We start from the raw sequence: 71,443 nt of genomic DNA, 5'->3' as shown, positions 1-71,443 counted from the left end.
TATCCACTGAGCTATGAGGGAAGCCCAAAGCTTGCTTAAGCACTTACTATTTGTCTAACACATAATGATCTTTTCACTATGTTCCTCAAGCTGAGCACCTGGAGTTCAAAGATGGAGCCAGTCATAGCCCCTTGGAAGGTCAGGCCCTTGGCTTTCAGGTAGGTGGATGTTTAGAGGATATCACCCAGAGACAAGCCCATGAGTTCTTCACACCTGGACAGAGAACCCCCCCAAACTAGGCCCGAGTTGCTGTGCCTGCTTGCGTGGCCTATTTTTGAAGCTACGAACAGCTAGCATTACCTGTTCTAAACATCTGGAGTTACCTGCCTCCTTAGTCACCTTGCCTCTGGCTTCTAACAGCAGTCAGGCCCCACCTCCTCCCCGCCTCATTCCGTCTGGGGTCCCTCCCTCCCCTTTTATTCTTTCTGAAAGGATCTGGAGGCACCAGATCCACAAGGTCTGATGTCTTTAAAAGGACCAGGCTGGGCCAGAAGGCTCACTTGGGAACTGCGACCTTCACGTGGACGCTAGTCAAAGTCCACCAGCCATCTCCTTCTGACCCCCGACCGGACGTCATGAGGGCCTGTGTCCCCCTGGCAGTGGCCATGCTCTGCGGGCTGGCCTGGGCCGGTAAGTCACTGCTGCTGGGGATGACAGGGGTCCTGCAGAGAGCTGGGGTACCTGGGAGGGAGAGCGTGAGGGTCGGGAGATAGGGAGGGCCAGCTCTGTCCAAAAGCCTTGGACCCCCTAGACCAGGCCTGGTCTGAGGCAGGAGTTGCCTCTGGAGAAGATGGGCTGTGTGAAGGGAGCTGCAGGACTGATGGGCCAGGGGCACCTTGGAAGATGAGCCCCAAACAACCCTTAGTCCAGCTTGACTTGATTTCACCAAGGTTTTGTTTTCCAAGGCCACCATATGGTGTGAAGCTGGACTGTGACTGGCTGGGTTTGCGTGGCCTGGCCGCCCTTCATCCCTTCCTCTGCCACCTGGGTGAGGGATGAGTTGTATGGGTGGGACTTTTCCCTACGAAGCCTTAGTCGGTGGGCAGGCTCCAGGGGTAGAGCCCCCGACCAGAAAGCAGGCCACGTGGTCAGAGGACTCCGTCTCATCCCTGGTAGAGGACCTAAAGTGGAGAAAGGTCCAGGCCCCCAGGTACTAGTGGTGCAGGGATGGGACCAGTGTTGAGGATGGGAACACGTTCCTGTTCAGCACGGGGCAGGCACTGGTGCTGCCGTGTTAACTGGTGGTTACTGGGTGAGCAGGGAGAGTGCCAAGGGAGGGGGCTGAGCTGAGGGGTGTTGGGGAAGCCTCCTCTGCCCAGAGGAGAAAGAATCCGAGCTTGATACCCATTGCACCCCACCAGGGTGTTCCTACACAGGACTGTCATAAGGATTAAATAAGACAATATATCAGAAGCACCCTACATGGAATGATGTCTCAAAGAATGGGTCTTTGATTATGATTGTGATTATAAATTGTCATTTAGCCACTCAGTCATGCCTGACTCTTTGTGACCTCATGGACTGTAGGCCACCAGGCTCCTCTCTCCATGGGATTTCTCAGGCAAGAATACCGGAGCTGGGTGCTACTTCCTTCTCCAGGGGATCTTCCTGACCCATGGATTGAACCTGAGTCTCCTGCACTGGCAGGCAGATTCTTTACCCCTGAACCACCAGGGAAGCCCGTAATGTAAATAAATATAAAATCATGTATATTTTACCTGTATTATAATATATTAATCATATTAATATGATATAATAAATATTTATTTATGTAAAATAATTTATATAAATACAGAATTTAGTCTTGCAATCATTTCCCATGAGGTTTTGGATAAGGAGACCACCAAAGAAACTAAATGAAAAGACTTTGGAGGGGGAAATCATTTCCAGGCCTCCCCACTTGCTGAGATGGTGTACCTCCACTCCTGCACACAGGGTGGAGCAGCCGGGCCCGGGTGGTACAGAGCCCGTGGTAGAGAGGGAGGGAGGGTGTAGAGCTTCAGGGTTAGTGTGAAGCAGTGGCTGTGGGGTTGGGGCATCCCAGTCTCAGGAGATGAGAGCAACTGCAGACATTCGGTCCCTGGGGGGTATTCCTGAGGGCAGACGCAACAGTGGCTTCAGAAAGGCAAGGTGGAGCCCTTGCCCCGGGGGCTGGTGGTCTGATCCTGCTGCGGGACTGATGGAGAAGTCAGGGTCCAGTGGGTGATGCCTCCTTCTTTCCTAAAGTGGGAGAAAGGGGCTCGGTTGTCTGTCTTCTGCCAACATCTCAGAACTTAGATGTGAGTATGAATAGCATGGGAGCCAGTCTTAGGTCCTCAGTTATTTCAGGTGAATTGAGGCTGGGAGTGAATCATCTTGGTGGGCTAGATCTCCATGGAAACAGCACCTGGGGCCCCCAGAGAAGCACGGATGTAGGATTCCCTAAACATCAGAGGGGCGGAGCACTGTCATACAGGGGACACCCAGGCTCGGGACCAAGTTTCTTGATGGGCAGTACGGATAGGGGGTGGGCATTCTGGCACATTTGAGTTTTGGAGTGTTTAGAGAAATTTAGCATTTCATGTAGGGATTGTTGGCCAGAGGTGGGGGGAGGTGGGTGATAAGCTCTGTGAAGCTTTGTTGATAAGCTCTGTGAAGGTAAAGAAAGGCCAAAGTAGAGTATGAAAAAAAAGAGAGAGAGATGGGCAAGAGGGTTACTGGAGCAGTGATTCAGGTGCCTGGCTGATGAGCGAGGTGTACACAGAGGGTTTGTGTGGATCGGAGCTGCGGGCTGGGAGCACTGGAGTAAGTAGTCACGGTGACTAGTCCCCAGAGGGTCCCGAGAACAGATATAGCAGAGAGGCCTATGAGGAAAAGTCTCTCCCACCCCCTCCCCACCCCCTCACACCCCAAGGTCCTCTTAAAGCAGATGGTCAGGTTTATAGGGAAGTGTAAAGGATCTCTGGCTCGGGGTTTCCAGTGATGGCAAAGCTCTTGAATAGAAATGAAAGGGTTCACTCAGCCAGGGCCAGTGCGGGTGTCCTCCTGAGCTCTACAGAGCTGATCATTCACGTGTAGCCCTTCTCAACTGGCGCCAGCTGCTGGACTGGAGTGAACTCCTTACTTGGACTCTGCTGATCTGGCCCATTTAAGAAGGTTGTCCTGATTTGTCTGAGTTCTCTCCCTTTGGATTCTGGGTGTACTGCCAGGCTAACTGAGCAGGCAGCTGACACAGACTTCCTCCTGGGCTGAAAACTTCTCCTTAAGTTCTTTGCATGTGGGCTCCAAGGGAGCATCACTTAAGATTCAGGGGGTGTTCCCCTGGGCTTGGAGGGACCAGTGGCCTTGACCCGGTCTTCTCTAGGGACGATTCACTGGCTCTGCCTTTCTGGCCACTTTGGAGGCCCTTTATGTGAAGTTGCCTCAGAACCTGGGTTAACCTTGACATGATGTAAAGAACCTCTTTGATGTAAAGAACACAGACCCATAGCGATGATGTCAGCTAGAAACTGTCAGCCCAAGGGATGGCCTGGCTGAATCCCAGGGAGGCAGTCAGCTAGATCAGGCGTGTAGACAGGGAAGACTGCTCCAGCCAGTCTGGACACTTACCACCTTGAAGATGGGCATGGAATGCTGACCGCTTATCTATCTAACACTTACATGGTGCTACTAATGTGTCCTGCAGTGTCTTAGGTGCTTTACAAAAAGTAACTCATTGAATTCTTATGAATATTCTATGAGATGGGCTCCATTATTGTCACACTTTTACAGAGAAGGAACCTGGGGCACAGCAGGTAAAATAACTTGCCCAAGAACACATAGCTAGAAAGCAGCAGAACTAGAATTCCAGCCTCAAGCAGTTTGGTGCCAGAGTCTGGGTTCTTGGCCTCTCTGCTGTGTCATCCTCATTAGAACAGTGTAAACCCTAATCCCAAACCAGTAACCCAGCCCATAGCCCTATCTCCACCTCCACCCTAAGGGATGCTATACCTGTGTGAAACAGCAGCCAGGACCAAACCCCAAATCTTATCTAAGGCAAAATTGGGATTATTTGTCCTCTCCTGGTCTTGACACATTCCTCAACCCTGAATGTGGTTTTAGACCTACTTCTCATTCCTTATCCAGACAGCAATGCAACATTGTTATTTTTACCAGTAATTAACTCAAGCCCAAATCCTATCTATAGCTCTTCATCTAAACCTAACAAGCCCCATGCTGGCTCAAGTTAGGTTTAAGTTTCTTCATTCATACAAATTCCAGTGTTAAATGTGACTCTGACTCTGATCTGACATTCTCTGTAACCCACAGCCTGGCCCTAAACCCAGAACCGGCTAAATCCAAACCTCAGGGACCTCAAGTGGAAACAAAGGCTGTGTTATCACCCTTAAAGCCTAGAGTGGAAGGAAAGAGAGCGTAGCCAGCTTGACCTGGCTCACCCCCCTTCCACTGTCTTTGCTGTGGTGGGCTTTTTTAGCAGTCGTGGTGGGTTTGTACCATTTCTTTCAAAATTTCTTGTTTTATGCCCCTTGTGACCAAAAGCTTGCTTCTGCAAGTCATTTGGCTGGAGCAAGGGATGTGGTCTGTGGTTGCATAACGAATCTTGTTCCAAAGCCCAATTCTCACCCACACCCACCTCAGTCCCCACCCTGAATGAAACTAATCCAAACACATTCCCAAGACTAGAAGAGACAGAAAGCTGTACCAAGTGGGGAAGGGGGTGCAGAGAGAGCAGGCTAAGGGGAGGGAAGAACAAAGAAGCAGAAGATGTAAAAGGGACAGGATGAGAGGCAGGGAATGAGTCATGGGGAGAGGACAGGTGGGGTCGTTAGAACAACCGTGATCCACCGTCCTCAGCGTGACAGGGGAATGACGGTCTCTGGGCCAAGCCCAGCCCACAGACCTCTTTCTTTGGTCTCTCCAAATTTTTTAAAATTGGAAAATTTACATAAAAATGAAGGCTTCTCTTGAAAAAAAAAAAAAACAAAAACAAAAAAACAAAAAACTGGAGGCTCTGGCAACACTCAGCCTGCATCCCAAATGGCGACAATTGGCTGGAGCTGCTAGTGGCTGCCAGTCTCAGGCGGGGCATTGTTTCCGAGTGTCTCACAGTCCCCACCTCTTTCTACTGCCTCCCTGCTCTTGACTCGTTTGTGTTACAGGTCTAGTTCCAATAGGCATCTGAATTTGTGGTCTTGGTCTATATTATGAACCCTGCAGTAGTCAGTGGGTGGTGGGTGATGGCTGGTGGGCAGTGCGGGAGAGGCATGGGAGGCTGTGTGTGTACTTCTCCCTGGCAGCTAGTAATGACCTTTCCTGCTAGGTAAGTCCCTGATCCCTGTCTGTGAACCCTCCTGCAGAGGGTACCGTGATGAGCAGAGTAGAATCCCCAAGGAGCTGAGTCTGTGACCTTTCCTGACCGTAGGCAACAGGGAGTCATGCAAATCTCGCTGTAATGAGAGATTTGACCGGGATGCTGTCTGCCAGTGTGACCGCCGGTGTCCCCGGCACGGGGACTGCTGTGAAGACTATGAGCAGCTGTGTACAGGTGAGCCTCCTTGTGGGGTGAAGGGTCTGGGAGGTACAGCAGGCCAGGCCATGACCACATCTAGCGTGCTTGAGGGACTGCCGGCCAGGATGTCCAACTATCCAGAGCAGGGTTCCAGACTGATCACGGTGCTCAAAGGACCTGAAGAGGATTAGGATGTCCCCAACGTAAGACCCCAACTTAAAATAGAAGTCATTTACCTGGAACATTTGTCTGAACTATTAGTATGAATATCTGGAAAGGAATTGAAAAAAAGTGAAAAGATGAAAATATCATTTTAGCATATATGACATTACCAATTATTATTTGCAAAAGTAAACAAATGGTAGTGAACGTTCCCAACTTGCACGCCACCAGGAAGACCACAGGGTGTCAATGACCATCACAGTTCACACCACTCTTGCTATCACAGGGTTTCCCTGGTGGCTCAGACGGTAAAGAATCTGCTTGCAATATGGAAGCCTCAGGTTTGATCCCTGGGTCGGGAAGATCCCCTGGAGAAGGGAATGGCTACCCATTCCAGTATTCTTGCCTGGAGAATCCCATGGACAGAGGAGCCTGGCAGAATACAATCCATGGGGTCGCAAAGAGTTGGACACAACTGAGCGACTAACACTTTCACTTTTCCTATCACGAGTGAACTGGGTGGCTGCACATCATTCCTAGGCCAAGGGTTAAGCAGGACAAATACCACCCTCAAAGCCAGTTGTTCTGCTGTTCCGACCACCCAGTTTTAAATTTGAAAAACTCATTTTGAATAATTCCCTTATTTTGATGCTTCCCATGTTTTAGACACCTAGGTAAATGGTCTTCTGCTAAGTTTACTGTCCAATCGTATGCCCTGACTCCCAGCTTGGAAAACCTGGTCACTGGAGCTCTGGCCCCTAACGGCCAGCTGCATACCGTTGTGCGTGTTGTGTACTGCACAAGAGCCCCTGATTGAGAAGGCAAGCTGAACCGAAGTTGAATCTGTATCCTTCTCGCTAAGCCACGCGTCTTGGTGAAGAGCTGTGTCTGCTGAGAGATAGGAGTACTTTTTCCTAATCTGCCCGAGTGTGGTCTCCGCTGACCCAGCCATGTGCTGTCAGAGGTGCTTCCAGCCTAAGGAACGCTAATTCGATTTGCACAAAAACGCCAGTGGACTAGCAGTTCAGGTCCAGGCAGCGAAACCCAGGCCCAGAGCTCAGTGCCAGAATCAGACCCAGCCCTTCTCTGCTGCCTTGGGCCTCATTCAGCAGACACAGGGTGGCTTGTTCACATCAGCTTGCCGTGTCAACATTCTCAGCTTAGCAACCATTTCATCCCTGTCACTGATGTGCAACTCAGAGCCCTTTTCCTATAGAAAACATATTATAAATGATGGTTGAGACCCTAGATTAGCTCACAGAAATCTATTCAGCATAAAGTGTGGCTGAGTTAAGAACCCTGTGGATTGTCAGCATTAACACAGGCTGGCAGAAAGCAAGTGATTGGAGAGGTTTGTTGACAGTGAATAACCTGCTCCATGGTTCTGATGGGCTTCCCAGGTGGTGCTAGTGCTAAAGAACCCGCCTGCCAATGTAGGAGACTTTGGAGACGCGGGTTCGATCCCTAAATGGGGAAGATCCCCTGGAGGAGGGTATGGCAACCCACTCCAGGATTCTTGCCTGGAGAATCCCACAGACAGAGGAGCCTGGCAGGCTACAGTCCATGGGGCCACAGAGTTGGACACGATTGAAGCGACTTAGCACACAGACATGGGTCTGACGGTAATAACCCATACCATGTGGTGAACACAATAACAGATTAAGAAGCACTTTGTCATAGTGTTGGCTTTGAGCGGTGGGCAGGGGGTGGAATTTATTCCACTCTGACGAGAGAGGAACTGAGTCCCCAGGTCATGCCTTCCTCTTCCTCCCCACCCCCACTCCATCCTTCTCTGCCTAGAGCCCAGGCTGCAGTCAATCTGCTTGCAGGCAGTGGGGTGGGGCACAGTAGGAATGTGCCTTTCTGAACGCCCTTCCCCCAAATGCAGCCTTTGTGGCCATTGCCAAGAGCAACTGTAAAGAAAGAAGGGAAGTTGGTAACTCAGGAAACAGTTCTTATTCCCTGAGGTCTGGGAGAACTTCACCCTTGACCCTGGGAGTTATTATAGGTAAGGGACGTTCCTAGGTGAGGGCCTTGTCATTTGGGGGATTCAAGCCTATCCATCTATCAATTTATATTAAAGAAAAGTCATACCAACCCCAGAGTTTTCATCCCAGAAGGGACCACTCTTTGTCCCCACTCCCGTTTTTACAGATGAGCACACAGAATACCAGGCTTCCCTGGTGGCTCAGTGGTAAAGAATCTGCCTGCCAATGCAGGAGGTGCGGGTTTGATCCCTGGGTTGGGAAGATTCCCTGGAGAAGAAATGGTAACCCACCTGGAGAACTCTATGGACAGAGGAGCCTGGTGGGCTACAGTCCACGGGGTTGCAAAAGACGACTTTGTGACCGAACAACAACACGGAGTACCAGAAGGGTAAATGGTGAAGAAGGTCATGCCTGGGGATGTTCTTTCATGTTTCAGAATGGTTTTCAATCCCCCTCTGTCTCACATTTTCTATTTTTCTCCTCCTTCACCTGGTACTTGTTTATTGTACCTGAGCCCCTGTTTTGTATTTTTTTCCACTGCACATGCTTGGTTGGGAGGACTGAGAACCAGGGATAAAGAGGAGGGGTCCCTTGGGGATGACTGGTGACTTTACTTCTCTGATCTACAGCTGAAGAGAATCCCATAGAACCAGAGCCATTCCTGGAGCTGGAAGAGGAGACGGAGGGCGCCCCGGCAAGCAGTGAGTCTGCCTCTGCAAAGGGGGCCCTTTGGGAAAGGACAAGGGACACGGGATGGGGCAAGGAGAGGTCAGCCATGTCAACAGCAATAGGCCCAGGCCTAAGCCAGCCAGGACCCCAAATCTAGCACCTGGAGGTGGTGAGGGGCTCACTGGACTCTTGAGGCCTGGGCAGGAGGAAGCCCTGGGGGCCTCAGTGAGCTGGGGGGATAGGCAGGAAAGAGTCTGAAGCTTGCAAGAGGGAGAGGGAGGGTTAAGAGATTTTATTTTTAGAGAGGGAAGATTATAAAAACAACAGGCCAGAAAGGAGAGTTCAGCATCAGAAAGGACTTCCTGACTGTGAAGGGTGTGCACCAATTAAGCTTGTTTGTTTTCCTTCCCTGGAGTTCTTTAATAGGAAGCAGGAGAGCGAGGCTGGTAGGGGGTGGGGATTGGAGGGCTGGCAGTGGGCTGGGGGAGGGGGCCTGGCCTGGCCGCTGACACGACAGAGCGACCCCTAGCGGTCTGGTCAGGACACACCTCCTCTGTCTTCTCAGGCTTGTACTTGGCACCCAACTCCTGCCAGGGCCGCTGCCTGGAGGCCTTCGACAAGCACCACCCATGCCACTGTAATGCCCGCTGCCCAGAGTTTGGAAACTGCTGCGAGGATTTTGAGAGCCTGTGTGGCCATGGTCAGTCTCCCGCTCCCTTCAGCATAGCCCTGGAGGCAGGGGGACTCTCTAGAGCAATGGTTCTCCAAGCGTGGCCCCTGGACCAGTAGCAGGAGCATAATCTGGGCATTTATTAGAAGTGGAAGCTCTACAGGGCTCAGCCCGGATCCACAGAATCAGAAACTCTGGGGTGGGGCCCACTGATATGTTTTCACAAACTCTCCAAATGATCCTGATGCTTGCCAAAGTGCAAAAACCTTCCTAGTGGCAGGGGACCATGTGGGTATTTTATGCCAAGTGTAAAGATCCTTTAGGCTCTCAGGGCTTCCCTGGGTGGCTCAGACGGTTAAGAATCTGCCTGCAATGCAGGAGCCCTGGGTTCGATCCCTGGGTTGGGAATGTCCTCTGGAGAAGAAATGGCTACCCACTCCAGTACTCTTGCCTGGAGAGTTCCACGGACAGAGGAGCCTGGTGAGCTACAGTCCATGGGGTCACAAAGAGTTGGACGCGACTGCGGGACTAACAGGCTCTAGGCCACTGCCCTGCAGTCACTAGGGTGCCTGACTGCAGCCCCCTCCCCTGATGCTGGCTTCTGGAAGGTACCTGAGAGGGGATGTTCGCAGATAGCTACCTGCCTCCTGGCCTCCATTGAGCTCTGAGATACCCCTCCCCCAATTCCTCTCAGAGGGCTTCTCCCACCGCAGCAATGCCATAACCAAGGAAGAACTGCAGAGTGTCTCTGAGAAGATCTACAGGGCAGACACCAACAAAGCCCGGAAGGAAGACATCGTTCTCAACAGCCAAAACTGCATCTTGCCCTCAGAGACCAGAGACCAAGTAGACCGCTGCCCAGAGCCGTGAGTTCCCTGAACGCCTCTTCCAGCAAAGTCTCTCCCCGAGTTTTGCCTCCTTTGGTGCTCTTTTCTCCTAAGGCAGGTAGGATCGAAGGCAGAGGGGAAACTGGTTCTCTGGAGACATATAAAGCCGCCCTGAGGGCCTGTGGGCATCCATGTGGGAGGGTTTCTGAGCTTTCCCAGGTGGCACTAGTGCTAAAGAGCCTGTCTGCCAGTGCGGGAGACTTAAGAGATGTGGGTTCGATCCCTGGGTTGGGAAGATCCCCTGGAGAAGGAAGTGGCAACCCACTCCAGTATTCTTGCTTGGAGAATCCCATGGACAGAGGAGCCTGGCAGGCTACAGTCCATGGGGTTGCAAAGAGTCAGACATGATAGAAGCAACTTAGCATGGACGGACTGGCTGAGAATAAAACTGACCTTCCAAGAGATGAAGTGGAGAAAAGAGTGACCTCATGCATTGTCCCCAAGAGTATCTGAGGGCCCCACTCTGCCTCTGCAGCCAGTCCTCACATGCTTGCCCTGCATCTGGACATTCTGGAGTGTTTCTGCTCCATGTCCAGGCCTCTCACTGGGCCTCACTCTACCTCCCCAAGGCTCTTCACATATGTCAATGAGAAGCTCTTCTCTAAGCCGACCTACGCCGCCTTCATCAACCTCCTCAACAACTACCAGCGGGCCACGGGCCGTGGGGAGCACTTCACAGCCCAGGAGCTGGCTGAGCAGGACACCTTCCTCAGAGAGATCATGAAGACGGCTGTCATGAAGGAACTCTACGGCTTCCTCCACCAGCAGAGTGAGTGAGGTGGTGAGGCCTCCCCCCAGGCCCGCGAGGGAGGTCATGCTGAGGACTCAGGGTGCGCCTGCCTGCTGGGGACGGGGCTCCCTGATGGGCAGGTTAGGAGAGCAGGTGAGGATTTAGGTGGAGGCCAGTGTACACCTGGGAGGAGGCAAGGAGGGGGCCAGAGAGAGGAGCCCACGGCCTCCAGCAGTAGCTGAAGAACCCTCTGCCTGGCTTGGGAGTCATCCTGTCTTTTAACTTAATCTCAGCACCAGGGGGCTTCCCTGGTGGCTCAGACGGTAAAGAATCTGCCTGCAATGCAGGAAACGATTCTATCCCTAGGTCGGGAAGAACCCCTGGAGAAGGGAATGGCAAGCCACTCCAGTATTCTTGCCTGGAGAATCCCATGGACAGAGGGACCTGGTGGGCTACAGTCCATAGGGCGGCAAAGAGTGGACGTGACTGAGCGGTTAACACTTTCACTTTCTTTCAGCCACCTCGTTTATCCTCATGCGTATGTCAGTCTCAGGGTTCACTGCAGGCTGTGAGTCACCCCCCACCCCGCCCCCTCAGTGGACCCCAGGCTCAGCACCATTTTCCAGGCAGGAAGAGTCCCTGTCCCTGCTCCCTTCTCAGGCAATAAGTCCAGGAAGGAGGCCAGCCCACTTCACTTTTTTTTTTTTTTTGCTGGGGAAGCAGCAACAGAAAATCAACAAAGGTTCAGAGCAGGAAGTTTTACCGGGAAGGGTTCTGGCTGGAACGGTTCCAATAGAGATACATTCGAATCAGACCAAAAATGGCTTGGGCCTCAGGGCTTCTTGGCACGGGGTGTGTTTGTTAGCGTCCTCTGAATTCCTTCCCTGAACTCCAGGCAGCCGGGCCTGGCCTGGGGGCGGCTCCAGCCAGGTCGCCGCTTGCTGGCCGGCGGGGGATGGCCTCTGCTCAGACACCGCATTCCATCCTTGGGTGGCCTGGTTAAGTTAGTAACTTTGTTTAGGTAAAGCCAGTGACACACAAGCACGAGGGCGTGATCCTGCAATGCCCCCTGGTGTCCTCTTTGTGGTAAATACGCGAGAGGATTTTGGAGGTGGAGACAGCGCTACTGCAGGCTCTTCGACTACTCACCCAGTCTTCCCTTCTCTCCCTATCCAAATCCCACTTCTTCAGGTTCTAGCTCACATTCTACCTCGTTATGAAGCTGCACTCACCACAGCTTGCGGCAAGGGTTTGGACTCTGTCTTAAAATACCCTTGGAGCAGAGAGACTTGCTTTCACTTGTTAATGAAGCAAGTGACCCCGGGCCCTTTGACCCTTGGACCCTGTCGGAGCCTTGTCTGTGCAGTGGGATCTTGGGAAACTGATGCACGGAAAGTGCTCCGTGAAAAGCAGTCGTCATTCAGACTGTGAAGCTGTTCTCTGTTACATCGTATATTTTTATTTTTTTAAACTAATTTTTATTGGAGTATAGTTGCTTTCTAATGTAGTGTTAGTTTCTACTGTACAGCAAAGTGAATCAGCTATATGGTATGTCATGTATCTTTAGTCTTGTTTTCCAACTATGTTTTAAGTCCTTGAAAGGAGGGAATAGTCTGGAACATCTTCTATGTCCCCTCTCACAATTCTAGGCAGTAAACTGTTGGTATTTGCTGGCTCCCTAATTCAGATCCCCAGCCCTGACCTTTCCTTTGGGTCTCACTGGCCTTTCTGACATCTCCACCTGCCTAACTGGCATCTACTCAGAGCTTAGTGTAAAGAGAACTCACAGTTCCTGCCTCTTCCTCCAGACAGACCCGCTCCTTTCCCAGTCTTCCCCATCTCATTAATAGTTCCATAATTCATCCTTTTGCCTGTGCCCAAAGCCCAGGAGTTATATTTGATTCTTCTCTTTATGTCACCACTCTCCACCCCCATTTCCTCCACCAGGAATTGTTGTTGTTTTTCAGTTGCTAAGTCCTGTCCGACTATGTGATCCTATGAACTGCAGTACACCAGGCTTCCCTATCCTTCACCATCTCCTGGAGTTTGCTTAGCTCATGCCCACTGAGCCAGTGATGCCATCCAACCATCTCATCTGCTGCCTCCTTCTCCTGCCCTCGACCTTTCCCAGCATCAGGGTCTTTTCCAGTGAGCCAGCTCTTCATATCAAGTGGCCAAATTATTGGGGCTTCAGCATCAGTCCTTCCAATGGATATTCAGGGTTGACTTCCTTTAGGATTGACTGGTTTGATCTCCTTGCAGTCCAAGGGACTCTCAAAAGTCTTCTCCAGCACCACAATTCAAAGGCATCAATTCTCTGGTGCTCAGCCTTCTTTATGGTCCAGCTCTCACTTCCGTACATGACTACTGGAAAAGCCACAGCTTTGACTATATGGACTTTTGTTGGCAAAGTGATGTCTCTGCTTTTTAATATGTTGTCTAGATTTGTCATAACTTTTCTTTCAAGGAGTAAGCATCTTTTAATTTCATGGCTGTAGTCACTGTCAGCAGTGATTTTGGAGTCCAAGCCTGATACCACTCTGACATGAAGAATCAATGTGAGAATTGAAAGCAGTTAAAACAGTGCCAGGAGAAGGCAATGGCACCCCACTCCAGTACTCTTGCCTGGAGAATCCCTTGGACAGAGGAGCCTGGTGGACTGCAGTCCGTGGGGTCACAAAGAGTTGGACACGACTGAGCGACTTCACTTTTATTTTTTACTTTCATGCATTGGAGAAGGAAATGGCAACTCACTCCAGTGTTCTTGCTTAGAGAATCCCAGGGACGGAGGAGCCTGGTGGGCTGCTGTCTATGGGGCTGCACAGAGTCGGACATGAGTGAAGCGACTTAGCAGCAGCAGCAGCAAAGCAGTGCCAGGCACATAGAACATAGTAACTCTAAAATACTTTTGTTATTATTACTGTTTGATCAAGCTCCAACCCTTGTATGCTGACTTCTGACTGCCTCTCAGACCTCCTCTCCCACCACTCTCCCCTCTTGCTCACTGTGCTTCCCCACGTAGACTGTTAGCTCTTTGAATACCAAGTTCAAGGCATCCTGGAGCCTTTGCACCTGCTGTTTCTTCTACGTGTAAGCATGTTTCTCCCAGGTCTTTGTATAGCTGACTCCTTATCCTTCGGATCTCTAATTAGTGCCTTCTCAGAGAGGCGTTTCTGGCTTTCTAGAAGAGCGCTCCATCCCCACCTCCAGTCATCATGGGATAATCTCCTTTATTCTCTTCATAGCACTTATCTGAAATCATCCTGTTTATTTGTTTATCATTTGTTTCCTCCTCTGGAATGTAAACTATGAAGTCAGGGATCTTGTCCTTGTGATTCCCTGCTGAATCCTCAGCCTTCAGATCTGGGCCTGGCACAAGACAGGTGCCCCAAAGATAATTGCTAAACAAACAACTGACTACATTTGTTGGCTGAACCACCTGCCTCCTGTCGAGTTGGGACAGATGGCCCTTCCTTGCTTGCTTGCTTCCCAGGACCTGGCCCCGCCTTCCCCTCTCCTAAGTCCTCTGTGCTCCTCTCCCCAGACCGCTACAGCTCGGAACAGGAGTTCGTCAGAGACCTAAAAAACATGTGGTTTGGGCTGTATTCCAGAAGCAAAGAAGAGAGGGACTCAAGTGGCTTTGAGCACGTCTTCTCAGGTGGGATCACTCTGCTTGGGAAGAAAGAGGTGGAGGGATGAAGAGAGCCGCTTCCCTCAGGCATGGGGGAGCGTCCACGCTGAAGAATCAGCAGCCATACCAGCTCGCAGGCCAAGAGGGAGGGGACTGAGGAGCCATTCTTGAAAACTGGTTTCTTCTGGAGTATCTGAGGGAGAAAGAAGCCCAGATCCTGGGGCTCCCAATGAGCACACATAGGAAGGGAGACGCCTTTGAGGCCATGGTTGTCTACCTCTCAGTGGTCCTCTGCTTCCAGTGCTTGGCTGGCTGCTTCCCAAGAAGACCACGTTCTTTTCCTGCACTGCCACACCCCGCCAAGCTCCCACCAAAACTGGCCTGTTCCTAGGGAAATGGCTAGAGGATCTTAGATTGGTCCAGGGTCAGCCAGGGGAAGAAACTGTCCCGAGGGCTTGAGCTGAAATGATGGTTGGGGTAGGGGGAAGCTTCCAGAGCTGAGAATTAGGGATGTGAGGGTCGCCAGGAAGTTGGGGTGGACATTCTAGGAGTCAGAGACTAGAGAAGGGGGACAGCCTTGGCATGGGAGTAGGGAAAGAGGTTGGAGGGAAGGCCCAGATCACCCACCCTGATCTCTTTATAATAGGTGAAGTCAAAAAAGGCAAGGTCACTGGCTTCCATAACTGGATCCGTTTCTACATGCAAGAGAAGGAGGGCCTGGTGGACTATTACAGTCACATCTATGATGGGCCTGTGAGTACTGATGCTGACCTCACAGGCTGGAAAAGCCTTGTTAGCACCCAGACTTTCTGTCCTCATTCTGCATTCTGAACAGGCAGGCTTGTCTCTCACCCTGACCCTCTTGGCAGCCCATCTGGGATTGTGTATATGACTTTCCTATTTGCTGGAAAGTAGGTTTATCCAGCCAGCATGCTTCCAAACAGTGAGGGCTCCCGAGGCGCAGGGGGCAGGAGGAGACAGAGGGCATCCTCTGTGGATGGGAGAGTGTAGGAGGGGAGGATTCTCAGAGAGGAAAATCAAAGATATGCAGTTACCAGCTGCCTGAATTTCCTTAGAATGTGGAGTCAGCTGAAGTTTCAGTCTGGCTAGTCTGAGTTAAATTTCTTATATTTTTATAAACCTTTGCTGCCCTAAGTCTGGAAACAATTTGGGGACACTAAACTGTCTTCCTCTTCCATGTGTGAAGTCTACTGGGAACAGTTATGTCCCTGTTCCCCTGGCATTGGGCACATAGATTCTGACTCTGGCCTTCCTGGGGGAAGTGAGATGGTGGTTCCAGACAGAGGGTCTGAGCAGAACTCAGACACCTTAGCAGGCAGGCTGCTTCCTCTGTTGATTTAGAGAATCCACTCTCCCCAGAAAGCTCACATGGGCCCCCATGGGCCCCCGAAACATCCTGGCCACCCCTGTCTCTGACTGTGTTGGGGCACTCACCAGACCCTGTTTGCCATCCTTCTCTCTGCAGTGGGATTCTTACCCCGACGTGCTGGCCATGCAGTTCAACTGGGATGGGTACTACAAGGAAGTGGGCTCAGCTTTCATTGGCAGCAGCCCTGAGTTTGAGATGGCGCTCTACTCCCTGTGCTTCATCGCCAGGCCAGGCAAAGTGTAAGTCCTGGTGGCCCAGGATGGTGTGGGCAAATCACTGCTCTGGGGCTCAGTTTTCTCTCTTGGATTGTGAAGCTGTTGATGAGGTCAGTCACATGGCTGCCAACCTTCATCCCAGCAACAGATCTATGTCCCCTCCTTCACCAAGTGCACTCTTATGCAGGAGCTTAATGTATCAAACAGTTAGACATGGAACTGCCCTGGGGCTGCAAGCCTCTCTAGACTCTTCGCAAGTACTAGTGGTAAAGAACCCACCTGCCAATGTAGGTGACCTGGGTTCGATGTCTGGGTTGGGAAGCTCCCCTGGAGAAGCGCATGACAGCCCACTCCAGTATTCCTGCCTGGAGAATCCCATGGACAGAGGAGCCTGGTTGGCTACCGTCCATAGGACTGCAAAGAGTCAGACATGACTAAAGTGACGGAACATGCAGGGAAGCCTCCCTATGTGGCCCCTGAGGCTGCTTGGGGGACCCTGGAGCCCCAGAGAGCACAGCTGGAAACCAAGGGTCTCGTCTTCTCTAACATCTGAGGACTCTGGGTCCAACCACTTCTGAAACCCTAAGCAAACATTTCATTTCTGGGGGTTGCAGCTCTAGAGTTGGATTTGAGAATATTCCTCTAGGAAAGATGAGAAGCAGTATTCTTTAAGAAGATAGAAAATAAGACAGATTTTGAAAGGGCGCTCTGCATGTGGGGAGCTGGAGGCAGTGGCTGAAGCAAGCTGTGGCAGCTCCCCTAAAGGGTAAGACAAGGTAGAGCCGTTCTGCATGGGCTAAACTCAGTCCTTCCAGCCTGGAGATGAAGGTGGAGTGAAGCAAGTCCCTATTATTTGGTGATCTCTCCCCACAGGTGCCAGTTGAGCCTGGGTGGACATCCCCTGGCCATCCAGACCTATACCTGGAACAAGTCAACCTATGGAAATGGCAAGAAGTACATCGCAACAGCCTATGTGGTGTCCTCCGCTCATTAGAGTTTCCAGCCAGAAAGGCAGATGAGGGCAGTGGGAGGTCTTGTAGGACTGAGATGCTATTTTCTCTGCACTGGAGGCTATGGAATTAGAGGAGACTGGAAGGAATTCCCCAATCCAGAAACGTTCCTATGGGAAAGAAGGAAACTATACAAGTTAGAAAAACAGTCAAATCTTTGTCCTCCAGCACTTTGGAAATAGAAGGTTGGGACCCTCCATAGCTCTTTGCCCTGAAGGGAGATGGAACCATGAAGAAGGCTCTCCAGGCCTGTTTCCTTTCAATGCAAAGTGAAGCGGTTTGCTCCACTTCCTCTTCTGGGGGTTGGTAAGAAGGCAAACCTGATGCTATTTTTACTGTGAAGATGTTTTCAAATTGTTCTTAGGAAGAACGGCTGATAGAAATCCCAGATTACCATAATGGCTGTGTACACAGCGCTGCAAACTGTAATCACCCCTGTACTGGGTCTTCAAAGAAATCAGGCCATGGAGATCAAGGGCCGGTGTTCGGTCTTTCCTTGCAGAACAGGGTCTGTGAGAGGGTAAGGGCTGATGCAGTGAGTAGGCTGGAGAGGGAGTAGACTCCTCCAGGCCTGATTTTTTTTTTTTTTTGCAGCTAGGTAACTGCATCAAGAAACTTCCTATTTGTAGATATTAAGTGCAGTTACAGAACTGAATTTTGATCCCAAAGAGTTTTTAGAAGAGTTTCCCTCATAGGAGGAAGATTCTACATCAGAAGAAGAAAGGAATCTATAGTTTGGTATCGCTAACATAATTATAAGTCTCATTCAGCAGCCAAAATTTGCATAAGCTCCAAAATGGAAGACAGGGAAACTGGGGCTCCCTATTTCATCCTCAATCATGCATTTCTCCTCTACCCGCACTGGGGACCAAATGCTGTCCCACAGAGTGAGGCTTTAGAGTCTTGCGTCTTCAATTAAAGTCATTTAAGAAAACTTGAAATCTGTCTCGTCTTTGTACATGGCCCTCTTGAACTGCTTCGGGAAAGAGTGTCAAAGAAGAAATAAGTGAAGATAAAACTTTTATTTTATGATTCTTAAATGATCTAACAGGTAACAGTTTATTCAAGATAATAATAGCAACAATGTATTCGATTATATAAACTTATCTGTGACAGGTAAAAGGGACAGAGGAAGGAATTATTTTGTCATTATAAAGTACTCACACTATCCATGTAGTGGCACAGTGTTATTTGAAAGTGGGCATGGATTAGTTGTAAATGTGTATCGCAAACTATGGCAACCACTATAGAAGTTAAAAATATGTATAACTGACATGCTGAGAAAGGAGAGAAAATAAAATCATATAAAATACTCAAAGCATAAAAGGCAGGAAGAGTAGAAGACATAATTAGGAACAAAGAACAAGGGCAACAAACAGAAGACTGTAATGAATATGGGAGACATTAATCCAGCTATGTCAGTAATCACTTTGAACGTCAGCGTCCTACATGTACTAATTAAAAAACAGAGACTGTCTGGGTGAATCAAAACCTGAGACCTAACTATGTCATCTACAGGAAATCCACTTTAAAATGGATAAAGAAAAATATACCATGATAATACTAATCAAAAGAAAGATCAAACCTGTACACCCTCAATTGGAAGTGCAGCATTTTAACCACTGGATTGCCAGGGAAGTCACTGTAATGCTTTTTTAGATATAACAGCAAAAGCACAATCCATGAAAGGAAAAACTGATAACCTATACTTCATTAACAATAAAAACTTAAAATAAAACCTGCATGATCAGGACTTCTCTAGTGGTCCATTGGCTAAGACTCCTCGCTCCCAGTGCAGGGCCCTGGGTTTAATCCCTGGCCTGGCAACCAGATCCCACATGCTGCAACTAAGAGTTTGGACACCACAACTAAAGACCCCGCATGCTGCAACTAAGATCTGGCACAGTCAAATAAATAAATTAAAAAACAAAACAGTATGATAATCTCTATAGATGCAGAAAAATCTTTTGATAAAATTCAATATCCATTTATGACAAAAACTCTCCAGAAAGTGGGCATAGAGTGAACATACCTCAGCATAAAAAAAGTCCATCTATTACAAACCCATAGCTAATATCATACTCAGTGGTAAACAGCTGAAAACATTCCCTCTAAGATCAGGAATAATACAAGGATGTCCATTCTTGCCACTTTTATTTAACATAGTTTTGGAAGTCCTAGTTATAGCAATCAGAGAAGAAAAGAAAATTAAAGGAATCCAAATTGGAAGCAAGAAGTAAAACTGTTCACCATTTGCAGATGAGATGATATGACAACATAGAAAATCCTAAAGATGCCACTAGAAAACTATTAGAGCTCATCAATGAACTTGGTAAAGCTTCAGGTTAGAATTTAATACACAGAAATCTGTTGCATTTCTATAAACTAACAACAAACAATTAGAGAGAGAAATCAGGGAAACAATCCCATTTACTATCACATCAAAAAGAATAAAATACCTAGTAATAAACCAACCTAAGGAGACAAACGGAGAAGGCAATGGCAACCCACTCCAGTACTCTTGCCTGGAAAATCCTATGGATGGAGGACCCCGGTGGGCTGCAGTCCATGGGTTCGCTAAGAGTCGGACACGGCTGAGCGACTTCACTTTCACTTCTCACTTTCATGCATTGGAGAGGAAATGGCAATCCACTCCAGTATTCTTGCCTGGAGAATCCCAGGGACGGGGGAGCCTGGTGGGCTGCCGTCTATGGGGTCGCACAGAGTCAGACACAACTGAAGTGACTTAGCAGCAGCAGCAGCAACAAGGAGACAAAAGACCTGTACTCTGAAAACTGTAAGATGAAATAAATTTAAGACAACACGAGTGGAAAGATATATCATGTTCTTAGATCAAAAGAATTAGTATTGTTAAAATGACCATACTACTCAAGACAACGTACAGATTCAGTGCAATCCCTATCAAATTACCAATGGTATTTTTTCACAGAACTGGAATAAAATGTTTTAAAATTTGTATGGAAATACAAAAGACCCCAAATAGCCAAAAAAATCTTGAGAAAAAAGAATTGAACTGGAGGAAACATGCTTCTTCAGACGATACTCTAACAGTATAGTAGTCAGAACAGTATGGTACTGGCACAAAAATAGATCACAAAAACATAGATCAATGGGACAGGATAGAAAGGCCAGAAACAACCCACACACTTATGTGCAATTAATCTATGATAAAGGAGGCAAAATATAAAATGGAGAAAAGACAATCTCTTCAATAAGTGTTGTTGGGGAAAAACTGGATAGCTACACATAAAAGAATGGAATTAAACATTCTTTAATGCCATATAAAAAATAAACTCAACATGGATTAAATGGAAGACTTGCTACTATAAAATGCCTAAAGGAAAACATAGGAAGAACACTCTTTGACATAAACTGCAGAAATATTTTTTCAGATCCACTTCCTAGAGTCATGGAAACAAAAGCAACAATAAACAAATGGGACCTAATTAAACTTAAATGCTTCTGCACAGCAAAGTAAACCATAAACAAAACAAACAGACAGCCCACAGAATGGGAGAAAAATATTTGCAAATGATGTTACTGACATGGGATTAATTTCCAGAACATATAAGTAGCCCAATAGAAAAACCAAAAACCAAAACCAAAAGCTCAACATAAAAAAACCCCCCAAACCCCAATCCAATCCAAAAGATGGGTTGAAGACCTAAATAAACATTTCTTCAAAGAAGACATACTGGATGGCCAGGAGGCACATGAAAAGATGCTCAACATCACTAATTATTAGACAAATGCAAATTAAAACCACAATGAGGTATCACTTCACACCAGTGAGGCCATTGTCAAAAAGTCAATAAATAATAAATGGTGGAAAGGGTGTGGAGAAAAGGAAACCCTTTACACTGATGGTAGAAATGTTAACTGGTGCAGCCACTATGGAGAAGAGTATGGAGGTTTGTTAAGAAACTAAAAATAGAACTACCATATGATCCAGCAATCCTAATTCTGGGCATATACCTGGAAAAGACAAACATTCTAATTTGAAAAAATGAACCTCAATGTTAGCACTATTTACAATAGCCAAGACATGGAATCAACCTATGTGTCCATCAACAGATGAATGGATAAAGAAGGTGTGATACACACACACACACACACACACACACACATACACACACAGAGGAATATTACTCACTCATAAAGAAGAATGAAATAATGACATCTGCAGCAACACAGAGGGACCTAAAAACTATCAATCTAAGTAAAGTAAGTCAGACAGTGACAAAAATCATATTATCACTTATATCTGGAATCTAAAAACAGATGCAAATGAACTAACTTACAAAACAGCAGCCCACTCACCGTCTTTTTGTCTGTTTCTAGTCTGACATAGAAAACAAACATGGTTACCAAGGGGGGAAGTGAGGGAGGAGGGATAAATTGAGAATTTAGACTCTATTGTGTAGCACAGAGGACTGTATTCAGTATCCTGTATTAACCTATAAAGGAAAAGAATCTGAAAAAGAACATATATGTGTGTCTATATACGTATAAAAACTGAATCACTTTGCTGTACATTTGAAACATTGTAAATCAACTACACTTCCATTAAAAATAAAAACTGCTTTGGGAAAGACAGTATCAAGGGACTCAGCAGACAAGTCACAGATGGGGAGAAAATATTTGCAAAAGACACATTTGATAAAGACTGTTATCCAAAACATGAAAAGAACTCTTGAAACTCCACAAAAAGTCAACAACCAATTAAAGAATGGGACATTAACAGACATCAACCATCAATAGGCTAAAGAAGATATATAGATGGCAAATAAGCATATAAAAAGATTCTCCACCTCAAATGATAGTCAGTTCAGTTCAGTCGCTCAGTCGTGTCCAACTCTTTGCGACCCCATGAATTGAAGCACACCAGGCCTCCCTGTCCATCACCAACTCCTGGAGTTTACTCAAACTCATGTCCATCGAGTCGGTGATGCCATCCAGCCATCTCATTCTCTGTCGTCCCCTTCTCCGCCTGCCCCGAATCCCTCCCAGCATCAGAGTCTTTTCCAATGAGTCAATTCTTTACATGAGGTGGCCAAAGTACTGGAGTTTCAGCTTCAACATCAGTCCTTCCAATGAACACCCAGGACTGATCTCATTTAGGGTGGATTGGTTGGATCTCCTTGCAGTCCAAGGGACTCTCAAGAGTCTTCTCCAACACCACAGTTCAAAAGCATTGATTCTTCTGTGCTCGCTCAGCTTCCTTCACAGTCCAACTCTCACATCCATACGTGACCACTGGAAAGACCATGGCCTTGACTAGACGGACCTTTGTTGGCAAAGTAACGTCTCTGCTTTTTAATATGTTATCCAGGTTGGTCATAACTTTCCTTCCAAGGAGTAAGCATCTTTTAATTTCATGGCTGCAATCACCATCTGCAGTGATTTTGGAGCCCCCGAAAATAAAGTCTGACACTGTTTCCACTGTTTCCCCATCTACTTCCCATGAAGTGATGGGACCAGATGCCATGATCTTAGTTTTCTGAATGTTGAGCTTTAGGCCAACTTTTTCACTCTCCTCTTTCACTTTCATCAAGAGGCTCTTTAGCTCCTCTTCACTTTCTACCATAAGGGTGGTGTTATCTGCATATCTAAGGTTATTGATATTTCTCCCAGCAATCTTGATTCCAGCTTGTGCTTCTTCCAGCCCAGCATTTCTCATGATGTACTCTGCATATAAGTTAAATAAGCAGGGTGACAATATACAGCCTTGACATAGTTCTTTTCCTATTTGGAACCAGTCTGTTGTTCCATGTCCAGTGCTAACTGTTGCTTCCTGACCTGCATATAGGTTTCTCAAGAGGCAGGTCAGGTGGTCTGGTATTCCCATCTCTTTCAGAATTTTCCACAGTTGATTGTGATCCACGCAGTCAAAGGCTTTGGCATAGTCAATAAAGCAGAAATAGATGTTTTTCTGGAACTCTCTTGCTTTTTCCATGATCCAGAAGATGTTGGCAATTTGATCTCAGGTTCCTCTGCCTTTTCTAAAACCAGCTTGAACATCAGGGAGTTCATGGTTCACGTATTGCTGAAGCCTGGCTTGGAGAATTTTGAGCATTACTTTACTAGTGTGTGAGATGAGTGCAATTGAGTGCGGTAGTTTGAGCATTCTTTGGCATTGCCTTTCTTTGGGATTGGAATGAAAACTAACGTTTTCCAGTCCTGTGGCCACTGCTGAGTTTTCCAAATTTGCTGGCATATTGAGTGCAGCACTTTCACAGCATCATCTTCCAGGATTTGAAATAGCTCAACTGGAATTCCATCACCTCCACTAGCTTTGTTTGTAGTGATGCTTCCTAAAGCCCACTTGACTTCACATTCAAGGATGTCTGGCTCTAGGTGAGTGATCACACCATCGTGATTATCTGGGTCGTGAAGATCTTTTTTGTACAGTTCTTCTGTGTATTCTTGCCACCTGTTCTTATCATCTTCTGCTTCTGTTAGGTCCATACCATTTCTGTCCTTTATCAAGCCTATCTTTGCATGAAATGTTCCCTTGGTATCTCTAATTTTCTTGAAGAGATCTCTAGTCTTTCCTGTTCTGTTGTTTTCCTCTGTTTCTTTGCATTGATTGCTGAGGAAGGCTTTCTTATCTCCTTGCTATTCTTTGGAAGTGGAAATTAAAACACACCATTTTCCACTACACATTTGTTATAATGGTCAAAATTTAGAACACTAACAACATCAAATGCTGGTGAGGATGTGGAGGAACAGGAACTCTCAGACGTTGTTGGTGGAAATGCAAAATGGTATAGCCATTTTAGAAGACAGCTTAATGATTCTGTAACAAAACTAAGCATATTCTTACCATATGATCCAGCAATTGCACTCCTTGGCAATTGTACTATGAAAGGAACTGAAAACTTTTACCCACACAATACCCTGCACATGGAAGTTTTTAATAGTTCCATTCATCATGGCCCAAAGTTGGAAGCAAACAAGATGTCCTTCAGTAGGTGAATAAATTATAGTGCATCCAATAATAGAATATAACTCAGAGCTAGAAAGAAATGAGCTACCAAGCTCTGTAAGGAATCTGAAACTCATATTACTGAGGGAAAGAAGCCAAACTGAGAAGACTCCATATTATATGATTTCAATTATTTGACTTCTGGAAAGGGCAAAACTGTGGAGACAGTAAAAATGATCAATAGTCATTGTGAGTGGCAGTTGAGGGGGAGAGATGAATATGTGGAGCACAGAGGATTTTTAGGACAGTGAAAACACTCTGTACAGTATTATAACCATAGATATATAGTTATTAGTTATTTGTCCAAACCCACTGTGTAACAAACACCAAGAGTGAACCCTTAGCTGAATTATGGATTCTGGGTGACTATGATGTGTCAATGTAGGTTCATACTTGGTAAAAAAAAAATTTTTTTTTTCCATTCTGGCGAGTGATGTTGATAAAAGGGGAGGGCTATGCATATTTGGGGGACAAGGACTATATGCAAATCTCTGTACATTCATCTTTTTTTTTTTGGCAAGAAGTAGATTTATTAATATAGTATTCTTGTAGGAGATGCAAGGGAGCTCTGCTCCAAGGACTAAATAGATTACAATTTTATAGCCAAGGAAAGGGTGAGGGGCAAAGACCACCTTCTTCGAGTAGACATGAGACTTTCTGTATATTTATCTTAATTTTATTGTAAGCCCAAAACTGCTCTCAAAAAATAAAGTCTTTAAAAAAAAAAAAGTGGAAGGAGCATTGCACATAGCCTATGAGGGGGTAAATGGAGACTGATGGCTCCTGGGCCTGATAACCAGCCCCTTGATCATGAACATAAGGGTGCCTCTGGTTACAGCTTTTGTGGTTGCAGAGGCTGACCAAGCTGAGGGAGGAGGAAGTGCCAGAGAGACACAAGGAGACTTCTCACCTGTGAACATGTTATTTAGGCCACAGATGCTAGGAAAATGCCAGGTACTGAGGAGTGCCTAAGGTAAGTTACGGAGTACAGGTGGATAACACAGCCTCCTCTTACCCTTCCTCAGGGGCGCTCAGAGTCAAATGAGCAAGACTGGGGACAGCAGAACAGGGGGTCACAGAGGCCAGCTCTGATGTCAGACTGCCCAGATCTGACTCACCAGCCTCCATCATTTGCTGATTATTTGGGAAAATTCCTTAATTATTCAGGTCAGTGCCCTTATCAGAATGGGGATAATATGACCATTGTTGTGAGACAAGCAAAATAAAACTGCATGCTTATTCCTTCTAATAATTCTTGTCTCCCTTACTATTGTTGTTGTCCAGTTGCTCAGTTGTGTCTGACTCTTTGTGATCCCATGAACTGCAGCACTCCAGGCCTCCCCGTCTTTTACCACCTCCTGGAGCTTGCCCAAACTCATGTCCGTTGAGTTGGTGATACCATCCAACCATCTTGTCCTCTGTCATCCCCTTTTCCTGCTACCTTCAATCTTTCCCAGCATTAGAGTCTTTTCTAATGAGTTGGCTCTTTGCATTAGGTGGCCAAACTATTGGAGCTTCAGCTTCAGCATCAGTCCTTCCAATGAATAAACCCTTATTATACAGATATCATTTTGCTCTTGGATAAGCAGTTTACCTTCCTTGCTATCAACCTTAACCTTTATCTCCTGATACCTAGAACTTGTGCTCCTTAAAGACCTCTTCAGAGGTCTTCCAGGTAGTCAAGTGGGAGACAGGGAGAGACGCAGGGGAAAGTTATTCAATCCCAGGGTCTGGATTTTACCTTTGCACGAGGGAGGGACAGGAAACATTTGTTAAGCTCTTATCACATCCCAAATTGTGCTAAGTAGGCTGATTACATATGCTTTCTCACTCTAGTAGTATTTTTTATCTTCATTTCAATTTAGATTAAGTCTTAATGTACAGATACATTCAGATCACATTTTCAGTAAGTGGCAGAATCAGTATTTCAGAATTCAGCCCTTTTCCTCAGGTTACAGTGAGCCTGGATTTCTCACAGTATGGACTAATTTATTTATTCACTATTCTCTCAATGAATACTTAATAAGGCCTTTAATAAAGGGTATTGGTTGCTCTCAGTAATGCTCTCTTTTTCCTTATTTATCGAATTCTTAGTTTTTAGATGAGTACATGACTGCTAAGAAAAGCCTTCAACCTCCCTTGCAGAAGGAAGGCTGCCATTCAGGCATAGCGTTTTGCAGGACAGTGGAAGCCTCAGGGTTAGGGGATGGAGGGGCGATCAAGACTATTTGACTAAGTCCTCTTGTTTTGATTCTGTACTTGCCCAGCAACGGATTATCATGTTACGAGAGAGAGAGAGAGAGAGAGAGGTGTGTGAGAGAATCTATGGTGTTTTACTAGAGCAGCCAGCTGTCCCTCTTCTCTCTCAATTGACTCTGCCAGAATTAATTTTTAAAAACATAGTTGCTTTGGGACCTCCCTGGTGGTCTAGTGGTTAGGACTGCAAGCTTCCACTGAAGGGAGCATGGGTTCCATCCCTCAGCGAGGGCTATTTCAAATGGAAAGCTTTGCTTCTTTCAACAGAAAGGTTGTTTCGCTTCTTTTAAAATTATTTTTGTTTTATAATTTGAGTTGCTATGAAAAGTGAAAGCTCACTCATTCAGGAAGTAGGAACATGAAATATTAAAAGTTTCATATTCTTGTTTTCTTTGTGGCCAGGGCAAATCTAATGACTGATCTTAATACTGACACACATCCAAGACTCAGACTCGTTTAGAAAGAGTTTACTTGAAAGGTGCAAGGCAGTCAGACTGAAACACTCGTTTGCCGCATATAAAAACTTAAAAAAAAAATTGCTAGAGTTACCAGTTTACATAGCCTGTTCATGGTAGACAAGGGGTAACTTTCTCATTTGATTATCATACTCACAAAGGTTGTAAAATACCATTACATACAGCAAGGCAAATATTAGAGACAAAATTGAGGAAAATCCAAGGAAATATTTCAAGGCGTTATTATTTGGGGAATCAAAGCAAGTCAGGATGATCCTGCATTTTTTGTATTACCTACTGTGAAATACGGTCACACTGGAAGCAGGCAAAACCGCATACCCTACCTTAACACAGCTGTCGATGCTCTAGTGCCCTGAAAAGCAGGGCACAGCGAATCTGACCTTCTGCGCATGCTCTGTCCCGGCTCCAGGGGGCGGGGCGAGAGCGCGCGAGGACTTGTGGGAAAGTCTAGGAAGGCGGGGCCGGGCGTGAGGTGCTGCGGGTCGGACGCAGTGGAAGCGGGGTTGGTAACGGCCTGGTGAGGTGAGCCGGCTCTGCGGTTATCCCGGGCTGCAGTAGCGAGGAGGCTTTTGGGGTCGCCCGGCGGGAGGAGGGGGTGCTGCCATGGTCCCGCGTGAGGCGGCGAGGGCGTGCGCGGGGGCGCGGCGCGGCGGTGTCCAGGTAGCGGCGCACCGGGGAGAGCGTTTCGGAAGTGGCTGGCCCGGAGCAATCTGGGCCTGGACGGTCAGCTTTACTGTCGGTCCCTCGATCCCTGGTGCTCTGGGCGTTCGGCGACTTGCGGTGGTCCAGGATCGCGGATCCATTCTCCCGAGAAGACCTGTGTGGGGTCTGCCCCACTTAGTCGTGGATATGCAGTGCTCGGCCGCATATTGGGTATGAAAGTGATACCCTCAGGCGCTGGAAGTTTCTGATTGCCAGCCTGGACGCAGGTTCCGTGGGAGCGGAAAGATGATGGGTAAAATGGAGCAGGTTTCTACCTCCCACGTTATCTCAGTGGCTTGCTGCGGTTTTATTTACGTTTTTGAGCCCCTCGGCAAAGCTTTGTACTAGTTTTGCTTTTTAATGAGATATACGTATGTGATCAAACGTGTGCACTGCCTGAAAAAAGCTTAAATTTAGTTCCTGAGGCAAGGCTAAGGGGTCAGTAGACCTATCTGAGGTTGCAAACATCTTTTAGGAGAATCCCTTTTCTAATCTCTTCTATCTCTCCCAGCCTAACTCTCCCTCACCTCCCCATATCTGGGGACCTTGCCCCATCACTCATCTACTTTCCTGTATCCTTTTTAACTTTGTTTTTCAGTTCCTCTGCCCTCCATACTCGTGAACAATTTTAGGTTATCAAAGATGAAATACTAATCCCCATATAATCTCATTTATTCAGCTCATTTTACTTCTGTCCTTTAAAAAATGGCCTATTTGAACTCTAAACAATCTTTAAATGACTAAATACAATGTACTTTATTTCCCACATATGACCTCTTTGGCCTTCTTGAACTCATGGAAATTCTCTTCTGTGACAGTGACTCCAGGTTTTCCTTCCAGCTCTCTAGGTGCCACTGCCTGATTTTTAGTGTTGGCATTTCTTCCTCTGTTTGTTCCCTAGATATTAATGTTCTGCAGATCTCTTCTCTTCTCTCCTCCTCCACTGTCACAGTAATTAAACATGTCCAAATCTCATGATTGTAGCTTCTGCCATTATGCTCGTGACACCCGAATTTACATTTCTAGGCCTCTGTAACTACTTACTGTGTCCTGACATCTCATAAGAGCTCAAAATCAATTTATGCCAAACTGAAAAAATCTATATTTACACTTGTTCTGCCATCCTGAAACCTCTTTTCCTTTTAAAATTATGATTCCTGACTCAAAATGGTACTACTAATCTTACCAGGCTCCCAAACCAGAAATCTAAGACTTTGCGTCCTTCTTTGCTCCCCAGCTAGAGAAGGAAATGGCACCCCACTCCAGTGTTCTTGCCTTGAGAATCCCAGGGACTGAGGAGCCTGATGGGCTGCCGTCTATGGGGTCGCACAGAGTCGGACATGACTGAAGTGACTTAGCAGCAGCGGCAGCTGCTCCCCAACTTCTCAGTCTAATGAATTATCATGTCCCTTTTATTTTACCACCTTAATGTGTCCCGTGGCTTTCGGATCATTGGTCACATCTCATGGCCTGGCATTTCACGATCTGTCCCATCCTCCTTCTTAGCCTTCTCTTCCATCCTTCTCCCACCTAGTCCCTCATTCTGCCTGCCCACTCCTCCACATTAAGCACTTGACTGGCCCCTTTTGAAACATGGCTAAACTGCAGCAGCTCTGGTGACTCTTTGCTTAAACCTACCGCCCTACCATCTGATTGATATCTGTTCTCTGTGGTCAGCTCTGTAGCGTCTATACATGCCTCTAGCACAGCGGTTCTCAACCAGGGGTTTTTATGCTTCCCAGGGGACATTTGACAATGTCTGAAGACATTTTTGGTTGTCATAGTCCAGAGGGAAAGGAGTAATACTGGCATCTAGCTAGTAGAAGCTGGGGATGTTGCCAACCATCCTACAATTGCACAGGACAGTTGACCCACAACAAAGAATTATCTGGCCCAAAACATCAATGGTCCCAAGGTTGAGAAGTCCTGCCAAGCATAATATTTTGTTACTCAGTACTTTGATTATTTTCTTCTCCACTAGAGAAGGGACCTTGTCTTGTTTTTGCATCCCTAAATCTTAATATAGGGCTTATTACATAGCCAAAGTTCAGTAAATGTTGAAAGGAAAAGGAGTAAAGGAGGTAATTGGCTAAATTTATAAACTGTAGAGATGTGCAACCATTCTGCTACCATAGGCTGTTTGCTAATTTCAGTAATTTCCTCCGTATTGCCTTTCATTCACATTGCATGGATGCCCAAAGTTTTCTGTTTTACATTTGATGATTCAGCAAACATTGATTGACTCATTTAAAATATAATATACTGATATTTTCTTCTGCATCATTTTAAGTTCCTTTCTTTACATGTATCTTGGCCATTAATGAAGAGGTAAAAATCATTAATTAGCTAGGTTTCAAAAAAGAAATAAACCAAATAATTCTATTTAATTCTTATCAGAGATTGGTCGGTCAAAACTCTGCAAGCCATAATGGCTTCAACAAGTAAAGCGATTGAATTACAACTGCAAGTGAAACAAAATGCAGAAGAGTTACAAGACTTTATGAGGGATTTAGAAAACTGGGAGAAAGATATTAAACAAAAGGATATGGAACTTAGAAGACAGAATGGTGTTCCTGAAGAGGTAAATTTCTTAATTAAATTCCTACTTTAGCATCCAGGGAAACTCTTCATTTATTTATTTTAAAGTAAAGCACAGCCTTTAAAATGTTTTGTGGAAATGCTAATTAAAGAGATTTACTTTCTGCCAACATTTTGAAAAATTCTACTTTTAAAAGTCTTTGTAATAATTGTATTAACTATCAATATATTAGGACATTTTTAAGGCTTAATCCATAGGAAGACCATGTGATAATTCTTAAGGTAAATGAATAGCATCATAAAATAGGTTTGTATAATAGCATATATAATTATATACTTAATGAATATATTAACATACAGTATTGCCCTAAACACAGAGAGTGCCTAGACTCAACCAAACAGTTTTCTTAAGACAGTTCATTCAGATGTGGACAGCTTTTTCATACTGTTGGTAATGTGGAGGCAGTTTAGTTTGCCATTGTACCGTTGCTAAATCATTGTATTAAGGCTGAAGGTCAAGCAGTTTTTGAATTTTTAATTTAGGATTGCAAATTAAGTGTATAATTAAAATTTCTGGGTAATATTTTTCTTATGACTGAACAATGTTCAGTATTTGTCAAAGGATGATTTAAAATTTTCAGGCATAAGCTTATTAGAAATGAATTGGTATTTCTAACCACTTGAAAACTAAACTAAAATTACTTTTATTTGAAAATATCCTTCGGTGAGAGTTTTAAATATCACTAGTTACACAGCAAAGTAACAGAGCTGTCTCAAAACGTGTTGTTTTCCCTTCCTAGAATTTACCTCCTATTCGAAATGGGAATTTTAGGAAAAAGAAGAAAGGCAAAGTTAAAGAGTCATCTAAAAAAACCAAAGATGAAAACACAAAAAACAGGATAAAATCTTATGATTATGAGGCATGGGCAAAACTTGATGTGGTAAGTTAATCTGATTATGTGCTTCTTAGTCTTTGAGTAAAATTTTCTTGGAGTTAGTTGAGAGTCATGGATTAAATTTAAAACAATGTAAAGTCCTTAGGACCTGTGTCTTTCTCATATAAACTATTTTGTGTGGAATAAAAACTTAAATACATAGCTCTTCAATTAACTTTTCTCCTATGGCCCTCTTTCAGTGAATAATGGCTAAAACAGCTGGATTCTTTTCTTCCTATTTTTTTCTTTTTCTTTTTGCATGGATAGTACGTGGAAGGGGCTTCCCTGGTGGCTTAGTGGTAAAGAGTCTGCCTACAGTTCAGGGGATGCCGAGTTTGATCCCTGGGTCAGGAAGAGCCCCTGGAGAAGGAAATGCAGCCCACTCCAGTATTCTTGCCTGGGAAATGCCATGCTCAGAGGAGCCTGGTGGGCTACCCATTCATGGGGTTGCAAAAGAGTTGGATACAATTTAGCAACTAAAAAACAACAATAGTACATAGAGGTCTAGTGAACTCTTCACCCAGTTTCCTCTAATGGTTACATCTTATTTAACTATGTATTTTAGTGGCTCAGTTTTGTCCAACTCTTTGCCACCCCCATGGATTATAGCCCATGGAGCTCCTCTGTCCATGGAATTCTCCAGGCAAGAGTACTAGAATGGGTTGCCATTTCCTTCTCTAGAGGATCTTCCCATCCTAGGGATTGAACCTGGGTCTCTGCATTGCTGGCAGATTCTTTACCATTTGAGCCACCAGGAAAGCTTTGTTTACCTATAGTCCAGTATCAAAACCAGGAAATTGACATTGGTACAATGTGTGTATAGTTCTGTGGCATTTTATGACCAGTGGATTTGTGTAACCACCATTGCATCACCAGAAAGATCTCTTTTGTGCTGTCCATTCATAGTTGCACCCACCTTCCTCCTCACCATGTCTAACCCCTAAACAGCTAGAATTCTGAGACAGTAACAATATAAGGAAAGACTCTACCAGTATCTTTTTTTTTTTTTTTTAATAGGCTGAAGGACCTGTTGAATAATGGTTAAGAGAATGCCTTTGTGTGTGGTCTTAGGTTAGGGCTGTGTGACAATAAACTTAGGGCCATCTTAATCTCAGGAACGTAGGCTTCACCTTGCTAGACTGGCGTTCTGCATGCTTCTGGTCTCGTGCACATGAGGCACAGTGTAGTTGGAGAAGTGTATATGCATTAGCATCAGAAGATACTGCCAAAGGGTTTCCAAATATGGAACCATTCATTTTTTGTAACTTTACCCCTTCTTATGTACCTTTATCCTTTTCATAAATTGCTATGTGCTTATAATGCCCTTTCCTGAAAGGCACAGTGTCAGATGATTTCTTAGAGAGGTGGTTTTCTACAGTCATTTACTCACTCAACAGTTATTGATTGAACTCCTGCCTTGTGTGGCCAGTGCACTCATGATTGAACTGCACTGTTTGACATTGTCATTTTATTGTATCTGTAAAAGATATAGCTGTTTACTTACCACTCCATGCTAGTTCAGATGTGAGCAGTGGCCTTGGCGTTCTGCTGCTGTTAGTTTTCTACATGTTGTAGGAGGGTTGGACAGTCTTGGCTTTCATATTGATAGGCTGGTGGTATTTCTATTCTTAATTTTTAATTTTTTTGGTGCTATTTCTGGAATCTTTATGCTAAAACCCATAGCTGCATTTCAGTCTATCTTTTTGTTTTGTTTTGGTTATTTTGTTGTTTTTTAAATGTTTTGGCTGTGCTGTGCAACAGGCAGGATCTCAGTTCCCTGAGCCCAGCAGTGGAAGCGTGGAGTCACTGGACTGCCAGGAAAGTCACTCAGTCCCATCTTTTAATATTCATTTATTTAATGAAACTAAGCATAGATCTTATTTCATTTTAAAATTTACCAACAATTTTTTTCTTACATAAATTACTTAGAATAGTAATAACTTGTAAAAGAAAGGATTTTATTTATATAATAAAGTTTTTGTTTATATGAGCTTTAATGAACTCTTTTTAATTCTCACTGGTTTAAAATTTCTTACTCAGGCATTCCCTGGTGGCCTGGGATTCTGAGCTTCCACTGCTGTGGCCCAGGTTCAATATCTGGCTGGGGAACTGAGTTTCTGCAAGCCTCATGGCATGGCAAAAAAAACAAAATTCTTACTAAAAATCATTCTTTTATTATATATGGTGGCACTAGTGGTAAAGAACCTGTCTGCCAGTGCAGGAAACATGAGACATAGGTTCTATCTCTGGGTCGGGAAGATTCCCTGGAGGAGGGCATGGCAACACTCTCCAGTATTCTTGCCTGGAGAATCTCCATCAACAGAGAGGCCAGGTGGGCTACAATCTATGAGGTTGCAAAGAGTTGGACATGACTGAAGCAACTGAGCCTGCATGCATGTATACTAAAAAAAATAGTTAAAAAAATACTGATGTAATCCATGAAATGATTTATTACCGTGAAAGGAATGTCTCAGTCAAAAGAGACTGGAAATTGCTGGAGGAGCATGTTGTGTATTTTCTTTGATTGTCAGCTGTATTTCAGAATACATTGGTAAACAGTATAACATAGTTATTGAGAGCTCCTTGGAGGAGGCCTGGGTTCAGATCCTCATATGGCCACTTCCTAGCTGAGTGACCTTGAGTGAGTTTGCTAACTTTTATTGCTCAGTTTCTTCAAGAGAAAAACATGGATAATTATATCTACCCTCATAGGTTGCTATGAGAATCAGGAGTTAATTGTACTCTGCAAGCAGTTTTTGTTGTTTTAAAAATCAGAAAGAAAAAAGGTTTTTAGATGAAACCCTTTCCCTGCTTTTGGATGCAGTTACATAGATTTGGGTTAATTGCAAACTTCTCTTATGTAAAACAATAGTAGTTCACTGCTAATAGTTTGTGATTTAGGGTTGGTTTGTAGACTTAGTTTACTTTATATGAGTTCAAAGTCAGATTATGTAAGTAGTTTGGATCTTGGTTTTCTAAATAAGAATATTCTTTTCTCTGAATCAACTCCTAATAATGAGAGGTTATTTGGATTATTTTTATAGGCCTATAAGTCCTTAGGTTGTAAAAACTTAAGTTCTATTGAATGTTCTTTTTTTGGGGGGGGCAGTATATCTTTTTTTTTAATGGTCATGCAATTATGGCACTGTTCCCCTACTTTTGATTTCAGGATAGTATTCTTGATGAACTTGACAAAGAAGAGAGTACCCATGATTCTGTGTCTCAGGAATCCGACTCAGAAGAAGATGGGATTCATGTAGATTCACAAAAGGCTCTTGCTCTGAAAGAAAAGGTACTCTTTGGGTTAGCTGTTGGCTCCTCTAGGTAGGCAGGATTTGTAGAAAATCATGTGGCCCCCAAGATTTCTACAGTGTAATTTAGTGGGTGTTCAAGTTGTTTTTGGCCATATCCCTATCAGGAGGCAGTATAGCATAGTGGATAGGAGTGTATGCTCTGAAACCAGGTTATCCAGGTTCAAGTCCTGTGACAAGGTCTTTTAAGTTGCCTGTATGTATTCAGTCTTCTTAGCTGTAAAGTAAGATTAATATTATTACTGTACCTCAATGAGTGGTTGTGTTACTAAATGAATTATTATATGTAAAGTACTTGGAGTGTACAGAGAGTTGTTCCGGGGCTTTAAGTAGTAGACTGAAGTCCTAATCAGATCAGTGTGTGATTCTTGACATGGATATTGTATCCCACTACTCCATGTCACAGACCGTCTTTGGTTGCATTTTGGAACATATGACATCTCCCTGAGAAGTGTCTCTTTATTGTTAAACTGGCTATATTGCTTTTTAAAGAGGTGGCACTCTTCAGATTAAAAATTGTCTTGATGCCTTTCTTTTGTTGCATTTCTATGGGTTATTGTGAATAAAAAGTATTTAATGCTAGGTATTTTACTCATTTTTCTGCCAGGGTTCTTGGATTGGGCCCAAACTATGACCATTAGCCTTGATTACATGGCTAATGAGATAGGAAGAGATGAATAATGAAAGAAAGTAGCTCTGGAATTCTATGTCAGTGTGCATCTGACTTGTATGCTTTTACAGGGCAATAAATACTTCAAACAAGGAAAATATGATGAAGCAATTGAGTGCTACACCAGAGGCATGGATGCTGATCCATATAATCCAGTGTTGCCAACAAACAGAGCTTCGGCTTACTTCAGACTGAAAAAGTAAGGCTTTCCATAATGTGTGTGAATATTTTATGTGCATATGGAGACTGTTTTTTGTTTTTTTAATCTTTTTTAATGAAATGTGTGGGAATGCTTGAGAACATTTTCCATTTCTTTTCAACTATAAATTCTTATTCACTCCCTTTTACTGAATTCTTTAACTTAGGCCATTTTAAACATTCAGGTGCTCAAACCATGCTCCTTGTAGCTCAGTTTATTGAGGTGTTCCTCCTATAAAAATTGAGTAAGATGCCCTTTTCCTAATTTACAGAAGAAAAAAAGTTAGGTGGGTAAAGATTCTTTATAAATTAATTTTCCTTCATTATTTTGAAAAATTTTGTGTTTACTATTTAATACAGAGACCTTTTATTATGGTCAGCTTAAAATATGTTCCAACATTGAAGTCATACTGATCCTTAAAATACATTCTTAGTCTTGAAGAACATAAATGTATATGGTCTTAATCCTAAGCAGAGAAATGACCTAGCATAAAAATTTTTAAAAAACCAAATACAGTCAAGGAAGATGTTCTTACTGTTAATTACTATTTGGAAATATGAATTATATTGGTGTCTGAGTTTTTACTACTTTTGATAGCATATTTTAAAATCTTTTGAAACTTATATTATTAATATCCTGACAAATTAGGGGATATTTACCTTTTATAATATTTGATTTTTACAATATATATAAATGATGAATAATTTAAAATAAATCTGCATGAACATGCTTCCCAGCTTAAAAATCAGAACGTTATTTTTCAAAGCTACCTTTGATATTTTCTTCCATATCCTGACCCTTGTCCCTCCCAGTTAACCACTATGTTGAGTTGTGTATCATTCTTTTGATTAAAAAAAATTTATTGTATATGTGTATATCTCTAATACATTGTATAACATTGCTTTATTTTTGAGCTTTAAAAGTATATCATTGGATATAGTTTTCTGTGGCTTGCCTATTTATTTGAATACTATATTTCATATTTCAGTTCATCTCATAAGATTTGTTCATGTTTTGTGTATATCAATAGCTATAGATCTCTCATTTTCACTGTTGAATGCATATGCAGTTCCTTTTTAGAAATACACCATCATGTACCCATTCTCTAATTGCTGGATTGCTGGTTGGTTCCTTTATTCCTCACCTTCCTTGTCTTCTCTTTCTTTTCCTGCCTCCCACCCTCCTTCCCTTAATTATTTAACAACAGTGATACTGTGAGCACTTCTGTACATGTTTCTTGGTGCTAGATCTTAGGATGTGCACATGTTCAACTTTTAATGATGGTGACTAGTTGTTACAATGATAGTTGTACATGCTTACATTCCCCTTGGCAGTGTGTAAGAATATATGTTACATATCCTTACCAACGCTGGTATAATGGGGCTTCTGAATTGTTTTCAGTCTAGGGGATGTAAAGTGGTAATTCATCGTGGCCTTAATTTGCATTTCCCCAATTTCTCATGTGGTTGAACATCTTAATATGTGTTTATTCACCACTTATCTGTTTTATTTTCCTGTGATATGTTTGTTTTATCTTTGGTCCTTTTTTCTGTTGGCTGTTTTTCTGTTGATTTTTAAGCATTCTTTTTTGGGGGATACTAATTAGTGTTTATAATATTTATCTTCTCTCAGTTTGTAGCTGATCTTCTTTTTTTAAATGATGTCTTAGAGAACAGAAATTCTTATTTTAACATGCTTCATTTATTAATTTTCGTAAAATGTTGGCACTTTGAAAAGTGTGATTTGTGAAAATAGCCCCTTTCTTTGAGTTTGTAGCAATCTCTTTTATTTTCTCCTGAAAGTTATGGTTTGCTTTTCACGCTTGTCTCCTTGTGTATGCTGAAGGCATAATTCCAGTTCCATATCCCAATTGTTTCAGCCTATTTGTTGAATATCCTTACTTTCCCCATGGATCTGCAATTCTCCCATTGTCATATGTCAAGTTTGCCTGGATCTGTTTCTCATTTCTTTCTTCTCTTCATTGCTCTGTTGCCCTTTACTATAGCCCTTCCATACTATCTTTAATTTTTATAGCATTATAGTAAATCTTGGTATTTGGTATAGGGCCTTATTATTCTTTAGGAATGTTGGGTATTCTTGGACTTTTACCAATCAGTATAAATTAGAATCATCCTGTCCAATTCCTTGAAAAATTTTGATTACAATTGCATTGGACTTACAGATCAGTTTGGAGAGAATTATATTGTTCTATTTTTGTGTCTTATAGATGAATGTGAAATTGCTGTAGTTTTCTTTCATGTCTTTGAAGACAACCTCGTAATTTTCTGCATCTGGATCTTGTACATCTTTTGTTAGATTTATTTTATTTTTGTTGTTGTTGATATCTAGTAGAGTAGCCACTTTGCTTAACTTTCTTTATTTTTAACAGTCTGTCTAGATTGTTTTGAATTTTCTTGGTAGACCATTATATCATCTGAGAATGTCAGTTTTATTCCTTCCTTTCCAGTCTTTTTAGTTCTCTTTCTTTCTTATGGAACTTCATTGGTCAGGACCTCTAGTAGAGTACTGAGAAAAAGCAGTGATAGTGGGCATTCTTTTCGTTGCTTTAAAGAAACTGCTTACATCAGAAATTACTGATTTTAATGGGCTTAACTAAAAGGAGATGGTAGCACAGGGAACTCTGCATAGTACTCTCTAATGGCCTCTGTGGGGAAAGAATCTGAAAAAGAGTGGAGATAAATACGTATACACACACACACACACACACGTATACCTATATGTATAGCTGATTGACTTTGTTGTATGCCTAAAACTAACACAATACTATAAATCTACTACAATAAAAATTAAAAAGAAAATAGAAAAAAAATAAGAGAAACATGCCTTCAAATGGGAAGTAAATCCCCTTTTCAGAGGTTTCAGAAACAAATTTTTTGAAGTTTTTAACAGATGATTTTTATTAACTTCACTTTATTTTTTTTTAAATTGCAGATTTGCTGTTGCGGAGTCTGATTGTAATTTAGCAATTGCCTTGAATAGAAGTTATACAAAGGCTTATGCAAGACGAGGTGCCGCTCGATTTGCTTTGCAAAAATTAGAGGATGCCAAAAAAGGTATTAATGTTTTCCAGGTCATCATTATCTAAAAAGTTATTTAATAGTTTAATTGATTCTATACAAAGAATACTAGATAATCACAGTTACTATCTTCAGAAATCTTTCTATATTGAATAAAACTGGTTTTTGCAATTTAAAATGTATTTTGATATTTTGGGAAAAGACCTTGTTATTTGCCACTGATTAAACTTTGGTTCATATTCTCATTCAACCATGTGTTCCCTCTGTTACCAGGGGAAAGTTATGTATTTTCTCTGATTTTCAGTTTCTTATATGTGAGACAGATTAAAACATCTTGTTGGCTTTTGTGAGGCTAGAGTTAATGCATAAACCTAACACATTTTTATTTATTTTTTAAATTTAATCCTTTTATTATTTCATAAAATGGGCTTGTGTAGTATAAATCAGAAAATTGGAATGAAGTTTATGTCTGAAAGATTGTGCTCCTTCTTGGTTTTATGAGATATAACTTATGATAGCAAGTGTTCTTCCTGAGGCTTGAAGAAGGAGGCTTGACACAAGGATTAAGGGTTTTATCTGTCCTGAGAGAATGGAGGAAATCCAGTGGAATAATGTCAGTATTTCTTAGTTCCTCTTAATTTAAACTGTCCCCTGTAAGCAGATGACTGCTATTTTATACAGGTTTTTGAATACCATATATCTTTTTTTGATTATTTATTTGTTGGTTACCCTGAGTCTTTGTTGCTATACGCAGGCTTTCTGTAGTTGTGGCTAGTGGGGGCGACTCGTCACTGTGGCACATGCGCTTCTCATTGTGACTTTTCTTGTTGTGGAGCCCAGGCTCTAGGGTGTGTGGGTTTCAGTCGCTGTGGCTCACGGGCTCCATCCTTGCGACTTGTGGGCTCTAGAGCTCGGGTACAATAGTTGTGGTGCACCGGCTTAGTTGCTCTGAGACGTGGAATCTTCCCGGACCAGGGATTGAACGCGTGTCCCCTGCATTGCAGGCAGATTCGTATCCACTGTACCACTAGGAAAGTCCCATATATCTTTTTTTTAAAATTATATTTTTAATTGAAGGATAATTGCTTTACAGAATTCTCTTGTTTTCTGTCAAACCTCAACGTGAATCAACTATAGGTACCATATATCTTTTAAATATTCTGTTATCTTCTGTTTTACTCAGATTATGAAAAAGTATTAGAACTGGAACCAAATAACTTTGAAGCTTCAAATGAACTCAGGAAAATTAATCAGGTAAACTGTAGTTATTTAAATTAAGTGTGTTACTTACGACCTTTATTTGACAAAGTAAATGTTTCTGTATAGACTTGTATTATGTAATGTAGACATTTTTCTAATTTTAATTCTTTGTACTAGAGAGTTTTTTTAACTAAACACATTGTAAGCTAGAGGTGGTATAATGGTATTTAAAGATTCTTAATTGTTACCTTAAAAAGTTGTCTAAGATATTTAGAACTACTGCTGCTTTCTTTTATCCAGATGACAGAATTATTTTTCTTTATCCCACTAATTTTTCTAATTTGTCTTGTGCTTTGTTTTTGTACTATCACATATTTCTTTGATTTTTGTAGTTTTAAAGTTGCTCCATCTTTATGGTTTATACAGGGAAAATAATACTAAATTTTTAAAAGTAAGAAAATAGATATTAACTGTAAAATTTGCTGTCAAATTATACTTATAGTCTGTATTCCTTTTACTTTCCTTTTGCATCACTTATAATTATTTTGCCATCTGTTGAAAGTAGCAATGATTGAGGAAAGTCTGCCTTTAAATATCACCATTACATAATGCATATAAAATCTCTTGGTAAATACCATCAACTTGACTCTAATTGTGAACTGTGTTATGTATTTTTGTGTTTTATCCTAGATGGTCAGATAATGACTATGAATAGTAAATTTGAGAGATTTGGTGATGTGGTCTCAATTACCTTCTTTATTTTAAAAAATTGTTCCTAGAATAGTGTAGAAATTCAAAAGAATCTTTGTTGAATAAATAAATGAATAGCCCTTTAGTGAATATTACTTTAATTGGAATAAGATATACATTAAATTTGCTTTTTAATTTTCTTAGTAGAAATATTTTGAATTGGAGTAAATATTTTAATTATTTGAAATGTGGCAGGAATTCTAATGTGAATAGTTTGTTATTTTAAAGTCAAACATGTATGCCTCTTCCATTACTTGTTTTATTTAGCTGACTGCTATGTCTTCTAGGCTTTAACTTCCAAAGAAGACTCATATCCAGAGGAAACTGATACAATGGTTAAGTCAGATGAAGGAGAGAAAAAACAGATTGAAGAGCAACAGAATAAACAACAGGCTATTTCGGAGAAAGATCGGGTAATACAGGATTCTAACACGTATATGTTTTCCTGAGTTTACTCTTAGTTTTTTGTGTATCAGTTAAGTTTTTGTCTTTATTAATATTATATTAAAATTCTCCTTCAATAGAAACTGAAAATTAAATATACTAAAACTTCTGGAGCCTACCAATTAAAACTGAGTAATTGATGACTTAATATATAATTATAAAAAGTATTATATATAAGTTTAGGAAACAAATTATTTTTGAGCATTTTGACATATGTTTACATATAGATGGTTATAAAATTAACATAGAAATAAATTTACGGTGCTTCCTTGGTGGCTCAGTGGTAAAGAATCCACCTGCCAGTATAGGAGACATGCATTCGATCCCTAGTCTGGGAAGATCCCACATGCCATGGGACAACTGAGCCCAGCCAGTACCACAACGAGTGAGCCTGTGCTCTAGAGCCCGGGAACCTCAACTACTGGAGTCTGTGTGTTCTAGAGCCCATGCTCCTCAAGAAGAAAAGCCCAACCGTTGCAATGAAGAGTAGCCCACCACTCACTGCAACTAGAGAAAGTCCACGAGCAGCAATGAAGACCCAGCACAGTCAGAAATGAATAAATGTATTAAAAAAGAAATAAAACTGAGTCTTATTTATTTTTCATTAAATTACACTGAACTATTTTTTTTCCCCCTTTTTGACCTCACCATGGGGCACATAAAATTTTAATTCCCTGACCAAGGATTGAACCCACGCTCCCAACAATGAAAGTATGGCGTCTTAACCGCTGGACTGCCAGGGATGTCACACAATGAACTATTTCTGATCAAAATTTCTTTAGACTTAATTTAACATACTATGGGCTTTCATGGACCTACAGAGGATTCCTAATAAAAATTTATGGAATGATTATTGATTGTGATATATCTGACTCTGATTATAAATAAATGTTAAAATGAAATCTAGTACACCTTCCAATACAATTTGATTTATTCTCTGTGTAGGCATATTAATGTTACTGAATAGTGAGCTGTACAGTCTGGTACTCTGTTCTTTCACACAAATTATTTGGATTATGAAATTCTTTTATACAGATTCTATTTTTTTTTTGATTGTGCCTCGCAACTTGGGGGATCTTAATTCCCCAGCCAGGGTCAACCAGTGCCCTCAGCAGTGAGAGTGTGGAGTCCTAACAACTGGACCACAGGGAATTCCCTGCACAGATTCTGATATAATTAAAGAGTACAATATTTGGGCCTATATTTATTAAAATGTATTTTTCATTTAAACTTCATCTAATCTTTAATTGGTAAAATAATGGTTAGTCCTGCAAGATAATATAGTAGCGCACTTTTTTTTAGTACTGAAAAGAGAAGAACACCATTATAAAAAACAACCCAAACAGATTCTAAAACATCTCATGGATTTTTAGCAATTAAAAAATAGTTTAATTACTGATATAATAATGATTGGTATACTAGCAGTGTTGCTAAAAATTTGAATTCAACTAATTTTTTTTTAAATTCTTCTCCATACTTCTTTCTGAAATGATAGGGAAATGCATTTTTCAAAGAGGGGAAATATGAAAGAGCAATCGAATGCTATACTCGAGGGATAGCAGCAGATGGCACTAATGCCCTTCTTCCAGCTAACAGAGCAATGGCCTATCTGAAGATTCAGAAGTAAGTATTGGTTACCTTTAATTCTTTGCAGGATGAAAATGAAATTTACTGTAAAATGGTATATTATCTAAATAATTAAATTTAACTCACTCTTAAGCATTAAATGAGAGAGGGTGTGTGTGTCATAGTACATATTCACTAAATGTTGTTTAGTTGTTTGGTTGTATCTGACTCTTTGTGACCCCGTGGACTGTAGCTCGTCAGGCTCCTCTGTCCACAGGATTTTCCAGGCAAGAATCCTAGAATGGGTTGCCATTTCTTCTCCAGGGAACTTTCTGACCCAGAGATTGAACCTGCATTCTCTTGTATTTAGCAGATGGATTCTTTACCACTGTGCCACTAGCTCTAAAGTACTTACTCAATTTTGGTCTGGTGTTACACAGTTTAACACTTCTTTAATTGCTTTATGCTATTCTGAATTAGTGATTTAAAAATTATTTTTAATCTCAGAACCCTTTGGGCAGAATCTTATCTGGAAGCGTATGCATGTATAACAAAAGAGGAGTGCTGTCATTGAAACTGCTGATTGATTACATACAGAACTAAAACTTGGTCCTGTGATACTAACCACATATTTCTGGATGCACTCAAGGGCTCCATGTTGGACAATCAGCAGAATAATATATCTGATGATAGAAACTATGTCTTTGTTGTAATACTACACACTAGTTATACAATTAAAGATTCCTATAAATATTATAAGTAGAGACTCTGAACTTTTTGGTGCCACAGACCGCTTTAGTTGCATGGTGCACCTTTCTCAAGATAATATTTAAGTGTGTAGTTATACATTTAGGATTACAAAGGAAACCAACTATATTGAAATAGAGTTTTAAAAATATTAAGATTTGTGATGTTAGTTCAGTTCAGTCACTCAGTCGTGTCCTACTCTTTGCCACCCCATGGACTGTAGCACGCCAGGCTTCCCTGATCATCAACTCCTGGAGCTTGCTCAAACTCATGTCCATTGAGTTGATGATACCATTTAACCATCTTATCCTCTGTCGTCCCCTTCTCCTGCCTTCAATCTTTCCCAGCAACAGGGTCTTTTCTAGTGAGTCGGTTCTCTGCATCAGGTGGCCAGAGTATTAGAGCTTCAGCTTCAGCATCAGTCCTTCCAATGAATATTCAGGACTAATTTCCTTTAAGAGCTTCCCTCATAGCTCAGTCAGTAAAGAATCTACCTGCAATGCAGGAGAGCTGGTTTGATTCCTGGGTCAAGAAGATTCCCTGGAAAAGGAAATGGCAACCCACTCCAGAATTCTTGCCTGGAGAATCCCATGGATAGAGGAGCCTGGCAGGCTACAGTCCATGAGGTCTCAAGAGTCGGACACAACTTAGTGACTAAACCACCACCAATTTCTTTTAAGATTGACTGGTTTGATCTCCTTGTAGTCCAAGGGACTCTCAAGAATCTTCTCCAATTCCACAGTTCAAAAACATCAGTTCTTCACGGTTCAGCCCTGTTTATGGTCCAACTCTCACATCCATACATGACTACGGGAAAAAAGATAGCTTTGACTAAATGGACCTTTATTGGCAAAGTAATGTCTCAGCTTTTTATTATGCTGTCTAGGTTGGTCATAGCTATTCTTTCAAGGAGCAAGCGTCTTTTAATTTCATGGCTGCAGTCACCATCTGCAGTGATTTTGGAGCCCAAGAAAATAAGTCTGTCACTGTTTCCATTGTTTTCCCATCTATTTGCCATGAAGTGATAGGACCGGATGCCATGATCTTTGTTTTTTGAATGTTGAGTTTTAAGCCAACTTTTCACTCTCCTATTTCACCTTCATCGAGAGGCTCTTTAGTTCCTCATCGCTTTCTGCCATAAGAGTAGTGTCATCTGCATATCTGAGGTTACTGATACTTCTCCCTGCAATCTTGATTCCAGCTTGTGCTTTATCAAAATTTGTGATATAACGGTTTTAAAGATTAACACGCTACAGAGGCTTCCCTGGTGGCTCAGTAGTAAAGAATCTGCCTGCCAATGCAGGAGACACAGGTTCACTCCTTGATCCGAGAAGATGCCACATGCTGCAGAGCAACTAAGCCTGTGTGCCACAACTATTGAGCCTGTGCTCTCGAGCCTGGGAGCCACAACTACTTAAGCCCATTTGCTTGCTAGAACCCGTGCTCCACAAAAGAAGCCACCGCAATGAGAAGCCAGCTCACTGCAACTAAAGAGTAACCCCCGTTCACCGCAACTAGAGAAAAGCCACACAGCAATGGAGACTCAGCACAGATATAAGTATAAAAATAAAATTATTAAAAAGAAATTAAACACACTACAAAATGAGAAACTGCATTTAAAATATAGGCAAGTTATAGAGAGTGTCATACTGAGTGAAGTAAGAGAAGGAAAAATACAATAACAACATCCCTTATACGTGGAATCGAAAAAGAAATGACACAAATGTACTTACTTACAAAACAGAAAGAGACTTACAGATTTAGAAAACGAATCTATTGTTGCCAGGGCGAGGGGATAGTTAGGGATTTTGGGAAGGTCATGTACACACTACCATATTTAAAATGGGTAACCAACGAAGACCTGTTGTACAGCACATGGAACTGTCCTCAGTGGTATGTGCCGGCCTGGATGGGAGGGGTGTTTGGGGGAGAAGGGATACATCTGTATGTATGACTGAGTCCCTTTGCTGTTCACCTGAAACTACTATAACATTGTTAATTGGCTATACCCCAGTACAAAATCGGAGAAGGCAATGGCACCCCACTCCAGCACTCTTGCCTGGAAAATCCCATGGACAGAGGAGCCTGGTGGGCCGCAGTCCATGGGGTCCCTAAGAGTTGGACACGACTGAGCGACTTCCCTTTCACTTTTCACTTTCATGCATTGGAGAAGGAAATAGCAACCCACTCCAGTGTTCTTGCCTGGAGAATCCCAGGGACTGGGGAGCCTGGTGGGCTGCCGTCTATGGGGTTGCACAGAGTCGGACACGACCGAAGCGACTTAGCAGCAGCAGTAGCAGCAGTACAAAATGAAAACTTAAAAAGAACAAAAATTTCCAAACCTAAAATAAACATAGGCAAGTTAAAGTTAAAAAAATTTTTAAAGATGTATTATTGTGAAAGTTTGAATAAAGCCACTAGAATTTGGGGATGTTCACCGACACGTCTTCTACATATTGATCAACCAGTAAGTGTGTCTAGGGAATGCCCAGAAAGCAGCACAGATGATTACATTACCAGTGTGATAACAGTGGCTCATGGTAAAGAATTTGCCAGTGCGAGGAGACGCAGAAGACGTGGCTTTGATCCCTGGGTCAGCAAGATCCCCTGGAGGAAGAAATGGCAACACACTTCATAACATATAGCTTCACTCTTTGGCGTCTAAGTGACTGCTAGGGACAGAGTTGCCTGCTGGTTGGCCAGCTGTGTCATAGGAGCATTTACAAACAGTTACTATGATCACATGCAAACAAACATCAGGTTAAATTGCCTCATTATTTCTGAAATAGTTCTGATACCTCAAAGATATCTGTGACAGATGTGGTGTGGTATGAAAATATCTGTGATTTTTATTGGTGACAAAGTTATAGGTACTGCTTTTACTAATGTGGTTTATTACATGTCATTTAAAAGTTAATGGTAGTAAGGATGTAGTATTTTTCCCATCCAGATTTTTAGATCTTAATTTGTATTTAACTTCATTGAAACTTTCGGACTCACTAGAGATGTATTGTTTTGATTAGACTGAGTAAAAGTCATTGCATTTCTTACTAACTTAGGAAAAATTTGAATTTTGCTATTCAGGAATTGCACATGATTAAAAAATTGTAAGGCCTACATTTTTAGGTTTGATTAATGCCAAAAAGAATACCTTCTAATAGATGAGAGATTATATCTACATTTATGAGGCCTCTAATTTATTGTGTTCTGTTGGTTTAGTTGATAACCACATAAGTATATCATAGCAAGTTTTTTTTTTTTTAATTTAAAAGACCTATGTGAGTCTTACTTGCATATCTTTCTAGTATGTCTTTATTTTTTTTGGCCGCATTGCCCAGCTTGCAGAGTTTTAGTTCCCTGACCAGAGTTCAAACCTGTACCCTCAGCAATGAAAACGCTGAGTCCTAGCCATTGGACCGCCAGGAAATGCCCTTTAATGTGTCTTCTAGACGTACAGTTGACATCTGAAGTTTTCTCTACTAAATAGTGAGTGCTGTCAGGCACTGTCTGTCATAGACTAGATGAGGAACAGGAAAAGAGCAACTTTTCAAACAGGAGTTTGAATGGAACCAAGATGTCAAGGGATGGTATGATTAGTGAGGTGAAGAGACAGGTCTAGTGTCCCAGTGCAGGTTCAAAGACACAAGAAGCAAAAATTCGATGGTACCTTCTGGAAAGGGCAGGAGGTTCATATGATGACTGATACGCAGGGGCACTGGCAGAGATAAGGCTGGAGAGTCAAGCAACCCCCCAACTTTGTGCTCTGCAGAGGAGCTCGACTTCATCCTAAGAAGTGTGGAGACCATGCAGTATCTTGAATGGGAAAATGATGTAATCAGTCATGTAGAGAATAAACTGGTTGGGGCATGGACATGAACACACACAAACATAATCTTTCTTTTGCTCAGAAGTGAATTAAAGAATTCAGAAAAAAAAAAAAACTCAGGGGTGTTTAATCTTGTTCATATTAGGTCTTATTTTGAAGGTAAGATGGCATTCATTTAGGTCTTGGGAAGAATGTGATCACAGAAGATTTTTTTTTTTTTTTTAATTTTATTATGAAACTTTTCATAGTAAACTCTGTGTACCAGATCATCTAGTTTTCACAAGCCATACCTTTTTTTGTCATATTTAGTTCCACTTTTTTCCCACCTGAGTTATTATAAAACAAATCATGGACATGATATTTCATCCTTTAAGGATGCTTCATACATAATCACAATACCATTATTATGCCAAGTAAATCCATAACAATTCATTAAATGTCATTTTAATATATGAGGATATAAAGATTTTTATTTTATTTTTTTAACTTTTCTTTTTTGTTATGAAGCAGTACCCAGTCAAACTGAATCGATTGCTGATTGCATGACTGAGTAGAATTCATGAAAAGTATTAGATGATATTCTTTCACATACACAGTGAATTCGAAGTATGAGTGTGTTTTCCTTAGGTGATGTGTAGTATGGGTAAGTCTTAATTAACTTTGGAGAATTGATGCCAGTTATTCTTAATGTAGTAACTGTACATGTTGAGAGTTGGAGGGGAGGTATGCTTTGGTATTTTGTCTGCTTTATTCATATTTTACCATCATTAATTCCATCCTTCCACCAGACTAATTTCTGACTTCACTTTATCTGTTACCTTCTCCCTCCTCAACCAGAGGATTCCAAAATTTGGTGAGAATAAAAAATTTAGAAGTTAGTCTTTTCCCTTAAAGAGAGATTTGGGAGATATATATATTTTATATTAGAAACTCAGTTGACATGAAGTTTTCTATAAGCCACATTTTGCTCCTTAGTATTTATATCATGTTTAATAGGTATGAAGAGGCTGAAAAAGACTGCACACAAGCTCTCTTGTTAGATGGCTCGTATTCTAAAGCTTTTGCCAGAAGAGGCACTGCAAGAACGTTTTTGGGAAAACTAAGTGAGGCCAAACAAGGTAAGACTATTTTTGTAACAACTGGTACTCACTCTCCCTGTTGACACTCCCAAGTTATAGTAGCAGACATTTTTGTAGCCTTTCCACGATTTGAGGATACAGAACTTAGAGAAGTACATTTTCTTTCACAGTTTAGGTTTGCCAATTTGGAGAAATTCAGCTTTCATAGTGGGCCTGGTTATCTTCTAATAGCAGTATAGTCTGGCCAGTTGTCAATCAAAATTAATGAAAAATTTGAATTATAGGTGTGAAGGAAAAAGGCAGGAAAAAGGCAAGAATGAAAAGAAAGGGAATCAACAGTCAGGAGATAGAGGATAATGTGAGATCTGTAATGATGTCTTCCTTTTTCCCTTGATTGCTGATTATTATTTTTTTTCACAATCTGTCTTTTTAGTATTTATTCTTAGTCATTTTGAAGAACCAGCTTATTTCTCTTGTGTATATTTTCTGCTTTGTTTCTGCTCTTTATTTCCCTTCTTCAGCTGTCTTTTTGGCTTAATTTGCTAGTTTTCTAACTTCTTGATGCATCAGTAGTTACCTAGTTGATTTTCAGCCTTTGTTTTGTGACGTGTTCATTTAAATCTGGCTGTTTAAAGTCTGGCTTCAGCTATAGCCCATGCATTTTTTTATTATGGTAAAATATACATAACATAGAATTTACTGTTTAAACCATTTTTAAGTGTACAATTCAGTGCATTGAGTACATTGACCTTTTGTGCAACCATCACCATCGTACATCTCCAGACCTTTTTCACCATTCCATTTTGAATACTCTGTCGTTTGACAGTAATTCTCTATTGCCCCTTCCCTCCACCTCCTGGTAACCAGCATTCTGTTTTCTGTCTCTGAATTTGACTATTCTAGGTACCTCATATGAGTAAAGAATCATACAATAGTTATCCTTTTATTTTCTGGCTTACTTCACTTAGTGTGTCTCCAAGACTCATCCATATTGTAGCATATATCAGAACTGGATTCCTTTTTAAGGCTGAATAATATTCCATGATCTGGAATTCTCTTAGATTCTCTCTTACATTTGGTGAGTTACCCCATCATTTGTTATCAGTGTGAGCTTTGATAAGTAGATGACCTCTAGCCCTCAGACCTCAGTTGTGTCACTGTGAAGTTAAATTGTAGTGAAGGTTACCTGAGAATTGATATAAAGCAAAGAGAAAAGCACTCAATAAGCGTTAGTTCTTATTATTGCTCACCAGTTTCCTAGCATCCCGAATAGAGCTTCTTGAGATATAGGTATGGGGTTATTAACTAAATATATGATTTCTTGAACTCCATAAGGTATTTGCACTAATTTATTATGTTTCTTAAAAACTCGTTTTAGATTTTGAAACTGTTTTACTTTTGGAGCCTGGAAATAAACAGGCAGTAACTGAACTTTCTAAAATTAAAAAGGTAAGCGTTCTTCTTTCCATCAAAATATGGTCCTATCTTCTGAAGCATAAATACCTTTATTTGTTGTGTGATTAACTTGAGAATATTTTGATAGTGTCATAATTACAAATTTATTTTTAAGGAATTAATTGAGAAAGGACACTGGGATGATGTCTTTCTTGATTCTACTCAAAGGCAAAATGTGATAAAACCCATTGATAATCCGCCTCATCTTGGATCAACTGTAAGTAAACCTGAATTTTTCTCCTTGCTATTTAAATATCACTGGTGTAATAAATTGAGTTGAAACAAGCTGTTGAATTAGTATGTCTCTTAAAAGATATGTTGAGATCTCTTCCTAGAACCAGTTTTAGAATCTTAAAAAAAATACTCTTAGGAATATTGGCATAAGAAAATTGGAGAAAATGGAACTGTTTTAAGTTCTGGCATAACTTTTAAAAGTGTCCTTAAATTTAACACTAAATATTTCTTCATATTTTGTGATTAAAAAGGAATTTGAAGCGGTTGTACATTTTGTAATTAAACATCTTTTATTTCTTTTACTGTTCTTATTTGAGATTGGGATTTTATTACAGTATAGTCTTATAACTTCTGTGGGGTTAGGTCTAAAATGAACACTATGGCAAAAATCTAGTACAGGCATACCTCATTTTATTGCACTTTGCAGATACTGCATTTTTTACAGATTGAAGATTTGTGGCAACCCTCTGCTGTGCAAGTCTGTTGGCACAATTTTCCCAATAGTATTTTCTTTACTTTCTGTCTTTGTGTCACATTTTGGTAATTCTCTCAATATTTCAAACTTTTTTGTTAATATCATATTTGTTATGGTGCTGTGTGATCAGTGATCTTTGTTGCTATTACGAAAAGATTATGAGGATGAAGGCTAAGATGATGGTTAGCATTTTTTTGCAATAAAAAAATTTTAAGTTATATACATTGTTTTTTTAAAGACATGCTGCTATTTCACACTTAAAAGAGTATGGTATAGCGCAAACATAACTTTTATTATGCATTGAGAAACCAAAAGCTTTAGGTGACTTGCTTCATTGCAATATTCACTTTATGTGATAGTTTGTAACTGAACCTGCAGTATCTCTAAGGTATACCTGCAGGCAAAATTATTCTTTTTTTTTTTTTTTAATTTATTTATTTATTTATTTATTTTTAATTTTTACTTTACAATTCTGTATTGGTTTTGGCATAGATTGACATGAATCCACCACAGGTGTACATGCGTTCCCAAACATGAACCCCTCTCCCACCCCCTTCCCCACAACATCTCTCTGGGTCATCCCCGCGCATCAGCCCCAAGCGTGCCATATCCTGCATCAGACATAGACTGGCAATTCGATTCTTACATGATATTATACATGTTTCAATGCCATTCTCCCAAATCATCACACCCTCTCCCTCTCCCTCTGAGTCCAAAAGTCCGCTATACACATCTGTGTCTTTTTTGCTATCCTGCATACCGGGTCATCATTGCCATCTTCCTAAATTCTATATATATGTGTTAGTATACTGTATTGGTGTTTTTCTTTCTGGCTCACTTCACTCTGTATAATCGGCTCCAGTTTTATCCATCTCATCAGAACTGATTCAAATGTATTCTTTTTAATGGCTGAGTAATACTCCATTGTGTATATGTACCACAGCTTTCTTATCCATTCATCTACTGATGGACATCTAGGTTGTTTCCATGTCCTGGCTATTATAAACAGTGCTGCGATGAACATTGGGGTACATGTGTCTCTTTCAATTCTGGTTTCCTCTGTGTGTATGCCCAACAGTGGGATTGCTGGGTCATAAGGCATTTCTGTTTGCAATTTTTTAAAGAATCTCCACACTGTTCTCCATAGTGGCTGTACTAGTTTGCATTCCCACCAACAGTGTAGGAGGGTTCCCTTCTCTCCACACCCTCTCCAGCATTTATTGCTTGCAGATTTTTGGATCGCAGACATTCTGACTGGTGTGAAGTGGTACCTCATTGTGGTTTTGATTTGCATTTCTCTAATAATGAGTGATGTTGAGCATCTTTTCATGTGTTTGTTAGCCATCCGTATGTCTTCTTTGGAGAAATGTCTATTTAGTTCTTTGGCCCATTTTTTGATTGGGTCGTTTATTTTTCTGGAATTGAGTTTCAGGAGTTGCTTGTATATTTTTGAGATTAGTTGTTTGTCAGTTGCTTCATTTGCTATTATTTTCTCCCATTCGGAAGGCTGTCTTTTCACTTTGCTTATGTTTTCCTTTGTTGTTTATTCTTAAGAATATATGCTGCATATTGTTCTTAGTATACTATACTGTTTTTTTATTAAGTCTAACAAAGCCAGTTTTTCCTGCAGTATTGGAACGGAAAGAGTAGATGGTAAAATTCAGCGATTTGTCTTGTGTTGGACTTTTAAAATTGAATCATTTAAGGCATGTATTATTATATATGTATGTGTTAGTCTCTCAGTTGTGTCTAACTCTTTGTGACCCTATGGACTGTAGCCCACCAGGCTTCTCTGTCCATAGGATTTTCCAGGCAAGAATACTGGAGTGGGTTGCCATTTCCTTCTCCAGGGGATCTTCCTGACCCAGGGATCGAACATGCATCTCTTATGTCTCTTGCATTGGCAGGCGGGTTCTTTGCCACTAGTGCCACCTGGGAATTCATATATATGTGTATATGAATTTATATATATACATATAAATTTGACTCTCTGATAATTTCTGATGTTTTCTTAGTATCATATATGGAAATTATGAAAGATAAAATACATATAAAAAAGTACCCAGGACAAATTAAAATTTAAAGGATAAAGTGAACACCTATGAAACCACCAACTGTGTCAAAAAGTTGAAACGTATCAGCCTCCAGAAACCTCCCTGTGTGCTCTTCACTGATCATGATTCCTTCTGTGCCCCTTGGAAGTAACTGTTAATGCATGGATGATGCTTTGAAAGAAATGCTGATTTTATAGTGAAGTCAGAGCAGATATTTTCATCCTCCTTTTACTAAGGAAGAAGGCGAGGTGAAGAAAGTGTTTTGCCAAGTTCTTATTTCAAGTAACGAACAGAGAAATTCTTTAATACATTTCCTGGGTTCTTATTTTGACTTTATTCTTGAATTTTCTGTGATACTATTTCATATGCCAGGCATAAATCTAGTTGCTTTTATACATTATGTTCATTGTCACACATCATATTTATTACCTATTCTATTTTTTACAGTAAAGGTGATTAAATGTTTAATTCAATGTGATTTATACTTTTACATCTCTGTAAAATTTTGTCACAAAAATTAATTCCAAAGTTTTAAAAAAGTAAGTCTTTGTCAGACTTTGCTTGTCCATAATTATAAAAACACTGCCACATGGTAAGTCAAATATCTGTATGGAAGAATGTTCTATGGCCAGTGTATCCTAAACAGCTTTTATAAATCTGTTGAGTTCTGTCCTCCCTCAGGTTATAAATCAGTTACATTAGTAATTGTGAAAATGCAACATGAATTTTAACCTTTTGTGGCTGGATCTCAAAACAGAACACCTCCATGAATTGAGGGATCTGGGGTAACCATTTTGTAGCTGATCCAACACAAGCAAAATCATTATCTTAGTAGGAAGGGGAAAATTTGCTCTTTATTTTTATAATAGGTCTCCGTTTTAAAATCTGGGCATTATTTAAAAGTATGACAGTTTGGTATGATGCTTTTGGTTTGATTTGAGTCCCACCTGATAAAGGCTTCCCAGGTGGCACTAGTGGTAAACAAACAAACAAACAAAAAACCCACAAAAAACCCTCTTGCCGGTTCAGGAGACACAGGTTCGATTCCTGGATTGGGAAGATCCCTTGGAGAAGGAAATGGCAACCCACTCCAGTATTCTTGCCTGGAGAATCCCATGGACAGAGGAGCCTGGCAGGCTATAGTTCATAGGGTTGCAAAGAGTTGAATACGACTGAAGCAACTTAGCAGGCAGGCAGACCATTTCATAAGCTTTAAAATCTTAGGCAAGTAGGGTCCCTATGTGACTTTTTCTGCTTAAGCTGAAAATTACTCATAGGTTAGTTGAGATCAAAGAAAATGATGTCCAGGATTGCTAAGGCAGTTTCAGGTGAAATGGATGTTAATTTCCTTTTCAGTCCTTTGTGTGGCCTTTGTGTGAGGCCACCTGAACATTGAGGCAGGCGGTCAGGAAAGGGGTTACTTTATTCAAGCGAGAGGCTCAACCATGGAGTTCTGTGCTTACGGGCTGCAGGTCTGACTACTTTTGGCATGTTTTCTCTCGAGAGACCGTCGGTGAGCAGTAATCTAGACCTCCTGGGCCTGGAGTTCCTAGATAGGAAATGAGTTAGTTTCCACTAATCTATTTTCTGTTATTTTATTTTCATTTTCCTGTTTTCCCATATGAAAATTTCACCTTTCTACTTGGTCTTTCTTCTTTTTCTGTTTATTTTCAGTTCTGTTTTCTTTTTCTTGAAATGGTCATAAAGCTAAAGAAAATGTTATGTTTCTAAATCTTAATTTAAAAAGAGATGAATTTGGGAATTCCCTGGTGGTCCAGTGGTTAGGACTCTGTTTTCACCGTCAACCACCGGGGTTCAGTCCCTGGTTGGGGCACTGAGATCCCACAAGCTGTGAGGTGTGGCCAGAAAAAGAAATGAATTCATGTTCTGATGTTTTCTTATGTCTTTTGGCTGTAGTGTCGTCTTTCATGGTTTTCTCCTTTTACCAGTATACTGTCACCCCCTCATCCCTCCCAGCCATCATCAGTAACATTGAGCCACTCTCAGGAGCCAGTGGTCTACCCTTGAACAGATCATCTGCTAGGAAATTCATTAGCCTGGATCGGTTTACACGTTGTCATTGACGAGATTTAGGTTTGTTTTCCGGTTTTGCCTCATGGTGCGCCATGCAGGATGCTCATTCCCTGACCAGGGACTGAGCCTGTGTCCCCTGCAGTGGAAGTGCGCAGTCTTAGCCAATGGGCTGCCAGGGAAGGGCCAGGATTTGGTTTTAAGTGGGACTACATCAATATAATTTAGTAGTTGTAGTCTATTTTTTTATAGTCTGTTCTTTAACACTGTTTTTTAACATTAACATGTCCATTCTTGGTCAATATTTTGATAGAAAGCCTACTGGTTTTGATAGTTCTCAGCAAAGCAGAGGCCTTAGATTAACATGACTATCCTTTAGAACTGCTAGAACTGCTAACAGGATTCTGTTAACAAATTTATAATAGCTTCTTGATTTATGTGTATTCATCCAGTAACACTCAGTTGTTACCATTAGGTCTTTTCTTAGTTATGCTAGTGTAATGTCTGGCTTTAACACTGAGTTTAGTATAAAAGGTTTTTATATTTCAACTTTTTAATTTAAAATTCAGTCGTATAGTTGGAATGAAAACAATATACTGAAGAAAGTCTTTTTTCTAAATTAAAGTATTACATGTAAGCTGAGGAAGAAATTGAAAATGTTTAACATCTGTTACGATTAAAATAAATAGTGAATACTATTTATTTTAATAAATTAAAAACCATTATTATGGTCAAGTACTTACCAGCTTTGTGAATATTATTTGACAAATCTTTAATCCTGGGCTGGTTTTATCCAGCTGCTACATATGAAGAAGATGCAGTTAGGTTTAAATATTAGTCTCTTTCATACAGAATGCTGTTTATTGCCTGACCTTGTTCTGCTTAGCTAGCCTACAGTACTGGTGTCATTTGACCATATTTTTATTTGGTTTTGTTGCCTCTGGGATAAACTCAAGACTCCTTGAGATGGGACACAAATCCCTTTGTAAGCTCTCTTTAAGCAGCCTTTCCGGCTTTGTCTCACCTCTCCTCCTCTTGCACCAGCCGTGGTGGACGTCTCACCTTCCCACTGGCCATGCTGTACCCTATCACACTGCCATTCCTGTGTGCTTTTTCTGTGAAGCTCCCTGATGTCAATTTTAATCTTCCTTCCTCTTTTCTCTGGGCACCCTGGACCTTCACCTTTTATAGTGCCTTCTAATTATTTCTACATGCACCGTCTTTCCCCCATTTAGACATGCATATGGTAGGTGCTGTGATTCTTTTTGTTCTTTGCATTCTCAGAAGGTATGCTTCAGATTGAATTTACTTACAGCTGGAATATTGGCTGAAAGAACATTGTAACCTTTTAATTTGTGACTTTAAGAAACTTTTGTATTGATGTAAAGAATTGATTTTATTGTTTTAGAAGCCACTCAAGAAGGTTATTATTGAAGAAACTGGTAATTTGATACAGACTGTTGTGCTGGATAGCACTGCTACTGTGGCTACTCCAGAGTGTAATCCTGTTACCCTGGCAAGTGTAACAGCAACCACAGGCATGACAAATAAGAACTCAAGCCAAGATCACCTTTTGCCCACAAGTGGTGTCCCAAAAGCCAAAGTATTAAAAATAGAAGAAATCAGTGATACTTCAGCTCTTCAGTGAGTAGAAATACTCTTATTTGATAATCATCTGAATGGTAATAATTCCATTGATAATACTGATAAGACTGATAAGTACTGAAAATTGATAGTACTGATAAGACTTCTGGTTGTATTCTTCCCCATAACCTTTTGAACTATCCAACTTTAGATTCTGTTTTTTTATTCTTTTTACGTAAATGTAAGAGAGGTTTTGCTGAACGAATTATCATTATTCCTTTACCATAGTGAGGAATTTAGAAATGATAACAGTACCTTGAACAAATTGATTTCATCTATTTTCTTTTCTAGAACTTAATATGTTTCTATGTTTTCTAGAACTTAATATGTTTCTATGTTGTCTAGAACTTTAATATGTTTCACTTTGTAATTCAGCAAGAATTTTTAATTTTTTGAAGGGAAGCTTCATAAACAATGTAGAATTTAGGCATTGTCATTATTCTAGCCATTGATGATTATTTGTGGGCTCTTTAAATTTTGTTCAGAATTTTTTTTAAAGTCATGCGTTTTCTTAATCATGAGAATAAAAGACATAGACTAATAGTTTACTTTATTGAAATTTTATTATATATTCTTGCATTGCTACTCAACAGTCCTATTAAAAACTTTTTTTTTTTAAACTTTGAATTCTAGTAGTTCTATTTAGAGAGATAGTATAGATTGTGGGAAAACTTTTAAGTAGGCAGACTTTTTCTTTAAAGGAGGAAGCATTTCTTTCTTTTTGAAATCTTTCTTGAAACTGTGATAATTCAGATAGTTCAGAGTGAAAGGTTGAGTTGTGAGTATATGTGATATAATAATGCAGTATGGGTTTCCCTGGTGGCTCAGACGGAAAAGAATCTGCCTGCAGTGTCGGAGACCCAGGTTTAATCCTTGGGTTGGGAAGATCCCCTGGAGAAGGGAATGGTAACCTACTCCAGTCTTCTTGTCTGGAGAATCCTGTGGACAGAGGAGCCTGGTGGAATATAGTCCGTGGGTTTGCAAAGAGTCAGACACGACTGAGCACTGACACTGTTACTACAAATGCAGTGTATGGAAATAGTTTGTCACAAGGTGGCAAGGCTGTTAGCCCAGCTAGTAAGAATAGGCAGTACACAGTCAGCACACGAAAATTTGTAGAAGTATAATGTCTTGCCAAAATTATACATATATTATCAGCTGAAATAATTTACTATTGGCAGGCTATAAATAGATAACACACTATCAATAAAGTCAGAAATTTTAGAATGTCTATTGAGGTTTCTGTATATAAACTTTGACTATTTGTTGTTTCTTTTCTGATTATTTGATGCCTCTGAAATATTTCAGCTCTCATGTCAATTTGAAAAAGGATGTATGTCAGTCTTTCAGTGAGAAGATTCCTATAGAGGTAGACAAAACACCTGCTCAGTTTATCAGGACTGTTCTCCCTCCAGTTCCTGCAAACTCATTTCAGCTTGAATCTGATTTCAGACAACTGAAAAGTTCTCCAGATATGTTGTATCAGTACTTGAAGGTAAGAGGTAGGAAGCTAGTAGTTCTCTTGTAAATTAGAGGTCAAAGAACTTCTTTTGTCATTATATAATAATAGGGTTGTGTTTGCTTTGTGAGCAGTATGATTCTGTGCTTCCCTGATAGCTCAGCTGGTAAGGAATCTGCCTGCAATGCAGGAAACCCCGGTTTGATTCCTGGGTCGGGAAGATCCATTGGAGAAGGGATAGGCTACCCACTCCAGTATTCTTGGGCTTCCCTGGTGGCAGCGCTGGTAAAGAATCTTCCTGCATTTCCCACCCCCCCAAAAAAAAAAAAAAAAAAAAAGAATCTTCCTGTACTGCGGGAGACCTGGGTTCGATCCCTGGGTTGGGAAGATCCCCTGGAGAAGGGAGAGGCTACCCACTCCAGTATTCTGAGTGACTTTCACTTTCACGTTTCTTTCACAGTGTGAATGTAGAAAATGCTCTTATCCCTTGCGTAATACATATATCATCCTGATCAGGCCATTCTAAGTATTTGCAACCAGGGAACCTTTGGAAATGTGTTAAATTCTGTTCTATAACAGAAACAATCTAATTTCATACATCATGATTTAAACTTAATTCTCCATTCAAGATGAGGAAAGAAGCTAAAATACAGTGAGTGCCTTCTGTGTGCCAAACTATGCTTACAATATTTAGGTAATCATTCTCCTGAAAATTAACTTTTATTTGCTCAAGGAAAAGAGTCAAATCATATGAAATTCACCAAATAATGGATTTTTTAGCACTTTTTCAAGTGTAATTACTGTAATAATTTCTTATAATGGTGCGGTATATAACATTTCAAAATATATTATCTCATGTAGTTCTATTTTTTAAACTCTCTTTTTATTGCTCTTTGAGCTCTGTTGTTTTCTGTTTCTCTTGGGTGATATACGTCTCTCCATGAGGTTTTTCTGTGAATTGAGCAGAGTGATTATCTTACAGTCCCTCTAACTTTCTGTCATAGTTACATTTCAGTGTGATTCCCCATTATTGTTCATTAAATACTTATGCATAGTAGTTATTCTTTACTATGTTCATCTAAGCAATTATTATATAAATAATTTGTGATTGGGAATATTGCCATAATTTTCTAACTCCTTATATTTTTCCCAAGCAAATTGAACCATCCTTGTATCCCAAGTTGTTTCAGAAAAATCTAGATCCAGATGTATTCAACCAAATCATTAAAATTCTGCATGACTTTTACATTGAGTAAGTAAATTTAGTTATACTTTCCTACTTTTAGTTATTTGGAAAATTCATCCTTTTTGGTATCATACTGCTACCTTTTATATTGCAGAATTAGCTATATTGTAAATTTTACTGTTGCAGTAGTGTAAAGAAATACAGGTATAAACAATGAAAATGGAAATGATTAGGAGAAAAAAGGACTTAACAGATTTTTTTAGAGAAAGGTGGAGTATAGAAGTAACAAGTATTATAACAGATTAATAATGTCTCTTCTATGCCTCACATTTAAGAATATTATTGGGCACTTAAAATATAGACAGTGTGCAGGAACAAAAGATAAATGAAGACTTTATTTATGTATAATTAGAAATATTATTTTAGTAAGCAGAACTAAATGAGCTGTTTTTAATTGATCATTTGCTTTTTATTTGGACTTCAGGAAAGAAAAGCCATCACTCATCTTTGAAATCTTACAAAGACTTTCTGAACTAAGAAGGTTTGATATGGCAGTGATGTTTATGTCAGAATCTGAGAAGAAAGGTGAGTTCTATAAAAAAAGCTTTTCCTTTACTCTTTATTCTTATGTGTTCCTTTATTCAACAAATGATAGAAAATATTTATTGAATGTCAGTTATGTACAAGGTACATGCAATTTAATTGCAGTTTAATTAAATTGAGTTACAGTTGAATTAAGTAAAAATTTTCAGTCTGAAAACAACATTGTGAGGTGTAGGTATGATTATCATTTTGCTCTTACAAAAGGGGAAACTGAGGCATATATAGGTAGGGAACTTGCCTGAGGTTCCACAGCTAGGAAGCCAGACCCAGGATTTAAACCAAGGTGGTCTGAACTCTTCTACTTGAAAATATAGTATCAGTGTAATGGTTGAGCTCCTGGCATGGTGGAACATGTACAGGGTCCCTGCCACGGGAGCATGCAGCGGGGTGTGGGTGCGTAGGTGGTCACATCCATTTTTTTCAGCTAATATCTTTGAGTTTGTTTGATTTAAGCTGAATTCTCAAAAAACTACCGGAGTCGGATGAAGGGAGTGAGGATGTGTAGAGGTTTTGAGGCAGAAGAGGGCAAATTGAACTCAGTAAATTAAAAGGAGTGTAGTGTGGCTGAATTGTAGAGTTAGAGGGTAGAGAGAGGCAGGTGAGGAACTTGAAGAATTATATTCCTTATTTATTTCTACATCTCAGTCTTTGGCATAAAGTATCAGTTTTGGGGAACCCTAATTTAAGTAAAATCAAACTATGGAGGCACTTCAATTACAGTTGTCCCTTGAACAGTGTGGGAGTTAGGGGAACGAGCCCTCTACACAGTTGAAAATGCACATACAATTTTACAGTCAGTCCACAGCATCTGAGGTTTTTCATCCAGGTTCAGTCAACTCTGGATCATGTAGTACTATAGTATTTACTACTGAAAAATATCCATCTGTTAGTGGGTCTGTGCAGTTCAAACTCATGTTGTTCAAGAGTCAGTGGTACTCAAGAGTTTCAAGCTATAGTCTAGTTTTTTTAGAAAGAGGAAAATCATTAGAATGCACCTCCTGGAAACACACTTTGAGCTCCTTTTCTGTCTCTTCTTTATGTTTGTAGCAGTGACATTGAGTCTGAATCACTAAAGAAAATACTCTTTATGTTGTATTTAAGGAAGTGGACCTAGTTTAGAGAGATTCTTAATAAACTTAAACCAAAAGAATTCTCTGCTTAATCTTTAGTTAATCAGAAAAAGTCCCAGAAATTCCCTGAAGGTATTAGTTTGTTATTACTGTTCTGACTTCTCTTCTATCACTGTTTAAGGTCATTCTGCCTACCTCACTGACTGTGTTTTTTAATGTACCAAATTGCCAGGCTTCTTGTAGCCTCAGGGTCTTTCTGTTTGACTGTTTCCCTCGGCGGAGACTGTCCTTCCCTGCCTCTTCTTCATTTCATTCAGTTTCCACCTAATAGTCACTACCTCAGAGTCACCTTTCCTCACAGGCCTACTCAAAATAACTGCCCGCCTCCCCTTCCCCATCACTGTCTGTCATCTTACCTGGCTTTATTTTCTTCATAAGACAGAACTGCAATAGAGGACAATATTTTAAGTATGTATTTCTCTCTCCCTAATAGAAGCTCCACGACAGCAGGAACTTTATCTACCTTGTTCTTTAGGTCTCAGGGTATTAGAATAGTGCTTAGTACATGAAAGCCTTAGTATGAGTGCTTGACTGAATGGATTTCTTGTCACTATGATGTGGTTACTTGAAGTGTACTCAAAGAATGTGAGTTGGTCCTCCAAACTGGCCTACCAATACTACTGTCTTGGTTGGATCACCACTCTCTGCTAGGTTAAACATGGAAGCATTTAGAATAGTTCCTAGCATGTAACTAAACATTCAATAAATAGTAGCTATTGTTGTCTTTTATTATCATTGTTATTAGTAACAACTGTTAGCTAGTTTTAATGTTGAGGGATATAGTATGAACTCCTAGCAGTGTTTTCCAAAATGTTAACTGTGGACAGTTCACTGGTATGAAAAATAAAGATTTTATATGACTCATAAGGAAATCTTATTTTTAACTTTTAATTGTTATATATTTTATTATATATTTTAAAAATACATAGCTTGCCCATCAAACATGATTTTTGTGGATATTACTGCTAATTTTCTATTTATAGTAGTGATAAAAAATTTTATTTTAAAATAAAATGATTTCAGGTTTGAAAAACAGTTAATTGGAATATTAAGTAAATAAAAGTATACTTGTTATACAGGGCAAAAATCTTTAAGGTAGTACAGAATGAATTATGTTTAATCTGCAAAGTTCATGTCATTAAGGATATAGGGGAAATTGTTTATTGCTAAAGCAAAATATTCTGGCAAGAAGCATCATTGGGTTGCTGTATAATTTTCTGTTCTTGGGTTGGCTCTTTAAATATCTGAATTAGAATTTACAAATAACCCTAATGATTGCTTTAAAATGTAAAAAGTATTTAACAGACTTGATTATTCCTTTTAATTTTTGCTTTACTTTGGAGAAAATGGAGATTCAAATGAAATTTTTTTCTTTTTCAGTTACACGTGTATTATTCAATCACATAGACAAATCAGGATTGAATGATAACTCTGTTGAAGAACTCAAGAAAAGATACGGTGGTTGATTTCCATTTTTGCTGAAATTATTGCCTCTTTAAATTTCATATGTAAATTTTGTACTGAAATTAAATGTTTTGCTTTTTAAGAAAATTAAATCATACAGAAAAAGGACTGTTTTTGGACATAAGCTAATTAACAGTAAAGTGAATTGTGATTAACTAGTGAGAAATATACTTAAGTGAACTATTTATAAGTTTTTTCTGAAAATAAAAATATAAATAATGGGGTATACTTGTAAAGATCAGTATTCTATTTTGTAGGTCACTTGAAATGTTTAGATGTATTCTTCAGTGCCTCATGTTACATTATTTTTATATTTTTATGAGTTTTTGTAACCACATGTTAAGGTTGCTTCATAAGCATATAATAAAATTATGTTTATATATAGAGAATTAGGTAGGTAATCATGTTGTTTCATTATAAAATGGTTTCATATCATTGTGCCAGTTCACTCACATAAAATTGCTTAGTTGCATGATGTGTATTTTTAGTGTTTTTTTGAAGGAAGACTTTATTATTTAGACTTTTTAATAAAAGATTACTGGGAGAGTCACAGCATCTTTAAATTTTAATGCTACAGTTTTTTTTCCACATGATATCCATGTTATATGTCAAATATAAGACAGATAGTCTAAAGCGAGGTGGAAACATTTGAACACTTGGAATTTTCAGGTGGTAGTTAGCGTATAGCTTGCGTGTAAATGGTTCATGCGAGTGTGGTGACTGTGAACTTTTGAAATCTGGGCTAATGTTCTACTTATCCTTGTTCTGCATGGTACCTGGCCCAGTCCTTTGCATAAAGCTAGGTGCTCACTTGATATTTATAAAATTTAATGGAACTGATAGCAAGAATCAATTTTAGTAAATATTCAAGCTAGCAACCTAGCAAATTTTGGGCATCCTGTAAATATTGCTAAAATCAAATTAGAGACCTCTGGTCACCATCCTATAGCTGCTGTTAGCATCAACAAGACAGTCAACTTTAAGACTTTATTTTTGTTGCAGCATACATGTTATTGTGCTTGTAGTTACTTGAGGAATAATCAATCTGTTTAAAAGAGATAATTTCTCCAGTTCATGGTATAACTTATTAAGATGATCATAATTTGTATAGCTCAATGTTTTACAACATACTTGGAATTTATATATGTTGCTAAATGTATAGTCTTTTTTTTTTTTAAATGTATAGTCTTGCTGTGATATATAAATAGGTAATGAAGTTTAGCCATAAAGTATTGCTTATACATAAGTTTATACATAAGCTATGTAATGCATTTTAAATGACTTGAATTTTTCTTAAGTCATTAATAAGAAAATGATTTCGCTGAGATTTGCATGCAGAACGGTGCTTGCGAGGCTTGGCTGTGGGGAGATGGTTGAGGGCGTGGGAGTCAGATTATGAAGGGCCTTTCATGAAGTGACAAAATAAGCCAGTTTTCTGAAAGTGATGAGGAACTAGTGAAGGGTTTTAAGCAAGGGAGTGACATGTGTTTTGATTTTTAAGATCATTCTGGTAGCAGTGATGAGGGGGGTAGATTGCAGTGATGGTGTGGCTGGAAACAGACCAATTAGAGGAATATAGGAGATGAATAACGTTTGAACTAATAATAGTGGATAACATGAAGTACTTATTTGCCTGACATTAGGGGTTTATGTCATTTTTTTTTTTTCATTTAAATCCTCAGCAACCTTAGGAGATAGGTTCTGTTATCTCTAATTTACAGATTGAGTAAATTGAGGCATATATAGGTTGTGTGACTTGCCCGTGTTTACTTGGTAATAGGTGGTCTTTACCCAGAGGTTTCTTGCTCAGCTGTCATTCTATACTGGCTGGTACACAGGAACGGAAGACAGGATGAGTTTAAGGTTTATTAAGGAGGGGGTATTCACAGGGATTGGGGGTATTCATTCACTTCCATTCAAACATTCCTCGAGAATCCATTGCGCTGGAAGGTGACTGAGTGCTGGGTGAAACACAGGCACAGTCTCTGCCCTCTGGTAACTCAGTGTAGCTGGGGACTTAGATGAATTAGCGCGTATGGTGTGGTGTCATGAGTGCTCTGATACAGTTTGGAGAGGGCACATGGAGAATGCAGCTCCGAATCAGATCGGGTGAAACGGTAGGAGGAGGCAGCGTTTTATATGAGACTTGAGCTATGGGAACGATGGTCCAGGTGCATGATGGGAGGGAGAGGGTCCTGGCAGAGGGATCAACAGAGGTGAAGATCATGTAACCTATTAGAGCCCCTTGACTTGCCCTGGGAATCATAAGCAATTCCATATACCATCAGGGCTGATGTATGGGATAGAGTTAGAATTTGATTGGCTACATCTTCCTTTTACTTCTTTCTTGTTTGTTAATTTTTCATGTATGTACATCCTGACCCCATACTAGATTTTGAAGCTGCTTTGAAGGTCATGACACTGTCTCGTATGTCCTACATTGGCTTTGTCCATGGCAGATGCTTGGTTAACATTTGTGGATGGATCAGTCTAGATTATTACCACCTTTCTTCCCAGATTAGGTTTGAGTTAGTGCGTTTCTTCTCTCACTGTGGTTATTTAATGCAAGACTGTCAATTAGTCCTGGCTCTTCGAAGCTACAGATATATCACATCTGCTAAATAGTTGGTTTTTCCTTAGTAAGGTTCAATGATGTTGACACAAAACTCCACAAAGAAGCTGTCGATTTAGTTTACTACATACCATCTCCTGTTTTTTTTTTTGAGGCGGGGGGATTGCTACTGACTGATTATGATAGCAGACAATTTGCTACCACTAATCTTCACAGATGTTTTTAAAGAAATCATGTTTTCATGCTTTTACAAATCTGAAAAGGTGGGAGGTAGACTTTCAGGAGCTTTTGCTTTTGAAAAAGAGATGAGAGAGTCAGTTGTTTTCCTGTAGTGAGTTATAAAGCAGGTGGCATTAAAAAAGAAAGAAAAACTTCTAATTCACTGGAGAAGCACACTATTCACAACTCTTTCACAGAAATCACTTGGAAAGTAGAAGAAAAATGAGCTATACAGATACAGGTTAACCCCAAATCAGATGGATCAAAATCAATAATAATTTGGACCAACAGAAGCACTTGATTAAAAAATCCTTGTTAATTTAATTGTTTTATTGAGCTTATATAGGTTTAACAATTCAATTATTTCCCCTTGAAGTGTGAGGATGGATAGCGTCACTTTAACTTAGCCCCAGCATCAGCCTGTCTTGCCATAAGACATTTAACATGATGAGTGACATCTTTTATTTTTCATAGCAATCTTTGTGGCCTTCTAATCCCAACGTGGCAGTGGTGAGGAGGCAGAATTCCTTAATCTCTCTTCTGAAAATGGCTATTCCTGCTTGAGCACTTCAGTACTCTGGAAACCTTTAGTAACTGATGCTTATTGTGGAGTTGAAGCAAAAAAGGCCTCTGGGTAATTGTATTTCCTAAATATTAATAATCTATGTATGCCCCACTAGATGTGACTCTTACGGGGTCTGTGGTTAACAGTGCAGAGGGCCTGCATAGGGTTTGGCCTCCTTGTTCGCCCTGGCTCCTCCTATCCCAGGATCCAGAGTTGGGGGCAGCTTATTTAAGAAGATGAGGCCCCTTCAGTTTGGGTTGACTTCTCTGGGAGATAGGCAGTCCCCTCGTGGCTCATGGGATCAACTGCTTTGGCAGTTGGTGACTGGCACCGTGCTGACAGCTGCAAAACCAGTAGGACCGAGGGTGATGAAAGGCCAGTAGAGGAATATGACGGATGGTTCTGGAGCTGAAGATGTGGGCAGCAGGGAAGACTGCAGGAAGGAGGTGGGGTCTGAGTGGGTCTTGAGGGACTGGTGGGCTCTGGCTAGGTAGGGGAGGGGTGACCACACGCTACCTGCCTTGAGTAGATGATGGATAGTGAAATGACAGAACAGAAATTGCTGTGATTCAGCAATTTTCTAATGGCCAGCAGTTTTCTAATGGCACAGCAAACCCAGACCGGCTCACACAGGTGAGGTTGCAGGGAGAACACTCTAGTAGATCATTTTATGTAATGACCTTGCAGCATTTAAACTAGATGTTTTGAAATAATCAGCTTGAGGGGTCAGAGGAAAAAATCAAAGGGAACAGATAGATGGTCATGCAGTCAACAAGGATAAAACTAAATTTAGGCCTCATTATAATCCTTCTTTTGTTTATTATCTCTTTGGGGAATAGTATAAATGAGGAAGATAAAAGTCTGAGTTCTTGCTGTCTAGTTTAATTTACTTACCGCTTGCTTTACTGACGACATTTAAAACCATCAAAATGAACATAATTGATGATGACCTTGAGGCTGATAATGGGAGGGAAAATGTTTCATGAAACCAAGGACATCCCTTGGGTAGTGTGGGGCAGATGAAATCAGGATAAAATGAGCAGCTTAATAAACGTTTTTAGAAATAAATACTGAAAAGTATGTAAAAATGTCATCAGTAATAAGAGATTCTCAGCTGCTAATACACTACTGAAATACATCACTCTTCCAAGCCCTGTCTGGTTGTCTTGTTGTCTTTCACTAACGAGTCTCTTGAGTTGCTTCCTGTCTCCATGTGGAGGCCTGTTTGCACAGAGCAGAGCACAGTGCTGGATAAATGGCTCACTGACTGGAAGGCCAGCAGAGCTGGAGAGAGTCGCTGTGTATTGTTCACAAACACCATGCATAAGTGATTCTGAATTAATTTGATATATAAAAGAGTTCAAAAAAGAAACAACCATTCTATAGCCAGAATGGTGAAAACACACAGGGGTAATGACTCAATCTTTTCATTAATCATGTAGCAGAATGGAATTTGTAGCACTGTTTAGAATACATCTGAAATTTTGTCCTAAAGAACCAGGGCAAGAGAGAAGATAATAAAGAATTTATCACAACAGTGTGATGTATAGTTTTCTTGACACTTGGTTGGTCCTATGTGACCCTTGAAACTGTCCTTTGAGATATTTAGGGCAGCACTTAAGTTAAATTATTTGCTCAAAGTCCTGTGAATAGTGATAGAACTCAGAACTCAATGCTGGTTCCGGAAACCTCTAGTAGGTCTTTCACGTGGGATCCAGTAATGATAGGGACCTCACTGAGTAAACTTTTACATCACAAACCTTTGAGCGTGGGCTCAATGGGAACTAGAAGGTATCCATACCAGTGGGGTATAAACCTGCAATGTATTTTCAAGAGATGGTTTGCACAGCACATTACTTGTCTCATAACAGGAAGTTAATAAGTATTTGTCAAATAAGTGAATGAATGAATTCAAACACTATGGAATTGAGTTGAAGAATCCAGATGAGCCTTTTAAGTTTGGCTCAAAGTATTTGTTGAATGTTAAAAGACCTTTTTATCATCGATGGGGATTATTTCAGTTCTCTTTTATAGAATTGTGTTTAGAAATCTCCTACCTGCAAACATTTTTTGAGTATTTAATAAGTGTGGAAACGGAATAGGATTTTGTCTCATGTGGAACTCTCGTTTTGGTCCTAACAGCTCAAACAGGCTTAGTGATAATATTAAGCTCCTGTTTGTATGCAGTCTGTTATGTGCTGTGGACTGTACCAGGGCTTTGCATATATCATCTCACTTAATCCTAAAAGCATGCCCACAGAGATAGGCTGTCCTGTGAAGCTGGGAGTCCAGCAGAAGTTAGACTGACTTAGACACTCATCCTTCTACACTGCAGTCACGGCTGAACAATCTTTATGATAACACAAAAGCAGGACCAGGGAGGGGACAGGCTGGCAGGTGGATTTCTTTGGTATTACTGTTACCCGCTGGATGTTCAGAAAATAGCACATATGTGGCAGAAAGCATTCTGATGGAATCAAAATGAAAGTTTATTTTTTATTGAGGCAACTTTGGTTTATATGTAACATTGTATGTTTCATGTGTATAACATTATATTTCTACTTCTATATACACTATAATGTGTGCTCATGTCCAAAATTTTAGTTTCCATCTGGCATCATTCAGTTGACCCCCTTTCCCCATTTTTCACACACCACAGTGTCGTATACTGACCACGTTGGAAAGCCCACCTTCTTAAACCAAGCAGAGTCCCCTTTTTCAGTTTCATAAAATGGGTAGGGTGTGTGGAAAGGTATCCTTCTTTCAGTACTTTAGTGCATGGGACCTGTATCTAAAATAAATACCAGACTGGACTTTGAAGAGGAAGAGATGTCATGAAAATGCAGTCAGAAGTGTACAGAAATGTCTCTTTCCTTGGGACAGGGTTGGGGTGGTGGTACATGTTCCTATGTGTGTTTACACGCACATGTGATGGGTGGGAAATGGCAGTGACTGTAAATAACAAAAGGATTGGTGCTGGAAACAGAGAGGCAGGAAAAAAAGAGAAACAGGTATCCCTGTATGCCGCGACTTAAAGCAGACTTGAGTACCACATACAGAGTCCATTGAAGTAATAAGATGTAGTGATTTTGCTGTTTAGTCTCACTGGAATCCTTGAATATATATGGTTCTGTAACATCAGAGCAAAAACCGTAGTAATAATGATGAATTCAAGGCAGATTCTGAATTACGGTAAAGGAGTGCATTTGCAGTGGCAAAAGGCCAAACTGAGACCAAGAAGTTGTCATCGTTTTGTGGTCGTTGGTCTGATACCCCAAAGGTTATATCATGTTTCATCCTCTCTTCTACTCTTTGAACCAAGCCTTCTGTGAGTGCTAAACATCCTGGAATTCTTTGTGATTAGTTACTGCTCATGGGGCAGGTGGTACTTTATTAGGATGGCAGGAAAACCAAAGGATCCATTTATTAGCCAGCAATAAATAGAGACCACTGATGTGCCAATCTGTTTCTCCAGCTACTGGTCTGATTTTAGCGCCAGGAACCTACAGTTCAAGACCAAACACTGTTATCTAGAGAGTCTGGCAGGAGTGGAAGCTCTGCTTGGTTATAAACTTGATCATGTCCTTGGCTCTGGCCCTGTATTGGTGACAGAGGGCCCCTTGCTGGTTACATCTCCCTACTGCCTCCCTGTAATGCCTGGATAATGCCTGGTCTATTCTAGACCTCTTGGAGACAGTTTTACTTGGCCCAGGCATGATAATAATTTGAATTTGAGCTAATTGGTCCATTAGCAGGGATAATTTTATGTGATTAAAACTCATGCCATCCTCGTGCCTTGGAGAAGAGGATTCTGAAAAAAATCCAAAGGCAGGCCTTGGGAGACCAAAGTCAATGTGGAGTTTAGTTATCTGGAAGTGAAAAAGGTGATCTAACTGGGGAAATGGAGGAGAAGAGGAAGGTAAGGAGCCTGCCACCTCCCACAGGCTCAGAGCTTTGTCTGAGTGGGGCCTGGAGAAGCTGAGGTCCCGGAATCACAACTTGACAAGAGTATCCATGGGTCTCCAGGGTGAGCGGTCTCCTGAGTTGGTTCAGTGCGAGGCACTCCTGACATAGCTCTGGTTATTGTTACCTCAGTAACGATTAGGCTGAGGTTAGTGGAGGGTGAGGATGCTATAAAGTAGCCTCCATCTGCTTTTAGCCCTTCTGCAGATCAAACAGCAGGGCCATCTGAAGCCCCCCAAGATGCAGAATCCAGAGAGGGTACCACGCTCAAATTGACTTAGGTATTATCACCAGGGATCCAGCTCTAGGGGGTCGTTCATCACTCTGATGCTCCCAAAGATAGCCTGAGCTGCCTCCCTATGTCAGTGGAAGCCTTTTGCTGGGTTCCAGTAACACCCAACCCAGGGAGTGCTTACACATGCACAAGTGCCGCCTGAGTGCTGGTCAGCTCGTCTCTGTGTGACTGCAGCAGGTTTCTCTGGCCATCTCCCAGTCTCCCTCCAGCTTCTGCTCCTCCCCAGGCCAGCTTACCCAGTGTGTGGGCACGGGCTTCTCCGTTAGTTTCCCAAACTCAGGTGATAACTGGAATGTAGAGTTTAACGAAATGTTGCCACACTTGAGGAAGTCATCGGGGCATCAGGGGACAGAAAAGGGAACAGGTAACCTTGCATGTGAAGTCCACTGCTTCTTTGCACGGGGGCCCCTTCTGAGTCAGGTGAAACAGATTTGTAAACCTCACAGTTTGTGAGCAAACCTCATAGTCTCTGCAGAGGTTAGAGTTTTCTGTGCAGATGAGCTTCACATTTAAAGGGTCAGCATCTCAGCTGGCAGCCTCTGCACTTGCACTTGTATCATTCCTACTTTCTGGACTTCCCTGAAAGAGTGGGTAAGCACTTACCTTACATCTGCTTGGCCAAAACCCCAGTTGTGTTTCCCAGAAAAATGGGAGAATCTTCCCGAAGGGAAAAGAAAATCCAGGAAACACACAAGAATGCAGAAATGCTTGCGTGTCCTCAAATTTTGGCTTTATTTTTACTTTGATTTTGTCTGTTACACTGCGTACCTGGGATTGGACTTTGCGCTTTGACTCAACCTATCACTTCTCTCGTCCAAGGAAGCCTGTTGGGTAATGAGTCCGTCAGTCAAAATGTGGATGTATAGTGTCTGGAAAAAACTCCAGCCTGCAGTCTGAAATGCTAGAGTCAGGTTGCACTGCATGTTTGCCATCTCATTTTTCATTACGTTTAATCTGCCATTGCTCCTGACAGAGAAGAAGAACAAAGTTTTCTCTGACTGACCACATGACAACAGTGGCCACTGAAGAATTCTGAATCCAGGACATTTTTGAAAAGAGAAAATCATACAAGGGAGTGAGGTCCTTAGATCAACTGGGAAGGCAGTTTTAACAGGCACCTTAACTAGCTGTAAACTACCTGAATTCAGGACTAAGATTTTCATTATTATAGGGATCAATATTGATTTTAATTATCCTTAACATTTGTTACAAGGAAAGCAAAGAGTCTCATTTTCATGTGTAGTTACTTCCCATAGATCTGCTTTTTACTCCGAGCTGTATTCGTTTTTTCAAGGGCTGCCTTATTAGATTTGATCCAGGAGATGGCAGTGTGCTTTTCATTTTCAGACTTGGATGTGACCTTTTACACCGTCTTCTGTAAGTTGTCATGTGTAATAGGGTGGTGCATTGTGAATCCATGATGTAATATGTTCATTGATCCACCATACTGAAACATTAATAAAAAATAAAATCTGAATTATAGAAACTGCGTTATATTATAAATTCATAAAATGAATTACTTATTTTTATTAATCAAATAGTGAACACTTAATACTGTACTGGATGTTTTATGGGGAAATAGAAATGTTAAAAGCCATTATTGCTTTAAAAAGCTTAAAACCTAGATATGGACCCACAAAGTTAGTAAAAATGAAACTGAAGACCGTTATAAGTTAAATTAATTAGGAGTAAGAGATTACTGTGGTCAGCAAGAGGACTTCTCAGAGGGAGGTGGTAATTAAAAGGATGAGTAGGAACTTTTGGATAAGGAGGATTGATTAAGCACCATAATTTTTCTCTCTCCAGATCCTACTAAAATGATAGTATAGGATTACAAATAGATAAATCAGTACAGCAAAAAAAAGAAAGGCAACATTAGGAAATAAGATATCAACAAATTTTTGAAAGATGAAGATGGAGAGAATTATAAAAAGGATTTCCATGAAGGAGCATGGAAATACCTTACTAAGTAAGTCTTTATCAAGTTAAAGAAAGTGCATTTTATTTCTATTTTTCTGTTTTTTTAAATTTTTAATCAAGGATAGTTAAATTTTTTCAAGTACTTTTTTTTGGGCAGTATTGATAAGATCATGTAAATTTTTTTTTCTATTAACCTTTTAATATGGTGGATCATATTGGTTGACTTTCAAATGCTAAACTAGACTTCCATCCCTGGGATAAATCCCACTGGGTCATAGTATAGAATTCTTTTTAGATAATGCTGAATTCTACTCCCTAATATTTTGTTAAGAATTTTTTTACATCTATATTCGTAAGGAATATTGACCTGTAGTTTCCTTTTTTCCCTCCCTCTCTCCTTTCCTTCCTTCCTTTTCTTTCTTTCTTTTCCATTCTCCATCTTTGGTTTTGTACCAGGGTAATACTAAACAGAAAATGAATTGGAAAATGTTCTTTCTTCTATTTTCTGGAAGAGACTGTGTACAAGTGGTACTAATTCTTCTTCAAATTTTGGATCAAATTCTCCAGTGAAACAGTCTAGGCCTGGAG

General features: G+C 40.8%; 2 protein-coding genes across 5 annotated transcripts; both read left to right on the top strand.

Annotated features, from left to right (window-relative positions):
- Positions 1-500: 500 nt before the first annotated feature.
- LOC120858459 (poly(U)-specific endoribonuclease-like) lies at positions 501-17,781 on the top strand. Of its 2 annotated transcripts, XM_040234525.1 has the most exons (10): positions 501-630; positions 5,402-5,524; positions 8,268-8,339; positions 8,873-9,007; positions 9,672-9,843; positions 10,434-10,633; positions 14,139-14,252; positions 14,872-14,978; positions 15,712-15,854; positions 16,704-17,781. In XM_040234525.1, exons 1-10 carry the CDS (start codon positions 576-578, stop codon positions 16,822-16,824), a joined length of 1,242 nt encoding a protein of 413 aa, XP_040090459.1. In that variant the 5' UTR covers positions 501-575; the 3' UTR covers positions 16,825-17,781. The 2 variants fall into 2 exon arrangements, with proteins under 2 accessions (XP_040090459.1, XP_040090460.1); XM_040234526.1 differs by lacking the exon at positions 5,402-5,524.
- A 9,229-nt stretch (positions 17,782-27,010) lies between these two features.
- Positions 27,011-61,871, top strand: LOC120858457 (RNA polymerase II-associated protein 3-like). 3 transcript variants are annotated; one of them, XM_040234523.1, is made up of 17 exons: positions 27,011-27,103; positions 29,681-29,864; positions 30,622-30,762; positions 33,926-34,048; positions 34,809-34,936; positions 37,889-38,010; positions 39,158-39,228; positions 40,212-40,337; positions 41,864-41,991; positions 47,504-47,625; positions 48,965-49,035; positions 49,157-49,258; positions 55,244-55,479; positions 56,788-56,974; positions 58,093-58,190; positions 58,609-58,709; positions 61,238-61,865. In XM_040234523.1, the coding sequence occupies exons 2-17, from the start codon at positions 29,712-29,714 to the stop codon at positions 61,321-61,323; spliced, it is 1,995 nt and encodes a 664-aa protein (XP_040090457.1). In that variant the 5' UTR covers positions 27,011-27,103; positions 29,681-29,711; the 3' UTR covers positions 61,324-61,865. The 3 variants fall into 3 exon arrangements, with proteins under 3 accessions (XP_040090457.1, XP_040090456.1, XP_040090458.1); XM_040234522.1 differs by having other exon boundaries at positions 27,012-27,083; positions 61,238-61,871; XM_040234524.1 differs by lacking the exon at positions 29,681-29,864 and having other exon boundaries at positions 27,039-27,083; positions 61,238-61,871.
- The last annotated feature ends 9,572 nt before the right edge of the window (positions 61,872-71,443 follow it).

The sequence above is a fragment of the Oryx dammah genome, unplaced genomic scaffold (assembly GCF_014754425.2).
Source record: "Oryx dammah isolate SB20612 unplaced genomic scaffold, SCBI_Odam_1.1 HiC_scaffold_29, whole genome shotgun sequence".
Lineage (NCBI taxonomy): Eukaryota > Metazoa > Chordata > Mammalia > Artiodactyla > Bovidae > Oryx > Oryx dammah.
Note: the sequence above shows the minus strand (reverse complement) of the source record. Positions and strands in the feature narration are given on the sequence as shown.

What these genes read in the sequence shown, in the direction of transcription:
- LOC120858459 (XM_040234525.1), top strand. Translation starts at nt 576, where the DNA reads ATGAGGGCCTGTGTCCCCCTGGCAGTGGCCATGCTCTGCGGGCTGGCC. An exon ending in CTTTGAGCACGTCTTCTCAG is followed by an intron (nt 14,253 to 14,871) that starts GTGGGATCACTC and finishes TCTTTATAATAG; the next exon opens with GTGAAGTCAAAAAAGGCAAG. An exon ending in GTCACATCTATGATGGGCCT is followed by an intron (nt 14,979 to 15,711) that starts GTGAGTACTGAT and finishes TTCTCTCTGCAG; the next exon opens with TGGGATTCTTACCCCGACGT.
- LOC120858457 (XM_040234522.1), top strand. Translation starts at nt 29,712, where the DNA reads ATGGCTTCAACAAGTAAAGCGATTGAATTACAACTGCAAGTGAAACAA. An exon ending in CTATTTCGGAGAAAGATCGG is followed by an intron (nt 40,338 to 41,863) that starts GTAATACAGGAT and finishes CTGAAATGATAG; the next exon opens with GGAAATGCATTTTTCAAAGA. An exon ending in CTGCATGACTTTTACATTGA is followed by an intron (nt 58,191 to 58,608) that starts GTAAGTAAATTT and finishes TTTGGACTTCAG; the next exon opens with GAAAGAAAAGCCATCACTCA.